Source organism: Vicia villosa, unplaced genomic scaffold, assembly GCF_029867415.1.
Source record: "Vicia villosa cultivar HV-30 ecotype Madison, WI unplaced genomic scaffold, Vvil1.0 ctg.001083F_1_1, whole genome shotgun sequence".
In the NCBI taxonomy this organism is placed as follows: Eukaryota; Viridiplantae; Streptophyta; class Magnoliopsida; order Fabales; family Fabaceae; genus Vicia; species Vicia villosa.
Genome location: NW_026705475.1, coordinates 333,611 through 405,699, shown reverse-complemented (window position 1 = coordinate 405,699; position 72,089 = coordinate 333,611). Strand labels below are relative to the sequence as shown.

General features: G+C 36.5%; 2 protein-coding genes and 1 long non-coding RNA gene across 3 annotated transcripts; all 3 read left to right on the top strand.

The window, feature by feature from the left end:
* Window positions 1–17,471: 17,471 nt before the first annotated feature.
* LOC131633177 (cell division control protein 6 homolog B-like) lies at window positions 17,472–21,361 on the top strand. Its single transcript, XM_058903894.1, has 15 exons — window positions 17,472–17,796; window positions 17,919–18,139; window positions 18,624–18,698; window positions 18,782–18,882; window positions 18,998–19,104; window positions 19,209–19,268; window positions 19,425–19,498; window positions 19,580–19,630; window positions 19,781–19,830; window positions 19,968–20,100; window positions 20,318–20,407; window positions 20,527–20,589; window positions 20,676–20,771; window positions 20,861–20,950; window positions 21,050–21,361. Exons 1-15 carry the CDS (start codon window positions 17,589–17,591, stop codon window positions 21,080–21,082), a joined length of 1,452 nt encoding a protein of 483 aa, XP_058759877.1. The 5' UTR covers window positions 17,472–17,588; the 3' UTR covers window positions 21,083–21,361.
* Window positions 21,362–22,151: 790 nt separating this feature from the next.
* Window positions 22,152–23,128, top strand: LOC131633171 (uncharacterized). Its single transcript, XM_058903888.1, has 5 exons — window positions 22,152–22,292; window positions 22,375–22,620; window positions 22,756–22,826; window positions 22,906–23,033; window positions 23,115–23,128. Exons 1-5 carry the CDS (start codon window positions 22,152–22,154, stop codon window positions 23,126–23,128), a joined length of 600 nt encoding a protein of 199 aa, XP_058759871.1.
* Window positions 23,129–43,053: 19,925 nt separating this feature from the next.
* Window positions 43,054–45,218, top strand: LOC131633176 (uncharacterized). The gene is made up of 3 exons (XR_009293246.1): window positions 43,054–43,300; window positions 43,407–44,487; window positions 44,585–45,218. It is a non-coding gene; the product is annotated as an uncharacterized LOC131633176 (long non-coding RNA).
* The last annotated feature ends 26,871 nt before the right edge of the window (window positions 45,219–72,089 follow it).

The window sequence follows — 72,089 nt, the reverse complement described above, 5'->3', positions numbered from 1 at the left end:
ACTCCTTATCTTCTTCACTAGTGGATTCTTATTGATTGCTATCATGATGTTTGACTCTCGTCTTTAAAGCAATGTCTTTTGAATCTTTTACTTGAATTTCATGTGTTTCAAGTCTTCCAAGTTCCGTTTCATATTCTTAAAGTTTTCCGAACAATGTTGCAGAAGTTATTCTAGATAGATTCTTCTTCTCGGATATCGCCGTTACTTTCGGTTGTCATTCTCTTGTTAAGGATCTAAGCACTTTGAGATTTTGTTCCTCGGTAGTCAGTTTCTTTCCAAGTGCACTTAAGTGATTTACTAAGTGCGTGAATCTCTTTTGCAAGTCGAGAATAGATTCTATGGGTTGCATTCTAAATAACTTGCATTCTTGACTTAAAGTATTTAATCAGGATCTCTTAACTTCAACGGTTCCTTCATGAGTTTCTATAAGAGTATCCCATATTTCTTTTGTCGTTGTACATGCAGAGACACCGAAAAACTCGTCCATGCTAAGTGCACCTTGAAGAAGATTGAGTGCCTTTTTATCATAGAGGACCTTTTTTCTTATCATCATCATTCCATGAAACTTTAAGCTTTGTTCATTCAACACCATCGACAACAGTTGTAGGAATAAAGGGATCATTTTGGACTGCTTCCCATACTTCTTCTCCTTGTGCTTCTAAGTGAGACTTCATCCGAGTTTTCCAGAAATCAAAGTATTATCCACAAAATAATGGAGGTTTGTTGTTGCTACCACCGTCTCTAAAAACTAGATTTTGATTTGCGGAAGCCATTGGATCTTTTACGAACAAGTTACCTATAACCTACTCTGATGCCAATTGTAAGTTTATTGAGTGCGCCTAAGAGGGGGGGGTGAATTAGGAATTTGAAGATTTATCCAGTTTTAGAAACATGTGTTCTTATTTTTCTAGTTTGGTGCAAGAGTTTAGAAATGTGTTACTTTTTTTTATGGTTATGATTTGTGAAAGCGGTAAATGCGGAAAAGTAAAGAACACAATGATGTATATTGGTTCCTCTTACAGTCCGAGAGTACTCCAGTCCCCTTTCAACATGAAAGAGGTTTTACTATTGTCTGTGACTTGTACAAGACCCACACAAACACCAAGAACAATCCTCTTGGATTTTACTAAGTACACTAAGAGAACAATCCTCCCTTAATGACTCACTTGTTTTCAACAATCCTGGACAACAAGATTTCAACCATCAAGAATAATCCTCTCGGGTTTACTAACTTGATTATGAGAACAATCCTCTCACTAATAAAAAAACCCTTTCTTCCAACAATCCTGGATAGCAAGTCAAGAATAACCAAATATATTTTAGTAGTAATGTTGATGAACATATATCAATCACTATGATTGATCTTCTCTTTCAAGCAAGACAATTTACAAGGATATAATAGTGCTCAAGTGTTTATGTATGAATGAGAAACTTTTCTAAATTGGTATGGAACAATGTGCAGAAAAAGTTTCAATGAAAGTTCAAGTATGAAACGCTTGTATGAAAATATATGACAAAAAAGTGGTAAATTTTAGTGAAAGAGGTGATATTCAAATATGAAAATATAGAGTATATATAGTGTCTTAACACCCATAGGAATGAGTATGATTCAATGAAAAGGTGCAAATATTGATACACAAAGTTTGAGATTCGTTCAAATTTGAAACAGAAAGATTTTTGGCTCTGGTTACTCAAGAAATCGATTTACCCATATAGGAAATCGATTTCCATGAAGCGTTGTGTCCAATTTTTCAAAAACAGTCTCAGGAAATCGATTTACCCATATAGGGAATCGATTTCCATGTTAAAAAACAGTTCAGGGAATCTGTTTCCAAAAACAGGGAATCTGTTTCCAATTCAGGAAATCTGTTTCCAAATAGAGGAAATTTGTTTCCTGACAACAGACAACTTTGATTTGAAATTTAGGAAAAGATTGATATTTTAACCAAAAGGACCATGCATGCAAGTGAATATTTAGGAGAATATTGAGCACTAAGTTATCAATATAAATTGCATGCTTATACCTCAATAAATAAAGATCAATGTTATTCTTCAAAATATAATTCTTGAATTATTTAATGCTAGCTTTCACACATGATGAATTTTGAGTACTTGGTTTGATTAAATGTACTTGAGACTTTTTCCATACTTTTGCCATGATCATTTGATTATTACTTTGTCTTTATTAAAACAAAATAGATGGAGAGTCTTGACTTCATAAGAGAGAGAGAGGACATGAGGAGTTTGTTTAGATAGTTCACCGATCTTCCTCACTACGACTACGTCTTCCCTCAATTCCAATTTGGAATGGAGATATCAATCTTACTATGCAAAAAATTGTTTAAAAGATATGTCAATCAATCAAAACCTACAAACCATATGTTTGATGTTGATCTTTGCACTTCTCTTCCCTTGATTTGATTTTGATCAAGTCACCCCACAAACACCAATTGATTCACTGTCTAGTTCTACTCCTTTACAAGAAACCACCGTTCTTCAAAGCCTTCACTCAGTCGAATCCAAATTGTGAGTTGTTGTTGTCAAATATTACCAATTGATTCACCTTCTAACGCTAATCCTATGCAAGAACCACACGTTCTTCAAAGCTCTTCACTTGATTGAATCCAATTGTGTAAATCTTGTCGAAAACCCCCAATTCCACACTTTGATCTTGGAGTATAAACCCTCACAGTTTTTTCAATGAACCCCTTATGATTCTCTATCCAATCCTAAGTTACAATTAACCTAAATTGAACATTATCAACCAAGTCTAGATGGCACCTAAACAATGAGTGATTATGTATACTTTGTTTGTGTGTAAGCATATATGAGAGGTTGAAGATGATGAGCAATCTTAGTATGTGTTTATAGTTTCATCAAATTGAAAACATGCATGTATGAGATATATATAGTGTCATACCCTAATTTTTGACCCCCCTGAGATGACATATCTTCAGGATTTTCATCAGGTCAAAGCAAGTACCCAGAGCAGTCACTTCTTCATCTGGCATTTAATCGAGGATGTTCAAAGACAAGAAAACTCAGGCAAAGGATCAATCAGTAGAAGGATTAGTCTCTAACATAATCATAGGACTCAAGAGCTTAATTTTCTCACCTATGATTGATTAGACACCCAGTCCTCTGAATACAGATTTACTCAGGTCACCAGACTAGGGTTTTTGAGCCTATCAAGGACTAAAATCAGGGATCACCTTTGGGAAACCCTAAAAAGCCCCAGGGGATCATTCAAAGACATCAATCATCTTCAAATAGCTCATATGACAAGATCCACTAGACATCACACCTCAATTCAAAGTCTACAATCATTATTTTCATATGGTCGACAATTAGGGTTTTTGACCTAATTCACCAGGATAGTTGACTTTTGATCAGAGGCATGGATCCAAAACTCAAGACATGATTCAAGAATCTCTACTACCTCAATATAACCCATTTACATCACTCATTTGAGGAGAAGATCTTAATTCCACACAAAAGTCCAAAGTCTCACTTTATCTGGAAAAAGTCAACTGTATGGGATCACCTTTGACTTTTAAGATTTTTGGTCAAACCATGACTTTCAAAGATCAATATCATCAATATATGGATATTAAAGTCATTTGACCAAAGAAATTCAAGAAGAATCATCAAGGAGCAAAAAGTCGGGAATTAGGGTTTTTGAGGGCATTGTGGGAACTCAAAATTTCACCTACACAACTCAAAAAACTTCCAACATGAAAGTTGTAGATCTTGCAAAATAAAACAACATCTTACATAGGAACTTTTTTCAAAAGATCAACCATTTAAGAGTTTTGGAATTTTGAAGCTTTAGGTTATAAAAACTTAGAAATTTTTCTAAGTGTTTTTAACCTAGTTTTCATCCAACTTTGGGCTCATTTTTCACAAATTTCCCTAATGATTCTGAAGGAACCATAAACTAATGATTTGAAGTAGATGTTTAGGGCTTTCCAAATTGTGTTCAACCTTCTCCAAATTCATTTTGAGCTAAGAGTTATGCTTGTTCAAAGTTGGCCTCATGAAGTGAAATTATAGGTCATGCCTCATTTTTGAACTTTGAAATTTTGTGCACATGACCTCATTTATGGATGCTACACGACCCATACCACATCTGAAAACATGCCATGCATTCATTTTCACCATAGCATAAGAATTGAGGAAGATTCCCAAAACAAGAACATGTGATTATGTAATGATTACATTTGGGAATTTATGGCAAATTGATGAATCACCCAAGGAATCTTCTCACCAACCAATTAGAGCTCATTTCTGTCTCAGAATTGTCCCCTAAGATCAAGCAAAATCGAGGGCTAGGGGATTGATCAAATGGAATCAAAATTCTCATCATTGCATAAGAGATATTTGCAAACTTCCTTCATGGCCAAGAAAACCAAATCAACCTCACTAAGCAAGCTCACTCCTCTGCAACTATACTGAACCATTTGCCTATAAATAGGAGAGCATACCTCAGTAGAAAAACACACCAAAGCAACAGAATTCTTGCTTTATCTTTTCTTTCTTCATACTTAGTTTTTTCAAAGGTCCTTTGGCAAGAAGACTCGGATTCTTCAAACCAAAGCTCTCTCTTTGAAAATAAGTATTCAAACACATTGAGGGAGGCATTTAGAGGTGATCCAAACCTCTGGAACACTTCTGGGCATGGAGAATCATCATCTTCACCTCTCATTTGGAGCACTTGCAGTTGGAGGACCACAGAACAATTCAGGAGGTTCCAAGCAAGGTTAGGCATCCAGGCACGTTCCTCAGATCATAGTGAAGCTGTTCAGATGGCTGCAGCTCATCTGTAACTCCAGATTCATCATCCTCCATGTTCACTTGAAGCTCAAATCGAAGGAGTCGAGTAGAGCGATTCAGAAGGTTTGAGGACACAATAAGCATCCAGTTAGCATCACTGAGTCCCAAGGAAGCTTTTGGGATCATTCATACAAGCCCATGTGCTCTCTATCATCCTCACGACCTCCATTTTCAGAGGTAAGTTTCTGAACTACACCTCTTTAATTTAAGCACTCTTTGTGATAAAGCTCGATTCTATCTTGTTCAGCATCATTAGAGGATTGAAAACCCTCTATCATCATTCATTTATCTTTAAGTATAGCCATTTAATTTGAATTTTAAATTTTAGGGTTCTTCACGTTTTCTGGTAAATTAGTTAGATATAGTTAATATAAATTTATGTTAGTTACATATTCATAATCGTGAGTGAATTTAGAGCAAGTTTCATGTTTACACCTTGGCCATTGGTTGAGATTTGAGAGAATTAGAATTTCAAAAATGTTGGAGCTTGAGGTTGAAGACGAAGATGGAGGGTGGCGCCATTTTCAAATCTGAGGGCCAAGTTTATTTTATTTTGAATGGTTTGTGTTTTACAAACGAATTCATCGTTTGCCCTAGTGGCCTCACATGCGCTCTTAGTCTCCTCATGCCCAAGGTCTGGGGTTCGAATCCCCCTCGCCTCAGACCTTTTGATTTTATTTTCTTTTTTTGCTTCTATACACTTGAACAATATATGAATTGCAATGAAGCCAGCTTACTATCACCACACGCGCGCTGGCTCAGTGGTGTTGGTTTTTGATGTGTGACCTAAAGGGCGTGTGTTCAAACCTTGGAGGAGACAAAATCATTTTTTTTACCACTAATTTCCTTCATTTTTTCTCACAACTTCACACAATTAATTCACCTATCAAATTAAATCATTTTCACCTCATTTTTCACACACTTGCTATTTAATATATCTATTTTGTGAATAATCAAAAAAATCATAAAAATATTATTTATTTCATATATTTTTATTAGGTTTAAAATAGTATGTTTTAAGTATTTTCTTAAATACTTTGAAAATATATTTTCATTTTGTTTTAACCTAAATTACTTTGTGAATAATTTTATGATAAAACCCTAATTATTTAGGTCTTAATTAGGTATAGATTTCATCTTTGCCTTAATTAAGTTGACTTTTGTCAAATTGCAAAACTGTTTTCAATCTCTGATTAAGCAGACGATTAAGGTTTTCAAACAACAAAACCTTATATCATTTCAATCTTTTTTCCAACTGTTTTTATAACAGTAAATCATTTTCAAATGGGCCTCTAATAGAGTATAAGTCCCAACACCTTCTTTCTTTTCATAGTTTGTTTTTCAAAACTGTATTTTCAAAATCTTCTTTCTGTTTTCAAAACATTCTTCTGGTATTTGAAGGGCATTATTCCCGGTGAAACTCTTCAGATACCTATGTGACCTATGTCCATCTTCACTTCTTCTGTTTTCAAAAACCATTAACTGTTTACCATATATATATTCAACTGTTATCCATCAATTGCTGGTAAGGCTTTGTACATACTTCTTCAAAGGCCTCCACTCCATCCAGGTTAGGCTTTACAAGCTTTCAATTTACAGTCTTTATTTAAATTACTGTCAAATATAAACTGTGCATATATTAGTTTAGAACTACGTGTGAGTGTAAACCCTAGGACAGTTAAACTATATATATATTATAGGAATATGACCAAGGATTGAGAATGTCTTCCCGGTGAAGGCTCTTTCCTAATTAGAGATCTGTAGTTCAAACCCCCAAGATGAATTATTCCCGGTGAAACATCTTGGCAAAAACCTTAGAATCCAAAAATAGGACACATCCACCCAAAGAGGAATTATTCCCGGTGAAACCTCTTACCCATTTGCTTAGAGCCAAAATAAGTTCAAAACTACATAGCTTTCTCTTGTGCTATAACAAGGACCCTCGATGACCCTCGATTAGCTTCCTCTTGGGCTTTGTACAAGGACCCACAGGCTTCTTAAAAGCATTTCCAGCTTCCTCTTGAGCTTGTATACAAGGACCCACCAGGTTTCTTATAAACATAGGAACAGGTCTTTAGTCACCTTTTAACCTACCCTGGTGAGTTTCTTCCAATTAAAACCAGACTTTAAACAAGCTAAGTTTGTCTCAATTTTACATTGAGTACACCTTTTGGAATGAGAGACATGGACAGTCTCTGTCACCCTTATCTTCATCAATCTTCCTTAGCAGAGTCTAGGATCCATGTTTGCTTATCCTCAGCAAGAGTCAGCCTTCATCTTGGGCTTTAAACAAGAAGTCTCCACTAGATAATCTTTCTGCCAATCATTTTAACAAAACCCCTGGAAAGGGTTAGCCTCCAAATCATTCTTTCATTTTAACAAAAACCCCTGGAAAGGGTTAGCCTCCAAAATCACTTCTTCAAAAAACAAAGATTCATTTCTCTTAGGAGATAATTTCCCCAAAAGAGTCAAAACCCCTGTAAAGGGTTAGCCTCCAAATTCAGTCAATAAACAGTCAAAATCCCTGGAAAGGGTTAGCTTCCAAAAAAAATCATTCTTTTCAAAAGACAAATTCTCCAGCTGAGTCAAAATCCCTGGAAAGGGTTAGCTTCCAAAAATCAGTCTTTTAATACATAAACTCCTTCAGTAGAGTCAAAACCAACAAAAACAGTTAGCCTCAACCTTGGGCTTCATACAAGGCACCAAAAAACAATAAATTCCCCTGTTAATAGTAAGCCTCAACCTTGGGCATTGTACAAGGCAGATAATAGAGTCTCCCCCAGTGAGTCCTTCATTGTTCAGTAGCCACAACCTTGGGCTTTGTACAAGGCAGATAAACCATATTTCATGTGTCAAAGATTCCTAACATCTAGGATCTTTTCCCATAGAGTCATCCATACTCAGTTTATTTAAGAGTCCGCCACAACCTTGGGCTTCATACAAGGCAGAAAATAATATTTCCCCTAGCTAGAGTCAGCCTCGATTCTGGGCTTTGTACAGAACACCAAATAAAACCCATCAAAATAGATTTTCCTAAGTAGAGTCAGCCTCAATTCTGGGCTTTGTACAGAACATAAAAATCCCTTGTAATTAATCCCCAGTGGAGTTTTCTCCCAGAGTCATAATAATAATCAATCAATCAAAAAGCCTCAAGCTTGGGCCTCATGCAAGCCAGTTAAAAAATCAAATCTTTTATACAGTAGATAGACATAGCTTATCTCTATAGAGAGATCTTTCTTCTATCTCATCACATTCAAACAAACATTACATTTCATTTCAATTTCAATCAAGTCTCCCATTTAGGATTTTGAAAGGCATGAGCTGGCAGTAAAACCCAGACATGTGGTAACTTTCCCTAATTTGGATGAGCATCTTTCTTTCATTTAAGAGGCATTTGACTGGTATACTTGCACATACACAAGTAAGGTCCCCCTCTTGAATGAAATGAATTCAGTTATTCTGTCACTCCTTTAATGTTTGTGGTGGAATAGTAGAAATACCTCTATGTAAAGATGATTTCATGCCTCTTTACTGTAAACAGAGATTTAATTCAAGCTTCAACCTTGAGCTTCAAGCAAGGCACCAAAAATAATTAATAATTAATTAGTTCCCCGAACTACATTAAGCTCTGACTTCCATTAGGGATATGTAGGCATGAGTTTCACAAGGAATCTCAGCGAGCTAATAAAATACCAAAAAATAGTCTGTCTGTCTGTCTGTCTTTCTTTTATTCAATTCAATTCCTTCTCCTAACACAAAGGAGAAACTTTCCCAATAATCATTAGCAGCACAAACACATTTAGACACAGAGAAGGTTCCTGTAGAGTACTACAGATATGTAGGGTGTTTAAACACTTCCCTATGTATAACCGACCCCCTGGACTCCAGAATTTCTAGTCTAGGTGAAATCCCCACACTTAGCAAACTCCTAGGGTTTAGTTGAGATCTTTTTTCCCCTTTCCTACTCGTAGGACAAATAAGAAAGTTCTTGTGATATCGTAGGAAGAACTGAAATAAAATTCCTCCCACCACGGGCGCATTCTCCTTCCAAATTTCGCGTGAAGGGTCTAGCGTGCCGTCCTCCCAAGTGAAACGGGGAGGTAAAAAAACGACAACCACATATAGGTGTGAGACTTAGAGGAAAAAGAAAGACTTAGAAACTCAATAGAAACATTGATTTGTATAATCTGCTTCAGTATGTGTCGACAGAAGCAAGTTGTGTGTCAACACATGATAGTAAATATTGGTGCGTGTGTCGACCTGTAGCTTGTTATGAGTAGACACCAAGAAATAGAAAGTTTGTGCTTTAAGATGATTTCACATGAGTCAACATGAAACACGTATGTGTCGATACATAGAGTGATTTATGCAGCATATCTCGACACAAAAGAAAGGATGAGCTGACACATAAAAACACAAAACTACATGATTTAAAGCAGTACATGTGCTGACACGAAACACTTATGTGTCGACACATGCAAGTGATTTTGTGTAAAAAATGTTTTTTCATGCATTTTACCAAACGACAACCAATCCAAACTTGTTCTAGATGCTTTCTAAGTTCCTAATAGCTTCTAATGCAAGGGTACACATATATACTCAAATACATAGTTAAATTTACAGAAAAGCTAAATCAATAATAGTTTTGAAATCTATCATACCCCAAAATTTGCCCATCCTATTTCTCTTGATCAAACTCATATCAAGGTTCAAGACTCAAAGACACCCCTCCTAAACAATGGTTCAAAGATTTAGGGTTTTGATTTCTCTGAATAAAATGAATGAATCAAAGGCTCCAATGCATATCATATGGCTTATGATGTTTCAAACTATCTCCATGACAAAATTCAGGTCTTAATTCCAAGGATTGATCACTCAATTGCTCAGAAAGTCAACAGTCGATTAGTTTAACCTAAAAGTCAACTGTGGTCAAGATACAGTCAAAACTCCTGATTTTTGTCAACAACATTATTTTTAAGTATCATTCACCATTTGATCAAGTGTTGATCATGGTTCATCAAGAAAAGATCAGAAATCAACAAATCCAAAAGTTTCTAAATTAGGATTTTCATAGGAGAAAGTCAACTGAACTTTGACCAGCCATAACTCCTACATGGAACATCAGAAATTTTCCATCCAAAACCCATTTTGAAGGAAATTGGATTCTCTACAAATTTGTCTCTCAAAAGCCAAGTCCAAAAATGCTTCATTTGAGAGATATGGATCAAAACATTATAGGTCCTTTTTGGAAGTCGACCAAAAGCAGTTTTTTGTCAAAGCCAATATCATCAAGATAAATTCTTCAAATGAAAAAAAGCTTCCAAAGTGGCTTGTAGAGGACATCTTGAGGTTTCCAAAAAGTCCTAGAACTCTCCCATATCTTAAAAATTGAGGGAGACATGCCTTGTCAAAGTTGGACAATTTTGAGAAAAAAAAATGTGAAATAAAGGGCTTCAAATTGAGTTTTCTTGAAAAGGGACCCAATATTTTTTGGCCCAATCTTGTTCTACAAGTATCCAAGAGTCTAAAACCCATTCTCCACGAAATTATTTAATTTATTTTGTTTATTATGATTTTTATTCAATTAAAAAAGAATTAAAAATCAAGTAAATCAAAAGAAAGTTAAATATTTGGTAAAATATATGATTTGGATCCAATCCAATCATCATTTAAGGCACATTACCAATATAATTTCGTGCTCTACAAGATTGATTGGAAGATATTGAGATGTGGCTAATTTTAGAAGCTTTTACAAACAAATTTCCAATCAAATTTTTTCCATGGCAAATCAAAGATTCACTAAGATTTTCTCTAGTTTTATAACCCTAATTCATTCCATTATAAATACTTATTCATTCCAAACCCTGAGCACGGATTTTTGCAGCCATTAGAGCCCTAACCAAGTTCATAAAAGTTCAAGAAATTTCAAATTCGATTTTGGAGTTTGAGGTGGATTCAAAGAGTTTCGAAGATTCAAACACATTCCAGGGGTTTCGCTGAAGGATTCCAAATCGTTACCAAGCCTCCACGCATCAAGAACACATCCACAAAGACCTACGGTTTGCGTTTTCTTTTTTAACCTCGATTTCAATCTTTCACGCATCATTTGCATAATTTGAGCGCATCTTTGTGTTTGTTATGATGTCTTAATTGATTCTGGAGTTTTAATTTGATTATTATGTGCATATATGTGGATCCACCATGTTAGGTTTTACAAGCTTCAGATTGGGGATTTTCAATTTAGCGCAAATTAAGGTTCGATACTGGTACAGGTGTATTCGTGAAATCAAGACGAGCATGAATATGATCTTCTTTGTTATTTTTTATACGTATATGAGTTGTTGACTGTTAGCAAGTGTAATAGCCCTGAGTTTTTATAGCGCACTGGTAATATGCGTTGTATAAACTATGGTTTAGTTCTTCCATGAAGAAGATGATTATGTGGCAACTAGTCATTGGCTCGGTTCAAAAAAATAATGGCGCGCGTTTGGTTGTTTTTCTCTTGTTTTGTTTTTTTATTATAATACATCCCCAGTAAGTTATCACTAAAGACAGCGTGGAAGGTTGGCAAGAAGCGCCTTATATGATCCTGGGTGTGCCGGTTCGATCCCCAGGCTCCACTATTTTATTTTTCAAATAAATAGAACGTTGATCCGGTGCGTGCCATGCGTATGCCATCATCATGCAGTCTCTAATCTCGACCATCAGATCGCATCAGAGCCCAATCCAACGATCCAGGATTTGGAGAGGCATCATGGACCATCACAGCCTAACCACACTGAACCAAAACTAAGTCATTTTTTTATTTTTATTATTTCTTTTATCTTTAAACATCTTTGTTTATTTCTTTGTCTTTTTTCTTTTATTATAATTCTTTTTTCTTTATTTATTTTTATCTATTTGATAAAATAGTTTTATATAACAATTTTATACTTAATTATTTTTTATCGAAAACTCGATTTTTTTTAATTAATTCTATTAATATTTACTTACATATTTAAAATTCCATTTGATTTTCAACCAATAATTAGTTAATTTGATTTTTATTTATTCTATTAACCATAGTTAACTTGTGCCCTAATCAAGGCTTACGAGGTTCATCATTCGATCAGGCATACACTGAAAAATTTCTTTTTCTTTGTGCAATGTTTCAGGGTTACCATCAGGGTTCTTCCGACTACGCGCCACGCCAATCAAGAAGCTAAGTCCTGATTTCTTTAATGATTTAAATATTTATTTTTGTCTTATAAATAAAATTAGGATTTGCCCTCGACTGTCAATGAACTCTTCCTACACTTACCTCTTTTTTTCCTTGCCTTTGTTAATTTTCAGAGTTAACCAACCGGTCAAAGCTCGAATGTTCGGTAACCCTAAAACTCATTCTGTTTTTAATTTCTTCTTTTAATTATTACTTATGTCAAAATTATTGCTCTGTTGGGATCTGTTTTATTGTTTTTCTCCCCTTCCCCATGGCTTATTATGTAACTGCTTCCTGGTTGTATCGTGTGGCCTTGAAGGCACTTAAAACTGTTATGCATTATATTATTACTGCGTGGTTAGTAATTTTAGGGCGTGGAAACTCGAATTGAACTTAGAATAACTAATTATAAGATAATTACTTGAATCGAATCACGTGATTGTGCACCCACACACCTTTTATGGTAACCTCTCTTGTTGCCTGTTGCCTGTTGCCTGTTGCCTTGTTGCCTTTTGTTTTTCAGTGCAGAATAGTCAAGTCCCTCGAATACGAGGACGCCTCGGCAATGTTGCCCTCAGTTCATTCAGATCATAAGTCCCAATGATGCTGCCTTCGATTCGCTATGATCTCGTCCCTCGAAGTTGCCTACGAAATGCTAAGGTGTCCTCTGGTTGCCTAATAATGATGGCTATTCTGATCCTTCCCTTAGACTACCTGCCCCTATATGGTAAGGATAGTCTTATGGCAAACGATAATTGCGACGACCCTTCAACCTCCAAATATAAGGACTTCCTACCCTCCTATGGTATGGATAGCCCTGAAAGGCTAAAAGAATCTTTTTACAAATATCAAGGTAATTTGCCCTTAATTGCGTGCTCTGGTTTAAATTCCTTTTTCTACACTTTTCTCAAAAACTCCAGTAGGGCTACGCTCATTTACGAGCTAAAGTCCTTATTTTCTTCTTCTACATTTCTAAACTTTTGGTTTCAAAAAGAGCAAAGCAATTAAGAGCCCATGGAAAACCATGGATGCAAAGGGTGCCTTACACCTTCCTTTTGTATAAATTACCCCCCGAACTCAGTCTTTTCTTTTAAAAGGTTTTTTCTGTTCTTTTAGCCTTTCATTAATTTGGATAAAATAAAAGTCGGTGGCGACTCTTGCTTACCGCGACATTTCGATAAAGTCATTCACCGTATTACAACATCATGCAAAACATCTAAAAGACAAATGTATTCACATACTCCCCCTTGTTGATGATGGTGAAGGTGGAGAAAAACACAAGAAAGGGGGGATTTGAATTGGATTTTGAATAACTTTTCTATTCTTAAAGTTCTTACGCGAAAGCTTAAGAAGCTTTTGTTTAACAAAAGCTTGGCATTTCTCAGAAGCATTGAGCTTTCTTAGAACTTTAAGCCTTATTATAGCTTCTGACTAAATGATGATCAGAATATAATAGACAGAAGCAAAGACACATGATATATCTTGGTTCACTTAAGAAATTCTCAATTTAGTCCAGTCCACCCTTCAAAGGTGATTTCGCCTTGAACTCAAGGTCTTAATCCACTATAACCAAACTGATTATAATTGCACGGGCAACCGCCGGTGACTAACAATGCACAAGCAACCGCAAGTGACTAACTACAGTGCACAAGCTACCCGCAAGTGGCTAACAACTCTGCACAAGCTACTCGCAAGTGACTAACCCTGCACAAGCAACCGCAAGTGAATAACTAATAAGAAATGAACCGTTTCGTGATCTCAAAGGATATAACATTCATTTACCCCATTAGAGTCCTGACCTTCACTCGGTCTTCTAAGGCGATTTCCACAATGACTCACTGCCATTGTCTTCTTGAGCTTCTGATCTTCACTCAATCTCTCAAGGTACCATTAACATACAGTTGATAGTACTTGTGTTTACATGATTGCTTCTCTTAAGCAAGTTACACAATTAATTAAGCACATATTGTTTAACATAATTCTGAGCAATAACTCTTATGTTAAAACAATTTACATGAAGAATCCTATAACTAAAACACAATCTGAGCAACAGCTCTTGTGTTCATTACATTGTTCTACAAAGATGTATGTAATTGTATGTCGAGTAGCATCTTGTAGTGGTATTCTTCTTCATCTTCTTTGTTTTGATCGGCTTCTGCATATCAATTTATGCATTAGCATCAACTAATTGGCCCAACAACATTTTAAATTGGCACGAGCTTCAGCTTCTCTTTTGACATATACTTCTTACCACCAGTTTCTAAGCATTACCTTCTTTGTTCACATGTTTGTTCTTGTTAATCTGTGTTGGTTAAGTTCCATTCAAGCCAAACAACAATTAACAACGGCAACGACAACAATCGTCATGGCAATATAAAGATCATCTGTAATGTTAGTACCACTGACATTAGTAGTGATACCAAAGGCATCAAGAGCTACATCAACTGCATTTTAATCAATAACTATGATGTGAACAACATAGGTATTCACTGATGTCGTCAACCTTTGTTGGATGATTTGGTCTTCTTTTATAGCTCTCAAAAGAGATGTTAAAAAATAAGAAGGTCCTTTTGACTTCCAACGGCTAGTTCCCAACGGATATAATCAAGCATTATTATAGACAGTACTTTCCTTTGTCTTTTAGCTTGATACGTTGTGAGTTGGTGGGAGACAACTCTTCTAATATAATACTCCCATTTGATTATAGTGGAATTTGTAATATACTGTTGTACTATTTTCTTCTTGTCTAAGTTCTTTTGATCTTATCTTCAAATAATGTACTTCTGGTTCTGAAGTAGTAAGTTTGGAAGAGACCAACCTGTCTTCATCTTTCTGATAATGATTCTGATGTGTAGTCTAGAAACTACTTTGCTATGAAGTATATAATCATTACCTTGTAAGAGTAAGAGTCTTATTCGTTAGAGTCTATAAACGATACTTGACTTCTGATCTGGAGTGGTCTTGTGATACTATAACTTGTCCAGATTTTATTTCACAATCCTTTAAGAATTGGAACATTGTTTTCCATATATATATATATAGACAACAACCAATCTGAAAACAAGTTCTTTCATTGTTGAAAGCACTTATGATTCTTTGATCTTGGTATCTGACCTTTAGCTTGATTAGCTCAATTATGATCTTCAGTACATCCTTGAGTCTGATCTTGTATTCACGGCTTGACCTTTGATGTATTCAGAATCTTTGAATTTGTCTTCAGAGTTAGAAGCAACAACTTTTCTGATTAACCAATCTTGACTTCTAAACTTGACGTGAAAGCTCGCTCACTGATTTCTGATCTTGGAGAAGAAGCTCTATCAGCTTCTAATTACTTGTGACTTTTGAAGCTACAATTTATTTGAGAAGCACACCGTAACTCCACTCATAAAGGACAATCCAATGCTGGCAAACTTGTCCGCACACATGTCGACTTCTCTAAAGATGCGTGGTATCATAAAATCCAAATACATAATGTTATGATGACAGTTCCACCAATATGCCTTAATAGTTCAAGAACAATGTTAGAATTAAAAAAAAGCTTTTACCACCATTAACGACTTTTTAATTTTGCTAGTCAATAACAATAAATTGGTTACTAAAAAAATTATTATTTTTTTGATAAAAAAACAATTTTCACTTTATCTATATATATATGTCTTTGAACTTTATTTAAAAAAAAATAAAAAGATAAATACTTATATAAAAATGGTGTAATTATTATAATGGAAACAATTACAATTTTGATTATCTTATTGTCACTTGTCCATTGAATTGAATCTCTAATTTAAAATCATTGAAATTTTATATTCCATAATTTTTTAATCAAAAAAATAATAAAGTGTCATGTTGTAAATTATATAAAATATGATATATTGATAGAAACTACTCAAATAAGTTAATTATTTGTATATTAATAATTAAATTACAAAAAAAAAAAATAATTAATAAAATTAAAATTATTTTTAATAACTTTTTCTTACAATTTTATTTAGTATTCATCAAGTTTTGTATATTATGTTATTAACTTTATTTTAAAAATATAAAAGATCATAAAATTTAATAATTTTAAAATAAATGTACCAATTAGGCGAATGAGTGTAGTTAAATTAATTAAATTTATGATAAAATTTTGTATTTTCTATTATTTAAGTTGTTTTTTTCTCATTATTTTTTTCTTTAACGGCTCATTTGTTTCAAAGATTAAAAAAGTTATTTTCTATTTATTTCAAATTAAATAAAATTGTAATTATTTATGGAAAGTTTAAATTTTAGTTAAACACTTAAATAAAAATAATATATTTAGAAATAATAATTAAGAAAATAGGATTCCAAAAAATATACATCCTATTCTATTTTCAAAACAATTACATTTTATTACTCCAAACCTCTTTCCTTCTTAATCAATTCAATACTTTAAAAAATTCACCAGCAAGATTATTATCTTAAAAATCACAACATAATGATTATTAAATTTTTTAAATTATTTATTTATTTTTACCGCCCACTAAAATTAATTTCAAATTACAGTAGAAACTCTTTATATTAATACTCGGTAAATTAATAAACTCTCTAAGATAATAAATTTGTCCGGTCCCGACTTGGGCCAATGTAACAAATTAAAAAACTCGATAAAACAATAATATAATAATTTTTCGAGAGATCCCTTTATAATTTTCGGTCCCAAGAAAATCATAAATTAATAATTCATTGAAACTGGAAAAAAATATTACACGCTATTGAAATATGATTCAATAGTTGTTTGTCTTCCTTTAAGAATACATTGAACACATTTGTTCCTTTTATTTATATTTATCGAACTTCCAAAGTCATTATTGATTTCCAATACATATGAACACAGTAGTTACTAATTTACGTCGAGTCTCAAGGTTCGCTGCAACGTAAATCTAATAGGCATAGACAAATTTGCGTTTTTGTTTGGTATGTACAATATAATTACTTAAAAACTCTTTAAATTAATAATTATTAATTTATCGATAAATTAATAACTCTCTAAATTAATAAATATCTCTAGTCCTCACTTTATTAATTTAAAGAGTTTCTACTGTATAGTAGGAGTTTTTTTTCCTAAAGATACTTATAGTAAGAGTTTAAATTATGTTTTATTTATCTCGATGCAATGTAATAATCACAATTCTTTAAATTATTTGAATAAAAAATTGAAGTTATTTCTTTATAAATTTTTTCTCAACAAGTTTCAAAAAAACACCAAATTCATCATGTATCTATAAAACGAGATAATTTTTTTTATATTTTTCCTTAAATAATAAATAAAACGACGCAACCCAAATATTTAGAAAAAAAATGATTTATTTCCATAATTTATTTGTCAGCAAACGATGCAACCCAAAACATTTTCCGAACGAAATGAAAAGCATGGGGCGGGAAAACGAAAACACCGCGCCAATGTATTCCCGCTCAACACAAACTACAAAACCCTCAACATTCTTACCAATCTCCATTTTCTATCTTCAATCTCAAAATCTGAATCTGATTCTCATTTCCATTTCCATTTCCTTCTTAGTTTCTGAATTCAACAATGCCTTCAGTTTCCTCCAAACGCAGATTCAGATCTCCTGCTTCACCTACTCCGGCCGCCGCTTCTCCGCCCTGTCGGAAATCTCCCCGTCATTCCATCGCTGCATCTCCCAATTCTGCTACATCTGTAGTTCGCAAACTCATCACCGATGAGAATCTAATCGAATCTCATGAAACAGTTGCTGTGAAATCCAAATGGAATCCCAAAGGTAAGATTATAATTAATCAATTTAGCAATTAATCAGTCAATTAATTAGTTAATTAATTAGTTAATCAATTAGTTAATTAATTAGTTCATCCTTTGTTGTATATGTGTGGTGTGGATTGATAGATGGAGAGCAATTGAGGATTGTGAAGGAGGTGTTGCACTTGTCTACTGCACCGTCCACCATAGTGTGCCGTGAGGAGGAGCAAGATGTGGTGCTAGGGTTTTGCAAAGGATCTGTTGAGCATGAAAAGGCTGGGAGTCTATACATATGTGGTTGTCCTGGAACAGGGAAATCGTTATCTATGGAGAAAGTTAAAGTGAATTTACTCAATTGGGCTACAGAGGTATATCTATTTCACTAGTTATTGATTTTGGGTGAATTGAAATTAATTGCATGTTTGGAATTTTGATGAAAATTTGTGGGCATTGATTGTTGGTACAATTAGCGAATGTTATTATTTGTGATAGAATTAAAGGATATAGATACAATTAACAAGTGGTATAATGTGATAGAATTAATTGATATTGATTCAATAACAATGCACAATTTTGATTTATTGCCCCTCTTTGGTAATTGTATAATTAGATTAATCTCTAATGTTTATGGATTCATGATGTAGATGTTGATGGTTATTTTTTAGTTTAATTATTTTTTGTTTGATTGTATTATGATGGTTTTGTATAATTACACTACCAACACCGGTAGGTGATAGTATACCACTTGGTGTAATTGGAAGAAGAAATACACTCCTACTCTCCTAGTAGATCTTTTAAATTGAAATGCTTATTGTATTTCTGTTTCTTCTGTTAATGCAATTTTGTTTTCAGGCAGGATTGCCGATGCCGGATGTTTTATCTGTAAATTGTACATCATTATCAAACACATCTGATATTTTTGCCAAGGTGAGAAATTGGAATGTTTGAGCACATTTTATTGAATGTTGCTTGCATTACTTTGTTGACTGACCAATTTAATGATATGGTAGATACTTGGATTGCACAAAACTCTGGGGAAGAAGGGTTCAGGCACAGCCTTGCAGCAACTTCAGAAAATGTATTCTCATGAATCGCGTACAAAGAACATGATGTAAGAAACATATTCTTGCTGCGGCTTTGATTTAAACAATATAATATTTCTTTAATAAACCCATGTTAGTTGTTTCTGTAATTTGGATGCTAACAATAAGCCACCGTTGTAACAGATTGATAGTGGCAGATGAATTAGATTATCTAATAACCAAAGACAGAGCTGTTCTCCATGATCTTTTCATGCTTACCACTTTCCCGTTTTCCAGATGTATACTGATAGGTAAATTTGTGAAACAAAAAGTATTTTTAATCTTGTTCATATCCTTTGATTGTGAAACAGTTTGATCTGTTAATGATCATGAATAATTGTGCTTGTTTTTACAGGTGTAGCTAATGCAATTGACCTAGCAGATCGATTTCTTCCAAGGCTTACTGCATTAAATTGTGAGTAAAGTAAATCAAGTCTGTCATATGAAGGATTTTAACTTCTTTTTCAAATAGTTTAGTATCATGTATCAAATGACCCCAAGATTTAAGCTGCCCTCTTCATTTGTAATTGTATATTGATCTCTTTTTAATTATTCTATTTTTCTGTTTCAGGCAAGCCTACTGTTGTAACTTTTCGAGCATACACAAAAGATCAGATCCTTAGAATTCTTAAAGAAAGACTAAATGTAAGTTTACAATTGTGCCATTTTCTCCTTGCAATATTACTACAAGAATATTTTATTAATAGTTTTTTGTATTGCAATCAGGAACTTCCTTACACTGTCTTCCAACCACAAGCATTAGAACTATGTGCTAGAGTAAGTACATTAACCACTGTTCAAATTACTTCAAAGTCATAATTTATTTTGATTAATAATCTAATGTTACTATAAGGAGCACAAGAAAGGGATATTCTATCTCATCATTAAATAATATTCTTAGAGTCTAATTAGCACTCGACATTGCAGAAAGTTGCCGCAGCTTCTGGAGATATGCGGAATGCTCTTTCCATATGCAGGTCTGTCTTTTGTGTCATTATTTACTGTTTATTGAATAAATCATTGCCCCTATATTTGAAATCCTCTCTATTGCATATAAGCTGAGTGCTTAAACTTTGCATCCTCAGGAAATGAATGTTTTTGATTGTTTTTTCAGGAGTGCAATTGAGATGTTAGAAGCAGAAATTAGAGATTCTGCTTCCAATTTGAATGCCTTGGAAGAGAAATCATCCTCGGAACAAAATCTTCCTACAGCTCTGGATGTTGTGAAAAAACAAGAACTTGATATGGTAAGTTCTTGTTGATTTGTTTCTAGTTTTGCTATGATTGGCCACATTCCCCTGCATTGATTTGCACTAATTCCAAATTGACAACAGTTCAAGGATAAAACTCAGTGATCAATGAGTACAAATTTGCATTTGTCATGTTTCTATGTTTCTAATTTACATGGCTATTATCTCCCTTTTTGTAGCTAATAATAGGCCTAATATTTTTAATTCATTGCAGGTAAGGATTGATCATATGGCTCTTGCCTTGTCCAAAACATATAGATCACCGGTGGTGGATACAATACAATCTCTGCCACATCATCAACAGGTAAAGTAATTGCATCCCTGCTAAACAAACATGGAACAAGTCGAATATAGATTGTTGAAAAATACATGCAGCTATCTATTTTATGTAACTTACTTTCTTTAAGATGAATTTGTTTGCAGATTATACTCTGCTCTACCATGAAACATTTCCGAGGAGCCAAGAAAGACTCAATCCTTGGCGAGGTATGCTTTATCAGCTCTGAGACTGTTCATAGATGGACTCATTTTAACTGTTATATTGGTTTACTAAAACTGTAATAATGATACAGTTATATAAATCTTATGCGGCGATATGCAAATCATCACTAATTCCCCCAGCTGGAATTATGGAATTTTCAAACATGTGCAGAGTGTTAAATGACCAGGTATTTAAATTGATTTGATTATGAATTTCTTGATATAGTTTTTGCCAGTAGATGATCAGTTAATGATATTTCATAAATTATTACTACAGGGCCTTATAAAACTAGGACAATCCCGAGATGATAAATTGAGAAGAGTGACACCCAAAGTAGATGAAGGAGATATTACCTTTGCATTGCAGGTAATCTTTCATTACTTGGTTCTTAATCCACCTAAGGTTATTGTGCTTGAGTTGATAGTTATCACTGTTTGTTTGCCACTAATAAATTTCATCAAACAGGGGATCCGCTTTTTTCGAAATTGTCTTCAATGATCATGCTTACTGGTGGTAGCAACAATTTCAGAAGCAAGAGATTTTAGAGGAATTTCCTGCTTACTTGTGGTGGCAACAGTTTCAGGAGCAAGAGATTTCAGAGGAATTTTATTTATTTATTTCTAGAGAATAATATAGCAATTGATGTAATCATTAGTTATAAACATTAAGATTTCACATTAATAAAGTGATTCTTTTCTCATTATGTACCAGCCTCAAATATTGAGTTTAAAGATTCATTACAAATCTTCAATCCAATGCAGTAATTAAACACTTCAATATGGTTGATTCTTATTAGATTATATTCTTGTTAACAGGTGTTCCTTGGACACAAAAATCTGGAATTCATTGAATAATGAAGAGGAATACAAAATAAAACTCTAACTTAAATATATACGTTAATTGTGTTTAACACCCTTGCAAACTGGAATGCATATCATGCAGTCCATGTTTGTTGGCAAGCATGGAAAAAGGGCCGTGAAGGGCTTACAAAATAAAACTCTAACTTAAATACACTTAAATATATACGTTAATTGTGTTTAACACCCTTGCAAACTGGAATGCATATCATGCAGTCCATTTTTGTTGGCAAGCATGGAAAAAGGGCCCAGGTGAAGGGCTTTTGTGATAACATCAGCAATCTACTTTAATATATAAAAATCAATTACCACCAATTTTCCTTAATTACCCTAATCACAATCAATTAAACAGGGTTTTACATACCCCTGAAAGTAATTACACATCTAATCATCATTACATTCCAACAGCCAATTTAATTCAAAACTACTTTATTGGAATATTAAAAAACCTGCACTACGTTCTATGCTGTTATTGCATTGGAACATTCATAATAAATAAACACTACCTTTTCATTATTTCTCCTAATATCTATATATTTGCGTACAAACTCTTCCAACTAGCATGTGTAAACTGTTCCATCTCCCCATTCCCGTTTTTCAAACTACAGTTGCGCGGTAGGGTTTCGTTTCTCCTTCCCCCATTTCCTTTCTTCATCTCCATTCCACCTTACTGATATTTTTCTGTCTTCCATTTTGTTTATAAACAAAATATGAGCCGAAAATTCACCCCCATTAAGGATGTAAACGATTCAAAGGAAACATGGAGATTGGTCGTCCGAGTTCTTGATTTTTGGAGTGTTATCAACAGCAAGGGTAAGGAGCATCTGGAGATGGTTATAATGGACGCATCGGTAATGCATCGTATTCTCTCAAATCGTTTCGTAGCTTATTATATTTTTCAGTTATGATATTGTTGTTGTTTGTCATCAACAGGGTGATAGGATACAAGTTTTGATTCGTTCTGACCATACACCGAAATGGAAAGAACGAATACACGAAAACATGTCTTGCATAATCAACAATGGAACTGTTTATGATAACGATTTTCAGTGGAAGCTTTGTGATCACGACAAGAAGTTTGTGTTTATTGGTGGTACGACTGTGAAGGAAGTTGATATTCAGAACCTTCCTCCAAAAAGATTTTTTTCAAGGACTTTAGTGATATTCTTGGAGGCAATTGTGAGATGAACCGACTTGAAGGTAAATATATTAGGTCATTTATTTTCTTCCTACTACAATTTATTTTATTATTACAGAAGTTGATTTTAACTTACTCTTTCACTCTGTTTTGTAGATATCATTGGTGTGGTTCAGGAAATCAACAATTTTCAATATAACAATTCTGGAAAAAAGTCATTTGTTTCATTGAGTCTTAAAGACTTAAAGTAAATAATCTGAATTCAAATATTATAAGTGTGTGCCATCGTTATTATCATATTGATCTTTTTATATTTGTTTCTGCAGAGGTGTCATCGTTAACTGTACATTATGGGAGGGCTACGGAACAAAATTTTTGGATTTCTACCATAATGAAAAAAACAGTGGTGCTATTGTGATTGTACTAACTCATGCAATGATAAAGGAATCACAAGGTTTGTATCTATAAACTCCTATTATTAAGATGTTATAGCTGTCTGTAGTTAAATTGATACTGTAATTTTTATCTATTTCAGTCTCAAATGGATGAAGTGGATCTAAATTGCTTATTAACGAAGACATTCCAGAGATAACTGAGTATTTATCAAAGTATACACAAATTGTTATATTCTTACATTATAATAAGCTCCTTTAAAAATTATCATCATTTACATTCATTTTGGTACAATGTTTCAGGTTACCTGCAAATGAGCAGACTGAAAAGCCTTCGCAGTCCTCAAAGGGAATGTCTCTTTGGTCTGGTGCCTCTCAATTCACCCCTGTTAGAACAAGATTTGTTCTTATCAATTATCTTAGTTTTGATGATAACAATAATATGAATTTTGCTTAAGATAATATGGTACTCTAATCCAATGCAATTTCCCTTTCAGGAAATATATAAAGAGTACGCATAATTCAGCGCTCAGAAGATGTGTCTCAAATGGTTCAGCGTGCAACATCAGAACATGGTCTGGCAAGACATCAGAAGATGGTCGAAGCAGAATCAGAACATGGGTCTATGGAAGCATCAGAAGAACATGAGATCAGAAGCACTGAAGATCAGAAGATGGTATCACGCTCAGAAGCACTTCAAGGTCAGAAGATCAGAAGATGCTGTGCACCAAGCTGTTTGACTCTGATGATATTCAAACGTCGTATTCACAAACATCAGATCAGAAGGAAGTACACGTGGCAGACTACGCTGACTGACAAAAGGAACGTTAAAGCTACTAAAGGCTACGTCAGTAGACACAGCGTGAACAAGGCTCGAGGTAGTTGACAAAAGCGTATAACATTAAATGCAAAGCTGTACGGAACACGCAAAGCATTAAATGCATTCAACGGTCATCTTCTCAACGCCTATAAATATGAAGTTCTGATGAGAAGCAAGGTTAACGATCCTGAACAAAGACAATTCAAATTAACTTGCTGAAACGCTGTTCAATCAAAAGCTCAGAATCTTCATCTTCATCAAAGCTCACTACATTGCTGTTGTAATATCTTAGTGAGATTAAGCTTAAATTGTAAGAGAAATATCACAGTTGTGATTATCGCTTTTAAGAAGCATTTGTAAACTCTTGAATTGATTACATTAAGTTGTAAGGAACTAGAGTGATCGGTTGATCAGTATACTCTAGGAAGTCTTAGCAGTTGGCTGAGCAGGAAGTCTTGGCAGTTGGCTGAGCAGGAAGTCTTAGCAGTTGGCTGAGCAGGAAGTCTTGGCAGTTGGCTGAGCAGAAAGTCTTAGGAGTGAACTAAGCCTAGAGTGATCGTGTTGATCAGTAGACTCTAGAAAAAGTCTTAGGAGTGAACTAAGCAGTTGTTCCTGGAGTGATCAGGTTGTGATCAGAAGACTCTGGAAGACTTAGTTGCGGCTAAGTGGAAAACCATTGTAATCCGTGCGATTAGTGGATTAAATCCTCAGTTGAGGTAAATCATCTCTGCGGGGGTGGACTGGAGTAGCTTCGTTAACAGCGAACCAGGATAAAAATAATTGTGCAATTTATTTTTATCGCCCAAGTTTTTAAAGTTACACTTATTCAATCCCCCCCTTTCTAAGTGTTTTTCTATCCTTCAATTGGCATCAGAGCGCCGGTTCTAAGGTGCAAGCACTTAACCGTGTTTAGAAAAGATTCAGGAAGAGAAAAACGCTTCATTTAAAAGATGGTTGATGAAAGTGAAAAGACTACATCTACATCTGGCTCTGCTGAGCAATACAACGGTAACAATGGTTATACTAGACCGCCGGTATTTGATGGTGAAAACTTTGAATACTGGAAAGATAAACTGGAAAGTTACTTTCTGGGTCTAGATGGTGATCTATGGGATCTTCTGATGGATGGTTACAAACATCCAGTAAATGCCAGAGGCGTGAAGCTGTCAAGGCAAGAAATGAATGATGATCAAAAGAAGCTTTTCAGGAATCATCATAAATGCAGAACTGTTTTGCTGAATGCTATCTCTCATGCTGAGTATGAGAAGATATCTAACAGGGAAACGGCCTATGATATATATGAGTCCTTGAAAATGACTCATGAAGGAAATGCTCAAGTCAAGGAGACAAAAGCTCTTGCCTTAATCCAGAAGTATGAAGCCTTCAAGATGGAGGATGATGAAGACATTGAAAAGATGTTTTCAAGATTTCAAACTCTTACTGCTGGATTGAGAGTTCTTGACAAGGGATACACCAAGGCGGATCATGTAAAGAAGATCATCAGAAGCTTACCCAGAAGATGGGGTCCTATGGTAACTGCATTCAAGATTGCAAAGAATCTGAATGAAGTTTCTCTGGAAGAGCTTATCAGTGCCTTGAGAAGTCATGAGATTGAGCTGGACGCAAATGAGCCTCAAAAGAAAGGTAAGTCTATTGCATTAAAATCTAATATCAAGAAATGCACTAACGCTTTTCAGGCTAGAGAAGAAGATCCTGAAGAATCAGAATCTGAAGAAGAAGATGAACTGTCCATGATTTCCAGAAGGCTAAATCAACTCTGGAAGAGCAAGCAAAGGAAGTTCAGAGGCTTCAGAAGTTCAAGGAAATTTGAACGTGGAGAATCTTCTGATGAAAGAAGATTTGACAAGAAGAAGGTCATGTGCTATGAATGCAATGAGCCTGGACACTACAAGAATGAATGTCCAAATCTTCAGAAGGAAAGTCCCAAGAAGAAGTTTCATAAGAAGAAAGGTCTTATGGCAACCTGGGATGAGTCAGAAGATGATTCAGAAGATGAGCAGGCCAACTGTGCGCTGATGGCGACAGAAGATGACGGATCAGAATCTACATCAGAATCAGATTCTGAAGAGGTATTTTCTGAACTTACTAGAGATGAGTTAGTTTCCGGTCTAACTGAACTTCTGGAACTCAAGTCTCAGATCAGTCTCAAATACAAAAAGCTGAAAAAGCAATTTGAATTTGAAACAAAGAGGCTTGAATTGGAAAATTCTGAATTGAAAGATAAACTTTTAAAATTATCCAATGATGTTGGATCTCCTTCTAATTCAGAAAAATCCACTCCTAGTCTGAACCATATTCTGAAAGAATATGATTTAAGTTTCAGGAAGTTCTTATCTAGAAGTATTGGCAGAAGTCAGCTAGCTTCTATGATATATGCTGTGTCTGGAAACAAAAGAGTTGGCATTGGTTTTGAGGGTGAAACCCCATACAAACTTGAACCTGTTGATGAAATGAAAATTACATACAAGCCATTGTATGATCAGTTCAAGTATGGCCACTCACATGATATTAGGCACACTTCACATGCACAAAGTTTTCACATTACAAACACTAAGAAGCATGTGACACAACCTAGGAAATATCATGAAACTCACATTAAGAATTATCATGCTGTTCCTCCTATTGCTTATAATGTTAAACCCAAGTTCAATCAGAACTTGAGAAAATCTAACAAGAAAGGACCCAAAAAGATGTGGGTACCTAAGGATAAGATTATTCCTATTGCAGATATCCTTGGCTGCAAGAAGGACAAAGCACAACATGTCATGGTACCTGGACTCTGGATGCTCGCGACACATGACAGGAAGAAGGTCTATGTTCCAAGACCTGGTGCTTAAGTCTGGAGGAGAAGTCAAGTTCGGAGGAGATCAGAAGAGCAAGATAATTGGCTCTGGAACTATAAAGTCTGGTAACTCTCCTTCCATCTCTAATGTACTTCTTGTAGAAGGATTAACACATAACCTCTTATCTATCAGTCAATTGAGTGACAATGGTTATGATATAATCTTTAATCAAGAGTCTTGCAAGGCTGTAAATCAGAAGGATGGCTCAATCCTATTTACAGGCAAGAGGAAGAACAACATTTATAAGACAGATCTGCAAGATCTTATGAGTCAGAAGGTGACTTGTCTTATGTCTGTTTCTGAAGAGCAGTGGGTCTGGCACAGGAGATTAGGTCATGCTAGTTTGAGAAAGATCTCTCAGATTAACAAACTAAATCTTGTCAGAGGACTCCCAAATCTGAAATTCAAATCAGATGCTCTTTGTGAAGCATGTCAGAAGGGCAAGTTCTCCAAACCTGCATTCAAGTCTAAGAATGTTGTTTCTACCTCAAGGCCATTGGAACTCTTGCACATTGATCTGTTTGGCCCAGTCAAAACAGCATCTGTCAGAGGAAAGAAATATGGATTAGTCATCGTAGATGATTATAGCCGCTGGACTTGGGTAAAATTCTTAAAACACAAGGATGAGACTCATTCAGTGTTCTTTGATTTCTGCATTCAGATTCAATCTGAAAAAGAGTGTAAAATCATAAAGGTTAGAAGTGATCATGGTGGTGAATTTGAGAACAGATTCTTTGAAGAATTCTTCAAAGAAAATGGTATTGCCCATGATTTCTCTTGTCCTAGAACTCCACAGCAAAATGGGGTTGTAGAACGAAAGAATAGGACTCTTCAAGAAATGGCCAGAACCATGATCAATGAAACCAATATGGCTAAGCATTTCTGGGCAGAAGCAATAAACACTGCATGCTATATTCAGAATAGAATCTCTATCAGACCTATTCTAAATAAGACTCCCTATGAATTGTGGAAGAATAAAAAGCCCAACATTTCATATTTCCATCCTTTTGGATGTGTATGCTTTATTCTGAACACTAAAGATCATCTTGGTAAGTTTGATTCCAAAGCACAAAAATGTTTCCTTCTTGGATATTCTGAACGCTCAAAAGGCTACAGAGTATACAATACTGAAACATTGGTTGTAGAAGAATCAATCAATATCAGGTTTGATGATAAGCTTGGTTCTGAAAAACCAAAGCAGTTTGATAATTTTGCAGGTTATGATATTGACATATCAGAAGTTGTTGAGCCAAGAAGCAACGCATCAGAAGCAGAGCTTCTCAGAAGCAAAGAATCTGAAGACCAAGTATCAGCTTCTCTGGAGGATCTAAGTATTTCTGAAGAACCATCTGTCAGAAGATCATCCAGACTTATCTCTGGTCATTCAGAAGATGTCATTCTTGGAAAGAAGGATGATCCAATCAGAACAAGAGCATTCCTTAAGAACAATGCAGACTGTCAATTAGGTCTTGTATCTTTGATCGAGCCAACTTCTGTTGATCATGCTCTAGAAGATCCAGACTGGATAATTGCTATGCAAGAAGAACTAAATCAGTTTACAAGGAATGATGTTTGGGATCTTGTTCCTAGACCAGATGGATTCAACATAATCGGTACAAAATGGGTCTTCAGAAACAAGCTCAGTGAGAAAGGTGAAGTGGTAAGAAACAAAGCCAGACTGGTGGCTCAGGGTTATAGTCAGCAAGAAGGGATTGACTATACAGAAACCTTTGCACCAGTGGCCAGGTTAGAATCTATTCGTCTATTAATTTCTTTTGCCACTCAACATAACATCACTCTCTATCAGATGGATGTTAAGAGTGCCTTCTTAAATGGTTATATAGATGAAGAAGTTTATGTCCATCAACCTCCTGGTTTTGAAGACTCTATGTCTCCTAATCATGTTTTTAAACTTAAGAAATCATTATATGGATTGAAACAGGCTCCCAGAGCTTGGTATGAACGCTTAAGTTCTTTCCTTCTGGATAATGATTTCACTAGAGGAAAAGTGGACACTACTCTCTTTTGTAAAACCTTTGAAAAGGATATTTTAATTTGTCAAATATATGTAGATGATATTATTTTTGGAACATCTAATGCTACACTTGGAAAGGAGTTTGCTAAGTCTATGCAGGCTGAGTTTGAAATGAGCATGATGGGAGAACTCAAGTATTTCCTTGGAATACAAATAAATCAAACATCAGAAGGAACATATGTTCACCAAACCAAGTATGTGAAGGAACTTCTGAAGAAGTTTAATCTTCTGGACTGCAAAGAAGCCAAAACTCCTATGCATCCAACATGCATCCTAGGTAAGGATGAGGTAAGTAAGAAGGTAGATCAGAAGTTATACAGAGGTATGATTGGATCTCTTCTATATCTGACTGCTTCTAGACCTGACATTCTGTTCAGTGTTTGTTTGTGTGCTAGATTCCAATCAGATCCTAGAGAATCTCATTTAACTGCTGTTAAGAGAATTCTAAGGTATCTGAAAGGTACTACTAATGTTGGTTTAGTTTACAGAAAATCTAAAGAATACAACTTAGTAGGATTCTGCGATGCTGATTATGCTGGAGACAGAATTGAAAGAAAAAGTACTTCAGGAAGTTGCCAATTTCTTGGAAGTCACTTAATCTCCTGGTACAGCAAGAAGAAAGCAACCATTGCTCTATCAACAACAGAAGCAGAATATGTTGCTGCTGCTGGTTGTAGTACACAGATGCTCTGGATGAAAAGTCAGTTAGAAGATTATCAGATATTTGAGAGTAACATTCCTATATTCTGTGATAATACTTCTGCTATATGTTTATCTAAGAATCCTATTCTTCATTCAAAAGCTAAACATATTGAGATAAAACATCATTTCATAAGGGACTATGTTCAGAAGGGTGTTATATCTTTAAACTTTGTTGATACAGACCATCAATGGGCTGATATCTTTACAAAACCCCTAGCTGAAGATAGGTTTAAGTTCATTCTGAAGAACATCAGTATGGATTTATGCCCAGAATGAGAAGATGAGAAGTTCTCATGTATGAGTATCTTCTGAAATGAATGTGGAACATTTTTTTTTAATCAGAAGTTCTGATTGAATTCTTTTAGAAATTATGATTCGGTTATTACTAACGTTTCATTGTCTAAGTTGATTCAGAATCTCTTTTAAAGCAAAACAGCTGTTACGCTTTATCTCGGGATGGTAAACCTGTCGTTACTATTCATGGATAAGCGCGCGTGCAGTTGAAGGGACGCCGACCATAGGTAACTGTGCTAGTCACCTCATTCGTCTTTATTATCTCTCCTCACGTCACGTAACATTAAATGCTTTTCATCATTCGTTTCACTTTATTTTCTTTTAAATACTCTTCAAAATGGTTTTCGGTTTCCTATCTCTTTGTTTTCCTCTTAAAGTTTTTTTTCTCTCTCTCTCTCTCTCTCTCTCTCTCTCGTTTTTCATTTCTTCTCTCAAAACCTAGCGATTCACCCTTAGTCTGTTGAAGCTCCATGACTCAAAGGCGACAGATCTCTGTGCATCTCGGGATGGCTCTTCTAATACCTCTCAAGTCAGATCCTTCTTTGATGTTGTTATCAACTTTCATTCAAAGACAGAAGACTTTCTTGAGTTGTGGGAAGATATACTCAACTTCTATGTTGAGTTTCTTGACCGAATGTTGTATTTTTTAATTTTTTGTAGTCATTTCCTCTTTGGAAATTCTACTTTGTAGTTTTCTTTTCCTTGCTGCTTCTGCTTGTTTTGTATTTGCTAGGAATGTTTCTCTGCTTGTTAAACATAGGAACCTTTTGTAATACCTTTTGATTATCAATGAAAAAGTTTCTTTGTTTTACATTCCAGTAAATGTTTTCTTTTGTCGTTTTATACATCTGAATTTTTTTTTTATATATTCTTTTTGATGTTATGACAAAAAGGGGGAGAAAGATAAATGATAAATGATTTGATTAAATCTATCAGTTGCTGGGTAAAGGCTCCCACACATTCACTAACAAGAACTGCAAGTTCTACATAGTTTAAGTGTTTTGCAGGTACAGAGAAGTGAAGTGCATCTTCAAAGCAAACACTAGAAGCAAAACCATGGAAACAGAAGCAAGCTGAGTGCTGTCAAGCTTCAGAGATCAGAAGCAAGAAAGAAGAATGAATCAGAAGCACTGATAATAGAATTTGAATATCTTTGTCTATCTAATTCTGACAAAATTCTATTTGCCCTGATACATATAATGTTATGGCTCTGATACATTATTTGCTCTGATACACGTGTTTAGCCTAAATGCTCTGATACATTTGGCTCTGATACATATCATGTATTTGAATATACATTTTATGTTCTAACTCGTTCATGCTGACTTTTGTCGTTTAGTTTTTGTTCTGTAACATTTCAGGATGTAGAGATGCTCAGATGATGCTCTGGTACATTCAACAATGTTCTGATACAAATCTAGCATGAAGTGATGTTGGTAGACATTCAAAGTTCTGAAGCTATCCGAGGGAAGCAGAAATCAGAAGATGTGAATGTTCTAGAAGATCCAGAAAATTCAAAGTTCTGAAGCTGTCCTGAATGGAAGCAGAAGTCAGAAGCTGTGAATGGTCTGAAGATCAAAGAAACTCAAGTTCTGAAGCTGTCCTGAATGGAAGCAGAAGTCAGAAGCTGTGAGTGTTCTAAGGATCTAAAGAAATTCAAGTTCTGAAGCTGTCCAATGGAAGCAGAAGTCAGAAGCTATGAATTCTCTGAAGGCAGAAGCTTATATGATCGTCTCTACCGAAATAATCAGGGAAGTCTTTTATTAAAGTTCTTCGAGTATTTATTTCAGGGGGAGATTATTTATCTCAGGGGGAGATTGTTAATCTCAGGGGGAGACATATTCATATGCTTATGCTATAGCTGTGTAATTTGTCTTTTGCCGTCTACTCTTTCTGATCGCAAATTCATATCATTTATATATGTTTTTGTCATCATCAAAAAGGGGGAGATTGTTAGAACAAGATTTGTTCTTATCAATTATCTTAGTTTTGATGATAACAATAATATGAATTTTGCTTAAGATAATATGGTACTCTAATCCAATGCAATTTCCCTTTCAGGAAATATATAAAGAGTACGCATAATTCAGCGCTCAGAAGATGTGTCTCAAATGGTTCAGCGTGCAACATCAGAACATGGTCTGGCAAGACATCAGAAGATGGTCGAAGCAGAATCAGAACATGGGTCTATGGAAGCATCAGAAGAACATGAGATCAGAAGCACTGAAGATCAGAAGATGGTATCACGCTCAGAAGCACTTCAAGGTCAGAAGATCAGAAGATGCTGTGCACCAAGCTGTTTGACTCTGATGATATTCAAACGTCGTATTCACAAACATCAGATCAGAAGGAAGTACACGTGGCAGACTACGCTGACTGACAAAAGGAACGTTAAAGCTACTAAAGGCTACGTCAGTAGACACAGCGTGAACAAGGCTCGAGGTAGTTGACAAAAGCGTATAACATTAAATGCAAAGCTGTACGGAACACGCAAAGCATTAAATGCATTCAACGGTCATCTTCTCAACGCCTATAAATATGAAGTTCTGATGAGAAGCAAGGTTAACGATCCTGAACAAAGACAATTCAAATTAACTTGCTGAAACGCTGTTCAATCAAAAGCTCAGAATCTTCATCTTCATCAAAGCTCACTACATTGCTGTTGTAATATCTTAGTGAGATTAAGCTTAAATTGTAAGAGAAATATCACAGTTGTGATTATCGCTTTTAAGAAGCATTTGTAAACTCTTGAATTGATTACATTAAGTTGTAAGGAACTAGAGTGATCGGTTGATCAGTATACTCTAGGAAGTCTTAGCAGTTGGCTGAGCAGGAAGTCTTGGCAGTTGGCTGAGCAGGAAGTCTTAGCAGTTGGCTGAGCAGGAAGTCTTGGCAGTTGGCTGAGCAGAAAGTCTTAGGAGTGAACTAAGCCTAGAGTGATCGTGTTGATCAGTAGACTCTAGAAAAAGTCTTAGGAGTGAACTAAGCAGTTGTTCCTGGAGTGATCAGGTTGTGATCAGAAGACTCTGGAAGACTTAGTTGCGGCTAAGTGGAAAACCATTGTAATCCGTGCGATTAGTGGATTAAATCCTCAGTTGAGGTAAATCATCTCTGCGGGGGTGGACTGGAGTAGCTTCGTTAACAGCGAACCAGGATAAAAATAATTGTGCAATTTATTTTTATCGCCCAAGTTTTTAAAGTTACACTTATTCAATCCCCCCCTTTCTAAGTGTTTTTCTATCCTTCAACCCCAGTTGAAAGTTTCGTTCATAAGGCAAAGTGTATATCTCTGAGTGACCTTTGCAAGGTGAAACAGGTAAATGGTTATGGAAAATTTCGAAAAGTAAGATCAATATTATTGTATACAGATGATTTTGTGTAAGAGTGTTGCATTTATTAATATTTAACTTATTGTATCTTAGGACATGTTATGCGTTATTGTTGGAACAACTCAAAGGTTTTTTGTCTCAAAACATGGTTGGTTTTATTATGGATGTACTAAATGTTCTTTAAAGGCATCTGATGTGAACAATCCATACAAATGTTCATGTGGACAGAATGTAGAACATGCCATACCAATGTTATATTTTTCAATTGTTCATCAGATTAATTCATTAGTCATGTTTCAATATTTGTTATGTTCTAATAGTTTTTTTCTATTCATTTTTCTAAAAGGTATCGAGTTGACATATATGTAGTTGATGGTGAATCAAAATTTCGCTTTGTGTTTTGGGACACTGACTGTGCCGACATTATTGGAAAGTCTGCTGATAGTATTTATAAAGCAATGCTTGAGGTTAAGTTTAATTCATTATCTATTTTAATATTTATTTGTATTAAGTGTTGTACTTACATTAAAATTAATGTGTAGGAAGGTGACAACGACCCTATGATATATCTAGATGAACTTGACATGCTTCTTGGTAAAAAAATGGCGTTTAGGGCTAAAGTTCAGCCAACATTTGGCCAAGCATCTGTTTGGAAACTTTCTTACGACGAAGAATTTGTAAAGGAAATTGAGAAAGATTATATTACTGATGAAGTATGGAATTTTTTGTGTTAACATATACATATGACTTTTATCAATATTTGTATCTTGATCTTCATCTCAATGTCTGATCTGCAGGGGGATAGCAAACCTTTAAACCAAAACCCAGTCGTTGATCGTGTCGATGAATCCATTGTATGTTAATGTTGCCTGAACATTAAGAAGTAAATTACATTATTTTCTTGGTACTTATTGTTATTTTTTTTCTTCCAGGAGTCGTTGTCTGCATACGGAGAAAATGATCCTGATAAAGTTGTGACCAATACTCCACCTAAAGGAAGTCCCGTTAATCTTGATGTTGTAGAATCTGAATTTCAAGCATATGGAACTACTCAACTATCAGGAACAAAGCCTGCAAAGAAAGTTAAGATTGAATCTGATGCCTGAAGACTCCTATGAACCAGTTTATGTGCCAACATTTCTATTATTTTGGATTCATTTGTTTCCTGTTGTTTTACTTTTTTGGAACAAGAGACACGAATTATTTGCTAAGCATTGTCTATCAATGTTTAATTGGGTTTTGTTATAATTTCTGCAAAACAAGGGTTTTTTATAATATTTTGATATTCCAATGCTAAATAGATTAACTGTCATTTGTGTTTAATACTGCATATAATATTGCCCGACTATACAAACGATCCATATCAATTGAAAAAAAAGTTTGAATTAATCACCGTACATGATATATCTTCTCACTTGCAAGTTAATTGTCTTAATACTGCATATTTTTTTCCCATAATGGAATATTTAACCTTCAAGTGAAAATAAATTTTTGATTAATATATTGTATATCAGAATCCTTCTTAGTTGCAGAGTATTTTTTTTTAATCAACCATATATTTATAATTGATGTTTACAGTCAGTTTATGCAGTATAACTTCCATACTGACATCTCAAGCATCAAAATTTAAAAAAATTACTTTAAAGACATTTTTCAACAGTTTCATCTTGGGCAAGTTTTTTTTAATTCATCAACAAAATTTGCAAACAGCATGCATGATGTAAATAAATACTAACGAGGTATATTTAACAAGTTTTTTAATGTCACTCTTGAAAACTGCACCAGCATGATGTCAACCATCATACCTACCAAACCTATTACCTGTAACTTGCACTAGATTATTATCTTAGTTGTCCATGCAGTCATTTACCAATGCATCGATTTTGTTCTTATTTCCTCTGCACGCTTCATGCAATTATGGTTGCTTGGTGCATTAATGATTAGCTTTTTTTAATGATTAAGTCACAAGATTTTGAACTGAATAAAATATTAATTAACATAAACCTTTCATATTCAGCTGCTTCCCTCCATATAAAAAGTTTGGAGGGAGTTTTTGTCCATATATTTGCTGCTTGCCTCCTTATTCAGCCATATTTTGCAAAATGATTGTAAGTTCAAAGTAAAAAAACATGGAAAAGAAACAAAGTGTCGAGCATGATCACTTCATAAATGTTGTCAGAAGAAAAAGGCAATTTGATGCTAGACAGCATAGAAAGCGTGTGCTTGGAGCTAAGAGAGCCCAGAGATTGGCGTCAATGAACAAAGAAAATGCAGATCAAACTCAACCTCCTACTGATACTATATCTTCACATATCAGATTTCCACTATCTTCTATTTCTCCAAATATTCCAAGTTCTAGCATAACTGATCGAAATACAAAGCATAAAACTCATAGTATATCAACTCTGAATACATTTGCAAGTTTATTAACAAAAAAACGCCCAAGAGTTGTTTCTGCAAGGAACATTAACAATTTAGGAGTTAACCTGGGAAGGAGATTTGATAACGAGTTTATGCGCGGTGCGACAGCATCTTCAAGCCATACACCAAATCCAGATTCCAATATCAACGAACTTTTCCAAGATGACAGTGAAGGTGATGCAGGTTCCGGTAATTCTTCAGATGGTAAGTAACTTTTTTTTTGGATTATTAACCGATATTGAATATTCATACATTTCACCAATATATAATAACACAATATTTGCGAAATCTTTTTTACTGTGTTGTTGTAGCCTGCAGTTCAGTTTCTAACTATTCAATGGACGAGCATGACGTAGGTTTCGACACTGACATTGAAGAAATAGATGTTCAAAGTTCAGGTTGTAGATTATTTTATAAATATGTTTCTTACTTTCAAATTTCATGATGTATTATGTATTTTACCTAACAAATGTACATATTCATTTAGGAGAATACTACGATTTAGGTGACCCATCATTTGAGTGTCAGCAATGTGTTGTGGAGAAGGAAAGGTTCAAATACCTTTGTTGAGAGAACCCCCACCCGTATTGCAGAGCCTGTTGTTTGACCAAAACAAAAGTGAATCAAAACTATTCCAACAACAAATTCGTCTTTACAATATGATGTTCGCATTTACTTCTCCGGGTGCTAAAATGGACAACAGATTTAACAATGGTAAAGGTCCTCCTAACTATCGTATTCAAGGTCAATCATGTCATCGTATAGGCAGCATGTTACCATTGCCAGGTGAAAAGGCCCGTTTTGCCCAGCTCTATATATTCGATACTGAACATGAAGTTCAGAATAGAATTGATGTTTTCAGGTTTATTACTTTAGCTATCTTTGTTTCATCACTGTTTATTATTTTGTTGTTGCAATTATCAAGAATCTGAACTTTATACGTTGGATGTTTGCAGAAGAAGGAGCGGAGTGGATATTAATATAGTGGACAATTTGTCTTCAATGTTATATGAACATAATGTTCATGCTCAGTCTTTTAAGATGGCAAGGGATAGACTTTCTGAAGGCAATGTGGCTGATCTAAAACTCCGTCTCATTTCTGAGCGCCAAAATGATGGAAGAATATATAATCAACCAACAGTTTCAGAAGTTGCTGCTCTCATTGTTGGTGATGTTGATACTGCAGAAAAAAGGGATATTATAATGCAAAAACAATGTGGCCAGCTTCAGAGAATAGATGAATATCATACGTCTTATTTGGGATTTCAATATCCTTTACTTTTCCCTTCCGGTGAAGATGGTTACAGACCAAACATACGGCATCGCAATAAAGGATCTAACACAGTTCGTAATGCAGAAACAACGGCTACGGTATCGGAAATTGAGGATGTTCCATGGGAGGAAGCAACCAAGAGAAACAGACTTACAATCAGAGAGTGGTTCGCCTTTAGGATCCAGTCAAGAAAAAACGAGGCACAGACAATTCTCAGGTCAAGGAGGTTGTTCCAGCAGTTTTTGGTAGATGGTTTTACAATGATAGAATCTGAAAGACTTCGATGGTTAAGAAAAAATCAGTCTAAACTACGAGTAGGCAAGTATGATCATCTTGCAGATGCCAGGACAAATGGACATACACGTGGTGCAGCTACAGGGAAAAGAGTTGTCCTACCTTCGTCATATGTTGGAAGCCGTAGATTTATGGATCAGTTATACTTTGATGGCATGGCAATTTGTAGTTATGTTGGATTTCCTGATTTGTTTATTACATTCACATGTAATCCCAATTGGCCGGAAATATAGCGCGTATTAAGTTCTGTAAATCTGAAAGCGTCTGATCGTCCTGATCTCATAACAAGAATCTTTAAATTAAAATTTGATGCGTTACTGTCCGATTTGACCAAAAAGAGTATCATGGGAAAGGTTCTTGCGTGTAAGTAATTTATAACTTTGATTAATTTAATTTCCTTATTCATTTTGAATGTCATATTATAAACCAATATCTGAATTTTATATTTGTAGATATGTACACAATTGAGTTCCAAAAAAGAGGTCTGCCCCATGCGCACATATTAATTTTCCTTCATCCGTCGAGCAAGTATCCAACACCTGTTGACATTGATCGTATCATATCAGCAGAAATACCAAACAAGGACACCGACGAAGAGTTATATAACTTGGTCAAATCTCACATGATACACGGACCTTGCGGAAATGCTTTTCGTAATTCTACGTGTATGAAGGAAGGAAAATGTTCTAAATACTTCCCTAAAGAATTCAGAAGTGATACGATCGTTGATCAAGATGGATATCCGGTTTATAGACGAAGGGACAACGGACACACAGTTTCTAAGAATGGAATTGAGATTGACAACAGATTTGTTGTTCCTTACAATTCAAAGTTATTGTTGAAGTACAAAGCTCATATTAATATGAAATGGTGCAATCAAAGCACATCCGTCAAATATTTGTTCAAATACATCAACAAAGGATATGACAGAATAACTGCTGCAATTGTCATGAATGAAGATGGATCTGCTTCGCAACATGACGCCGTTGATGAAATAAAGCAGTATATTGACTGTAGGTACGTTTCTCCGAGTGAAGCTGCTTGGAGAATTTATGGTTTTTCTATTCATGGAAGAAAACCGGCTGTAGAAAGACTTCACTTTCATGCTGAGGGACAAAATTCTGTTTTCTATACTGATGTTAGCCCTATTACCACGGTCCTTGATAAACCGAGCGTTACTGAGTCGATGTTTACATCTTGGTTTGAAGCAAACAAGAAATACGACGAAGCGCGCCAACTAACATATAGCAATTTTGTTTCAAAGTTTGTATACATTAAGAAAAAGAGAGAGTAGAAGCCCAGACAAAAGGGATACACAATTGGAAGACTAATTTGGGTTCCTCCAACTACTGGGGAATTGTACTATCTCAGGATGATGCTAACACATGTTAAAGGACCGAAAAGCTATGATGAAATAAAGACAGTAAACAATGTTAAGTACGATACTTTCCGTGATGCATGTTTTGCTATGGGATTTATCGGGGATGATCGAGAATTCATATCTGCAATAACAGAAGCATTTCATTGGGGTTCTGGACATTATTTGAGATTACTTTTTGTTCACATGTTATTGTCAAGTAGCATTAATAGGCCTAAGCATGTATGGAGTAAAACTCGACATCTGTTATCTGATGGAATTCTTTATTCTCAGCAAAGGATTGCAAACAACAGAGGTATATTTTCAATTGTGATCAGATTAATTAATTTCTATTTTGAAGATATGTTCCAATATTTACCATCTATTTGTTTATATTATTTTTTAACAGGTCTGCGGCTAACAAATGAAGAAATTCTCAATCTAACGTTGATTGAAATTGAAAAACTTCTTCGACGAAGTAGAAAGAGTTTAAGTGATTTTCCTGGAATGCCAAAACCACATGGTTACATAATTGAGGAGCTTGGAAATAATTTAATTTACGAAGAGAGAAACTACGATCCTGCTGGACAACTTCAAGAGTTTAATACGCTGTATAATAACCTAACAGGTATAAATAGCAGATAGCATCATTTAGGCAGTAGAATTTCAAATTTCTTACAAATTTATATTGCTAATATGAGGCATCTAAACTATATGTTCAATTAATTTCTTACAGTTTGTATGCTTTCGGGACGAACCCTACTTCAATTAGGACTTTTGAGGGTTGTAACGTGGCCGGGTTCACGGTTTAAGAAACAAAGGATAAAGGCTCAAGTTCTACTTAACCCACCCCTTCTTCGTGTTGTTCTCCAGTCCTACGTTCAACTAGTTTGACACGAGTGTTCACCTTTCAGGAAGGATTATGATGGATGAGGATCCTTCATGGCTTTGATGGAGGTGGCAGCCACCCTTTGGTGCTTTTGTTGATGGTCACAACAACTTGTCCCTTGGAGGATTTTTCTTTTGCTTTGTCTTTTGCTTTCCCTAACTTTTGCCTGGACAAAAAGTTTCTTTTGATTTTGGTTTTCGTTGTCCAGCGGGATATGCCCTAATTTTTTCCTAAGTCATTTGCTTCAAAGCTTTTCTTTTTTTTTTCTTTTGACTTAGCGGGCTATTGTTTCTTTCTTTTTTTTGATCATGATTCATAACTTTCTTTTCATTCCTTTTTGTCTCGTTCGGGAACAAGTTGTATGACTTTGGTGATTGACTTGATGAAAAGGTTGTGACTGCCTTCTTCTTAGTGAATGAGAGACTTCCATAGTGGATAGTGCTCTTCTTCTTTCGTTATGAGGGATGAAATATGGTTGATCCTCTGATGAATACCTGAAAGTTGAGCGCTCGGTCGCACTAGCTGAAGACTACCCTGCCCCTGGTTAAGATTGAGGGTTTGTATTTTTTGGAAAGAAACTACTACTTCTTAGCCTCAAAGGGGTTGACGAGGGTTTCACTCCCTTATAACTCCGGTGTTTAGGAATTGAAATAATGCCTGTACATCGTCAGCAGGATCTTGTTCCAAAAGCATACAGTTAGTAGTTCATGTATTTTTGATTTTTCATCATTCTCCTTTTTTTAGTTGCTTAAGACAGATGAGTTGAATATCAATGAACATAATGACAAAGATGAAATGATTTGAGAAAAACATGTATATTGCATTATTTTTATTTATTCAAACAGAATGAGTTTCTTGCAGTGAGAAGTACTTGATAACAACGAAAATAGTACAATTGAAAATACTAGAGAAATCTATACAATGGCAAGCTTGGCCTTATTCTAATGCAAATGAAATGTTCTCTGACAAACACAAAGTCTTTAGGCTCCAATGGTGGAAGGTTCCCCCCATGAGGAGGCATGGAGTTTTCTGATAGTAGCTTGATCTTGTTTGTAATTCCCCATGATTCTTTGTCTGTTGTCTCTTTGTCAGATATTGGTGTCAAGGAATCATCTTGTCTGATCTGATGGAGAGGAAGAAAGTAAGAGTCTTGGTAACCATGGATGCACATGCATGAATGCAAAATGTTAAGATGATGCAAATTCAGCATAAATCAGGATCAAGGATCAAAGCTTCTTAGATAACAGCTTCTCATGGTCATAAGATATGGTCGAACCCTCCAGATTCAGAGGTTCGACGTTGCTTTCCGGATAAATAGCTTGTGCATAAGTCAAAGATGGTCGAATCCTCCCGATTTAGAGGTTCGATGTTGATTCTGATAGATAACTGATGTAGAACTTTTGTATAAGTCACATAAGGTCGAACCTTCCAGATTCAGAGGTTCGACGTTGATTATGATAGATAGTCTGAATGGCTTGGGGTAGGATGGAGGCATGGTTTCTTGCAAAACAAAATTTCCCAACCCCCTCACAGGTATGATCTAGTACAAGGTAGGTCAAAAGGTCTCCAGCGTTAACAATTCTCCTGAGACACCATCATCGTTGCAAATACATGCCAACGATGGTATCCCATTTGAACCTCAACTGGTCGTGGGTCTCATGATCGCAATCAACAGAACCTGACATTCTGTTGGCGTCATGACTATCCACTCTATCCTAGGTAGCCTAAGTATCGCTCTGGCCTGGGTATTGGGCCTTTTACCTCAAATCAGTAACATCCCATCCCAACAGAACAGCATAATAATAATCATAGTATATGAAAATAAAATGCGATACATAAAGAAATAAAGCAATAAAGCAGTAAAGAAATAAAGCACTAAATAAGCAAACACCCAAAGAAAAGAAAACAAACAAAAGCTAGGATCGACTAAGTCAGGATCCCCAGCAGAGTCGCCAGCTGTCGCACGCTCGCGAAATGTGAACAGAGTCGCCACTAATATATTTATCCCAAAGAGGGAAAGGAATATCAGAAAACCTAGAATAAAGAAAAGATAAGAAAGGTCTTGCGACTAAAGATCGGGTAAGAAGTCGGTTACGCAAGGGGAAGGTATTAGCACCCCTCACGTCTGTGGTACTCCACAGGATCCACTTATGTTTGTTCTATTCTAAGGGTGTGTTATGAATCTAAAGCTAAGGGAATGCATGCAAATGAAAGAAAAGAAACACGGGGAAAATAAGGTTTATAAATAGTTGTGCTCGCTTAGGCCCCGCGACCTAATGCCTACGTATCCTTTTCAGGAATCAGAGCGCCGTAGTTCGGCTCTTTAGTTTTTGTTTGTTTTTGTGTTTTTTAGTTTAACAGTTGCATTCGCACTCCGCTGCTCGACCTCTGGAGTCTTAAGCTGGGAATGGAGCGGAAGTAACGTGCTCTTAAGCGCCTCGGAGGCAAAAGAAAAATGAAGAGTGTGGTTTGTGTTTTTTATGTAACTTCATGATGAACAAAACCCAATACAAGGCTTCGCACCACTTCATTACTTTGTTTAGGTATGAGCCTTTATTAGGTATTTTAGATGTTTTTGATTGGTGATTTTTAAGGGAATTAATCTGCGAGTTGAATCACATAGAAGTGTATAATAGTAGAGAAACAGATTAGGGAATGAATCCCACTCATTTCTCTACATAGTGATCGAGAAACAGATTAGGGAATGAATCCCACTCATTTCTCTACATAGCGATCGAGAAACAGATTAGGGAATGAATCCCACTCATTTCTCTATATAGTGATTGAGAAACAGATTAGGGAATGAATCCCGCTCATTTCTCTCCCACTAAGTGATTGAGAAACAGATTAGGGAATAAATCCCACTCATTTCTCTCCCACTTTTAGTGAAGTGTGATTCGCCTCTTCCTTTATTAAATGTTTTAAAGTCGAAAAGAAAAGGGAAAGAAAAACTAGCCTAAAATGAATAACTAGCTTAAGTGTTATGAAGGGAACTTCTAAGTCCTAATGTTGTCATGGTTTCTACCTAAAGTTAGGAATTAAAGAGACATGAAAATAAAGTCACAATTAGAAGTCATAAGTAAGATACATGAGCAAAATTGAGAATGATATAATGGTACCAAATTATACACAAGCATGAAGCAACAAGCCAAAAAATATAGTACAAAAGTGGCCTAAAAATACTACTATTTTTATATTGATTTTAATGAGAGGAATTGAGTTCTAATCAAGTAAAAGACTAAAGCAAATGACCTAAAACTAATATTTTTTTGTGATTATTTTTATATGTCAAAAATTTACACTAAAATTCTAAAAAAAAGATAGGAGAAAATTAGTATTTTATCACCTACAAAAATTGGTAAGTAAACCTAAATTTAATCAAATAAAACTAAATGACACAGGGGGTGCGAATTTAATACAGTGGTGTTATTAGCAAAGGGGCCCTGGGAGACAAGCCAAAACAGTGCTTTTTGTTACAACAATTCTCTTTAGCCAAAAAGGTGAAGCGTCGGGCCATTGGGGGTGCAAAGAGTGATTCAGGCCCAAGCTAGTTTCTATTCAGATTGCAGCATAACAAAGAAAGTGTGATGGGACACATGGGGGTGTAGGAAATTCGTGGCCCAATGAGTTTTCGTTGCAGGTTTTTGTTATTGAAAGAAAGCATGGGCCTCAGGATTTCATAGCGTTTTGGCCCAAGGGATTTTTGTATGATCCATTTTCAGATTTTACTATGATTTTCAATCAATTTCCACTAATTATTAGAATTAATCTTTAATCAACTCTATAATCAATTAATTAACAGAATTAAAAAAGACTAATTAAAAAAAGAGAAATTAGGGTTACTTGTATTGTGACTCTTCAACTTTCCTTCTCCTTTCTCGTGAACGCACGCAAACGGCCGAACGAGCTTAAGCATCCATGGCCGAACGAACTCCAACAACACAACCTAATCAAGGCGCAAACCGCATACAGGAGCTTCGATTTCTTCCCTTCATCCTAAATCTATGGCCGGAACTTCTTGAAGTCTCGTCACCACCACCTGATTTCACCGGTAAGCTCCGCTCTTGCTTCTCTCTTCCTTTCGTTTTCGGATTCATGACGATGGTGAAGTTGTTGATGATGAAAGTTACATGATGGACTGTTGTTCTTGTACGCAGATTGTGACGAAGTTGTAGTAGGTGCCGTTGCGGATTCGATGCCGGGGCGGAGATCGATCTCTTTGAGGATGGTGATTACGTTGCAGGTTCTTCCATGATTGAATTCGGATCAGAGTGATGAATACGATCGAAGGTGAAGAAGTGAATGGAGAAAGATGAATTTTGTTGAGTCGTTCTTCTTCTTCTTCTTCTTCTTCTTCTCTGTTTTACCGTTTCTTTCTGACTTGATGATTGAAGATTTTGTTATTGAAGCAGTTGCAGAGAGTTGATGGAGATAGAGAGTGAAGTTGAGTCTAAAGGGGATAGAAGAGATGGAAGAGTGAAGAGTGAAGAGTGGTTCTGCTATGGAGGTTGAGGAAGATTCTGAAGGAGAATGGTGGTGATGAGAAGTGGTGAATGAAGATTGATAAATTGTGGAAGATGATGATGAATGAGGAGAATGGTGGAGGAGTGATGAATGTTGAAGTGAAGATTGATGAATGGGGAAGAGAGACTGAAGTGTGGTGGTTCTGGTAGTGAAGGGAGAGTCAAGTGATGAAGTGAATTGTTGAGAGAGTCAAGAATGGCTGAGCTGAAATGTGAAGGGTGAAACCTGTTATATATCGGTTGAAGGTTAGTCTTCTATCTACTCTCTTTTTTCTGCTAGAGTTCGGTTGGAGATTCTGTTAGATGTGTAACTGAATGTTAGGTTAGTTATGTGGTTGTTAGGATAGTAACTGAAATCGGTTAGGTGGTTTGAAACTGTTAGTTTGTTAAACTGTTTAAGTTAGTTAAGGTTGAAGGTTAAAAAGAAAAACAGTTAGTTGTGAGGTTATATGTTAGATGATTCGGTTACTGTTAGCTAAAACAGTTAGGCTGAAACTGAGTTAAGAACAGGGGATGCTAGATGAGCAATATTAGTCTGAATATTTTGAATCTTCTTCTTTGCTCTATCAAGGTAAACTAACAAGCACTGGACCGTTTTGGCTTTTGGATGCAGAGCTGATCTGAATGTGTAGTCAATGCAGGTTTTCAAGTGTTTGGATGCTGCAAGTTTCTGAGCTTTGCTCTTAATGATGAGTGATGTGAACTTATTTTTTGTGTATGCTGCTGATTAAACTGTTTTCAACATAATGCCAAATGCCTTGAACTTTATATGGTTTGGAATTTGAATTGAAATGCTTCTGTTTCTTTTGTAGGATTTGGAAAAGGCTGGAATATGGCATTGGCAGTAAGATGGCAGTGTGAAGTTTGGAGCAGAAGGTCATTTGAAGGGTTTATGGCAAAGGGTTTAGAAGTAATAGGCTTTATGAAATCATGTCGTCTTGGTTAGAAGCATATTTTTGTGTAGTTTTCTTTGTACTCTCTTTGTAATGGAATTGTATTGTTGTAATGGAGACATTTGGGAACCGAACTTGTAATAGTGTTGAATAATTATTGAATGAATGAATTAACATGCTTTCCAAAATGCTTGAATATCCTTGTACATGTCATATGCCTTAAGTTTCAAGCAACTTGTTTCTCAGGAAATCACACACAAATTCTTAATAACTCTAATTCATTATGATATTCTTTGAACTCGAATCCACTTGAATTTCAGGGAACAAATTCTCGATTAATTCTCCTCTTCAATTAAACCCTTAATTCAATCTTAAATCAACTTGAGTAAGGTAGACTCCTTGAATAACCTTTGAATATAGATAAAAATTCTTGAGCAATAATGACTTCCAAGTCAACAAGATCTTTGATCCTCTACCTGATTTATTGATTGGTAAAGTCTGAATGTTGAATGACTTGATGAATGTATGCAGATGAATGCAATGCTTAAGCCAGTTAAAAATAAAATTAGATGGGCAAATTTTGGGGTGCAACAGCTGCCCCTACTTAATCGTCTTAAACCTGAAGGAGAGATTGGCACTAGCCTTTCGAGCGTTCAAGGTAGAAGAAGATTAAATATCAAGAGAACCTGAAAATTTGCCTGATGAGAGATATGAATCACTGGGGAAGAAATGGTGTCAAATCCACTGAAGAAGATTGTATCAACTCTGGGTTGAACAAATTAACTCTGGGTTAGAAATGAAATATAACTCAAATCTGGGTTGAAGAAGAAAAGTGGGTCAACTCTGGGTCGAAGAATAGAGGGAACTCAGCTCTGAGGTAAATGTCAACTCTGGATTGAGAACGGAAAGGGAAATCAGCATTAGCGGGACAAGATATAGGCATCAATTCTGGGTTGAGAAATAAAGCAAGGAAATCAACTCTGGGTTGAACAAGGATTTGGATAATGACCATGGGTTGAAAACGAAAAGATGAACAATTAGAAATAACCGTCAACTCTGGGTTGAGTGGGAAGCGATAATTAACTCGGGGTTAAAAGATGAAAGGAGAATCAACTCTGGGTTGAACACAAAAACATCAACTCTGGGTTGAAGAAAGATGAACATGACTGACTTTGGAAGATGACACCACCATGGTAACTCTAAGTGATCCAGTGGAATATCAATTGAATGCTTGTAGGGACCTCATCTGATGAATAACTTGGCTTATGTTTCATATGCAAATGTTTGATTTATTTTATGCACTTCTGAAGATGCAATGCAATGAATTCTATATGCAGTATACTGATTGATCAGGGTTTCTGCTTTGTGTGGGGAATAGATTAGGTGGAGTTCTGACACTCTATTTGAGAAACAAGGTAGGGTGGATGCCCCTGATTTATTGATGATTAGATTATTGTGGGAGAAATGCCAATGAGAATGCAATGATATGCATGATGCATGCATGACTATGAATGGAATGATTGTTTCCAAGATACCAGGGATGGATGGAGAGTGCCTTTGTAGAAAGATCATAGCTTGAAGGATAGCCCTTGTGAAGGTGAGGTGTTTAGCTTGACTCCTCGACACTCGTCTTGATATCTGACACTTGATTGAAGATGAAGAAAAGAATTGTTGCTAGCTTGCCCCAGCTTGTATGGTCTCTTGAGATAAGACTTTGATAATGCTTGAATCATAGAGATCGCAATGGTCTGCCCCAGTGTTGATCATGGAATGAATGCCTCAAATTGAAAGTAACTATTCCACTTAATGGATTCTTTGGATGTTTGCTCAGCAGATGACCAACCTTTGCCCTTGTAAGATCACTCGATGGAATTTCAATGTTGAACTTTCCTTGGTATCAAGTACTTACTTTCTGATTAGAGACAGTTCTGTTTTGAAAAGGATAATGAGAATGCAATGCACATGTTAATCTCAAAGGAAAAGTTTTATTTGTCAAAATGTTGTACTGATACTAACACAAGTGACAAGCAACATTAGGAGTCAGTTTTGACATGATTTTACAGTTTGTATGCTTTCGGGACGAACCCTACTTCAATTAGGACTTTTGAGGGTTGTAACGTGGCCGGGTTCACGGTTTAAGAAACAAAGGATAAAGGCTCAAGTTCTACTTAACCCACCCCTTCTTCGTGTTGTTCTCCAGTCCTACGTTCAACTAGTTTGACACGAGTGTTCACCTTTCAGGAAGGATTATGATGGATGAGAGACTTCCATTGTGGATAATGCTCTTCTTCTTTCGTTATGAGGGATGAAATATGGTTGATCCTCTGATGAATACCTGAAAGTTGAGCGCTCGGTCGCACTAGCTGAAGACTACCCTGCCCCTGGTTAAGATTGAGGGTTTGTATTTTTTGGAAAGAAACTACTACTTCTTAGGCTCAAAGGGGTTGACGAGGGTTTCACTCCCTTATGTGGTGTCATTTTTTTACCTCCCCGTTTCACTTGGGAGGACGGCACGCTAGACCCTTCACGCGAAATTTGGAAGGAGAATGCGCCCGTGGTGGGATGAATTTTATTTCAGTTCTTCCCACGATATCACACGAACTTTCTTATTTGTCCTACGAGTAGGAAAGGGGAAAAAAGATCTCAACTAAACCCTAGGAGTTTGCTAAGTGTGGGGATTCACCTAGACTAGAAATTCTGGAGTCCGGGAGGTCGGTTATACATAGGGAAGTATTTAAACACCCTACATATCTGTAGTACTCTATAGGAACCTTCTCTGTGTCTAAATGTGTTTGTGCTGCTAATGATTATTGGGAAAGTTTCTCCTTTGTATTAGGAGAAGGAATTGAATTGAATAAAAGAAAGACAGACAGACAGACTGACTATTTTTGGTATTTTATTAGCTCGCTGAGATTCCTTGTGAACCTCATGCCTACATATCCCTAATGGAAGTCAGAGCTTAATGTAGTTCGGGGAACTAATTGATTATTAATTATTTGGGTGCCTTGATTGAAGCTCAAGGTTGAAGCTTGAATTAAATCTCTGTTTACAGTAAAGAGACATGAAGTTATCTTTACAGAGAGGTATTTCTACTATTCCACCACAAACATTAAAAGAGTGACAGAATAACTGAATTCATTTCATTCAAGAGGGGGACCTTACTTGTGTATGTGCAAGTATACCAGTCAAATGCCTCTTAAATGAAAGAAAGATGCTCATCCAAATTAGGGAAAGTTACCACATGTCTGGGTTTTACTGCCAGCTCATGCCTTTCAAAATCCTAAATGGGAGACTTGATTAAAATGAAATGTAATGTTTGTTTGTTTGAATGTGGTGAGATAGAGGAAAGATCTCTCTATAAAGATAAGCTATGTCTATCTACTGTATAAAAGATTTTGATTTTTTAACTGGCTTGTATGCGGCCCAAGCTTGAGGCTTTTTGATTGATTGATTATTATTATGACTCTGGGAGAAAACTCCACTGGGGATTAATTTACAAGGGATTTTTATGTTCTGTACAAAGCCCAGAATTGAGGCTGACTCTACTTGGGGAGTGCTTATTATGATGGATTTTATTTGGTGTTCTATACAAAGCCCAGAATTGAGGCTGACTCTAACTAGGGGAAATATTATTTTCTGCCTTGTATGAAGCCCAAGGTTGTGGCGGACTCTTAAATAAACTGAGTATGGATGACTCTATGGGAAAAGATCCTAGATGTTAGGAATCTTTGACACATGACATATGGTTTATCTGCCTTGTACAAAGCCCAAGGTTGTGGCTACTGAACAATGAAGGACTCACTGGGGGAGACTCTATTATCTGCCTTGTACAATGCCCAAGGTTGAGGCTGACTATTAACAGGGAGTTTTATTGTTTTGGTGCCTTGTATGAAGCCCAAGGTTGAGGCTAACTATTTTTGTTGGATTTTGACTCTACTGAAGGATTTATTTATTAAAAGACTGATTTTTGGAAGCTAACCCTTTCTAGGGATTTTGACTCAGCTGGTGAAATTGTCTGTTAAAAGACTGATTTTTTGTCATGTTTTTGGAGGCTGACCCTTTCCAGGGGTTTTGACTCTTTTGGGGAAATTATCTCCTAAGAGAAATGAATCTTTGGTTTTTGAAGAAGTGATTTTGGAGGCTAACCCTTTCCAGGGGTTTTGATTAAGATGAAAGAATGAATTTTGGAAGCTAACCCTTTCCAGGGGTTTTTGTTAAGATGAAAGAATGATTTGGAGGCTAACCCTTTCCAAGGATTTTTGTTAAAATGATTGGCAGAAAGATTATCTAATGGAGACTTCTTGTTTAAAGCCCAAGATGAAGGCTGACACTGACTGAGGATAAGCAAACATGGATCCTAGACTCTGCTAAGGAAGATTGATGAAGATAAGGGTGACAGAGACTGTCCATGTCTCTCATTCCAAAAGGTGTACTCAATGTAAAATTGAGACAAACTTAGCTTGTTTAAAGTCTGGTTTAAATTGGAAGAAACTCACCAGGGTATGTTAAAAGGTGACTAAAGACCTGTTCCTATGTTTATAAGAAACCTGATGGGTCCTTGTATACAAGCTCAAGAGGAAGCTGGAAATGCTTTTAAGAAGCCTGTGGGTCCTTGTACAAAGCCCAAGAGGAGGCTAATCGAGGGTCATCGAGGGTCCTTGTTATAGCACAAGAGAAAACTATGTAGTTTTGAACTTATTTTGGCTCTAAGCAGATGGGTAAGAGGTTTCACCGGGAATAATTCCTCTTTGGGTGGATGTGTCCTATTTTTTTGGATTCTAAGGTTTTTGCCAAGATGTTTCACCGGGAATAATTCATCTTGGGGGTTTGAACTACAGATCTCTAATTAGGAAAGAGCCTTCACCGGGAAGACATTCTCAATCCTAGGTCATATTCCTATAATATATATATAGTTTAACTGTACTAGGGTTTATACTCAAACGTAGTTCTAAACTAATATATATGCACAGTTTATATTTGATAGTAATTTAAATAAAGACTGTAAATTGAAAGCTTGTAAAGCCTAACCTGGATGGAGTGGAGGCCTTTGAAGAAGTATGTACAAAGCCTTACCAGTAATTGATAGATAACAGTTGAATATATATATGATAAACAGTTAATGGTTTTTGAAAACAGAAGAAGTGAAGATGGACATAGGTCACATAGGTATCTGAAGAGTTTCACCGGGAATAATGCCCTTCAAATACCAGAAGAATGTTTTGAAAACAGAAAGGAGATTTTGTAAATACAGTTTTGAAAACAAGCTAAGAAGAGAAGAAGGTGTTGGGACTTACACTGTATTAGAGGCCCACTTAAAAATGATTTACTGTTTATGAGAAACAGTTGAAAATGATTGAAATGATATAAGGTTTTGTTGTTTGAAAACCTTAATCATCTGTTTAATCAGAGATTGAAAACAGTTTTGAATATTGACAAAAGTCAACTTAATTAAGGCAAAGATGAAATCTATACCCAATTAAGACCTAAATAATTAGGGTTTTATCATAAAATTATTCACAAAGTAATTAGGTTAAAACAAAAATGAAAATATATATTTTAAAGTATTTAAAAAAACATTTAAAACATACTATTTTAAACCTAATTAAAATACATGAAATAAATAATATTTTTATGATTTTTTTTAATTTTTCACAAAGTAGGTATATTAAATAGCAAGTGTGTGAAAAATGAAGTGAAAATGATTTAATTTGATAAGTTTATTAATTGTGTGAAGTTTGTATAAAAAAGGAATGAAAATGGGTGTTAAAAAATTGGTTTGGCCCTAGAGAGGTTCGAACCCACGCCCTTCATGATCACATTTCAAAACTTAACCAACTGAGCTGCGCGCGCAGCTTGTTAACTATATACACTCAATATATTATATTTTCAGATAAGCCAGGAAATTCAAATTTTACGCGCGCCATGTTCATCTTCTTCCTCGAGCTTCAGATTTTCAAATTCCTAACTCTCTGGTTTCTCAACTAAATGGCATGATGTAAACATCAATCTCACTCGTTTTTGGACAAGGAACATGATCATGGGCTCAAAATTCATTTATTCTAAGTGTAACTAACGCATTTCATCATGAACACGAAGAACACATAAACCCTAATTTTAAAATTAAATGATGCACAAGATGAATAAATGAATGATGATAGAGGGTTTTCAATCCTCTGATGATGCTGAACAAGATAGAATCGAGCTTTACCACAAAGAGTGCTTAAATTAAAGAGGTGGAGTTCAGAAACTTACCTCTGAAAATGGAGGTCGTGAGGATGGTAGAGAGCACCTGGGCTTGTATGAATGATCCCAAAATCTTCCTTGGGACTCAGTGATGCTAACTGAATGCTTATTGTAACTTCAATTCTCCTGAATTGCTCTATGGACCTCCCTCGATTTGAGCTTCAAGTGAACATGGAGGATGATGAATCTGCAGTTACAGATGAGCTGCGACCATCTGGATAGCTCCACTACCTCCTATGGAACGTGCCTGGATGCTTAACCTTGCTTGGAGCCTTCTGAATTGCTCTGTGGACCTCCAACTGCAACGGCTCCAAAGTGAGAGCAACAATGGCGTTCCTCCACTTACAGAAGTGATCCAGGTGCTTGGATCACCTCAAATGAACCCCCTTGAGATGTTAGAATGCTTACTTTCCAAAGATAAGCTCTGGTTTGAAGAAAACGATTCTTCTTGCCAAAGAACTTTGAAAAACCATAAGCATGAGAAGAGAAAGAGAAAGCAAGGAATATGGTTGCTTTGGTGTGTTTTTATACTGAGGTATGCTCTCCTATTTATAGGCAAATGATTCAGTACTGATTGAGAGAGTGAGCTTGCTTAGTGAAGTGAATTTGGTTTCTTAGCCATGAAGAAATTTCAAAGAATATCCAAGTGTGATCATTGCATTTTCGAGCCAGCTCCCTATCCATTGATTCTATCTGATCTTAGGGAACATTTCAGATACAAAGTGAGCTCTAATTGGTTGGTGAGAAGATTCCTTGGGTGATTCATCAATTTGCCATAAATTCTCAAATGTAATCATTACATAATCACATGTTATTGTTTTAGGAATCTTCCTCAATTATCATGGCATGGTGAAAATGAATGCATGGCATGTTTTCAGATGTGTTATGGGTCGTGTAGCATCCATAATTGAGGTCATGTGCACAAAATTGCAAAGTTCAAAAATGATGCATGACCTATAATTTCACTTCATGAGGCCAACTTTGAACAAGCATAACTCCTAGCTCAAAATGAATTTGGAGAAGGTTGAACACAATTTGGAAAGCCCTAAACATCTACTTCAAATCATTAGTTTGGAGTTTCTTCAGAATCCTTTGGCAAATTTGTGAAAAATGAGGTCAAAGTTGGAAGAAAACTAGGTTAAAACACTTAGAAAATTTTCTAAGTGTTTATGACCTAAAACTTCAAAATTTCCAAAACTCTTAAATGATTAATCTTTTGAAAAAAGTTCCATTGTAAGATGTTGTTTTATTTTGCAAGATCTACAACTTTCATGTTGGAAGTTTTTTGAGTTGTGTAGGTGAAATTTTGAGTTCCCACAATGCCCTCAAAAACCCTAATTCCCGACTTTTTGCTCCTTGAAGATTCTTCTTGAATTTCTTTGGTCAAATGACTTTAATATCCATATATTGATGATATTGATCCGTGAAAGTCATGGTTTGACCAAAAATCTTAAAAGTCAAAGGTGATCCCATTAAGTTGACTTTTTCCAAATAAGGTGAGATTTTGGACTTTTGTGTAGAATCAAGATCTTCTCCTCAAATGAGTGATGTAAATGGGTTATATTGAGGTAGTAGAGGTTCTTGAATCATGTCTTGAGTTTTGGATCCATGTCTCTGATTAAAAGTCAACTATCCTGGTGAATTAGGTCAAAAACCCTAATTGTCGACCAGATGAAAATGATGACTGTAGACTTTGAATTGAGGTGTAATGTCCAGTGGATCTTGTTATATGAGCTATTTGAAGATGATTGATGTCTTTGAATGATCCCCTGGGGCTTTTTAGGGTTTCCCAAAGGTGATCCCTGATTTTAGTCCTTGATAGGCTCAAAAACCCTAGTCTGGTGACCTGAGTAAATCTGTATTCAGAGGACTGGGTGTCTAATCAATCATAGGTGAGAAAATGAAGCTCTTGAGTCCTATGATTATGTTAGAGACTAATCCTTCTACTGATTGATCCTTTGCCTGAGTTTTCTTGTCTTTGAACATCCTCGATTAAATGCCAGATGAAGAAGTGACTGCTCTGGGTACTTGCTTTGACCTGATGAAAATCCCGAAGATATGTCATCTCAGGGGGGTCAAAAATTAGGGTATGACAGATGCCCCTATTTAAGTTTCTTTTATCTGGAGGGAGAGAGATTGATATCTCGATCTCTCCTGCGTGAAAGAGACTTAAATATCAAAGAATGCCCGAATTTTGGGCGCTCCTGAGATGTTGTAATTGATAAAATCCTTGCATGACTTGATCCCATTGTCGCACTTGGCGGGGGATGAGGAGACAAACTCCTGTAGGAATACTTGATGTGGATTCTGGTGAATGGATGGCAATGTAGGATGCTCAATCCATCTTCTTTAACTAAGTGTTGACACTTAGAACAAGGCAAGCAACCTCCCCTTGTTTCGGATGTCTGTATCTCGAAACTGGTCTAAGTTGTGATTTTGGACAATATCTCAGATAAAGAGAAATTCTCCAAAGATTTGTTTCTTCATCAAACTTCTCATCAGCACTTGGAGATGAGATACCATTTGATGGTAATAAAGAAACTTCAAAGGTTTGTTTCCTCATCAAACTTCTTACCAGCACTTGGAGGTAAGATACCATTTGACGGTAAATAAAGAAACTTCGAAGGTTTGTTTCCTCATCAAACTTCTTACCAGCATTTGGAGGTAAGATACCATTTGATGGTAAATAAAGAAACTTCAAAGGTTTGTTTCCTCATCAAACTTCTTACCAGCACTTGGAGGTAAGATACCATTTGATGGTAAATAAAGAAACTTCAAGGGTTTGTTTCCTCATCAAACTTCTTACCAGCACTTGGAGGTAAGATACCATTTGATGGTAAATAAGGAAACTTCAAGGGTTTGTTTCCTCATCAAACTTCTTACCAGCACTTGGAGGTAAGATACCATTTGACGGTAAATAAAGAAACTTCAAAGGTTTGTTTCCTCATCAAACTTCTTACCAGCACTTGGAGGTAAGATACCATTTGACGGTAAATAAAGAAACTTCAACATCCCTCCTTTCAATCTGACGTTTTTGAAGGATCGTCATATGGTCCCGCGCTCTTTTGAGGGGCTAATGACTTTGCTTGAAAGCAGACGAACTGTTTTCGGGGTGAAAACCAACATTCATCGACCTCTTGAATGTTTAACAGACAAACTGTCTTTCCTTGGGGAAAGACTGCCATTTGCCAATTGCTAGGGGAACAAACTGTCTTCTACTGGGAGAGACTGCCATTTGTTGACTCCGCTGGGAGATTCTGAAATATTTTCTTTGACGAAAAGTGGCATCTCTTGACCCTGCTGGGGAAATACCGAACTGTTTTCCAAGAGGAAAAAACTACCACTTATCAATTATGTCGGGGAATCCACACTTCTTGGAGAAGAGAACCGCTCATCGACCCTGTGGGGAATTCCAAAGGTGAACAAACTATCTCTTTGAGGGAGACTACCATTTGTTGACTTTCTTGGGGAATTTGGGTGTATGAACCTTCTTTATGAAGAAGAAAAACCCTTTCACAACTTTGCAGGGGAATCTTGAGTATATGCCTTAATGACTCGGGCATTCACATGATCAAAGCCTGACTCGACTATGCAGTTATAATGTATGCATGAATATTATGACAAATATAAAATGTAAAGTGAAAGTGAATAGAATTGTCGCGGATGTAAAATCCTATGATACGACTTGAATCTTGTTGATCAGAAGATGTCCTCTTCTTGTAGTTCGAACTTTGTCGGGAATACCTGGTTATCAGTTATCCGCTGTCCGAAGTGAGTAATATGAATTGAAGTGAAGATCCGTCATCGGGAGATGTTCGCAAAGCGACCTCATGGGGAAATCTTGGTTCCCGGAGTCTCAACCGTTCTCGGAGCAACTGTTTGCATTCTTCCTATTGTTTGTAAACCTTAGAAAGAAATTTCACCTTTATTTTTTGCAAGTAAATTCATTTTATTTTATGAAAACATTTGTTTCAAGAAAATGACTGTTTAAACTTAAAATGCATTTCAAGAAACTGAAAAAGACTCGATTGCAAAGAAAAGCACAAGGCTCAAATTATTATATATGGAATGGTAATCAGCCAAATGCTTGATTCCATGGAGTATTTACAAAGTTGGAAATTGGTAATTTTTCGGGAAAAGGGCTACGATGAAACGTGACGACCGTTATCTTTCCCTTCCACTCCGAGTTGCGCTGTATTCGTGTTCGTAGAAGATGACCTACTGCTGATGAATACTCCGCTATGGATTTTTGAATGATCAAGTTTGTCCTGGACACAGTTACTTGCCATATATCCCTAACTTTTGCGTAAACTACCCCTTTCGGGTTTTAAGTCTACCGGGATTGATTATTTTTTTTTATGTCTCTAACTTTTGCCTGAATCGCCCTTTCGGGTTTTCGATTCACCGAGACGCTCCTTTTTGCCTAAGCTGCTCTTTGCGAGTTTTCAACTTAGCGAGCTGTTCTTTTAATTATTTAGGCGAAGTATTTCTTGACTGCGTCGACGTTCACAAGACGGGTGAATTCTTCTCCATCCATAGTCGTGAGTATTAAGGCTCCTCCTGAGAAAGCTCTCTTGACCACGTAGGGGCCGTCATAATTGGGAGTCCATTTCCCTCTTGAATCTGTGAGAAAAGATTGAATCTTTTTGAGTACAAGGTCGCCTTCTTTGATTGTGCGAGGTCGAACCTTTTTGTCGAAAGCTTTCTTCATTCTTTGTTGATATAGCTGACCGTGGCATAAAGCTGTCATGCGCTTTTCTTCGATTAAGTTCAATTCATCGAATCTGCTTTGACACCACTCGGCTTCTGTTAATTTTGCTTCCATCAAGACTCTCATTGATGGAATCTCAACCTCTATAGGTAGGACTGCCTCCATGCCATATACAAGGGAGAAAGGAGTTGCTCCAGTCGAAGTACGTACTGATGTACGGTAACCATGAAGATCATATGGGAGCATTTCATGCCAATCTTTGTAAGTGATGACCATCTTCTGAACGATTTTCTTGATGTTTTTGTTAGCTGCTTCTACAGCTCCATTCATCTTTGGTCTGTAAGGAGATGAGTTGTGATGCTCAATCTTGAATTCTTCACAAAGCTCCTTCATCATTTTGTTATTCAAATTTGACCCATTGTCAGTGATTATCTTGCTAGGAATGCCGTAGCGACAGATGATGTGATTCTTCATAAACCTGACGACAACTTGTCTTGTAACGTTTACATATGAAGCTGCTTCAACCCATTTGGTGAAATAGTCTATAGCTACCAAGATGAAGCGATGTCTGTTGGACGCTTTTGGCTCGATCATTCCAATCATGTCGATTCCCCACATGGAGAAAGGCCAAGGGTGTTAGACGCTGGCCTTAGGATCTAGAGGGGGGGGTGAATAGATCGTTCACAGTTTTACGGATTTAAACGACTTTTCAGCGGAAGTGATTCTGAATCGACTCGCGTCTATTCCGAACCACTATCGAAACGATTATATATGTGTTTAAAAACCAGTCAAAGACTTGAGTTGAATGATAAGAGTATATGTTGCAGAATCAAAGCGTTTCTCTTATTGAAAATCAAATTAACTTTTTGTATGATGGACAATGTTTGCAATGCAGTAAGAGTGATAGAAACAAATATACAAACACTTGGTGATAATGATCAAATTGAAGGTAATTCAATGTGTGGTGGATTGTGATGTTTATGTAAGTACTTAATTCACAATCTTAACACTCGAATCGTTGATCAATTTGCTATTATAACCAAATATGAACAGAATGTAAATGAAAAGGTAAAAGCGACAAGAACACGATATTTGTTTAGGCAGTTCGTCGATCGTCCTCGCTACGACTACGTCTGCCCCCAATTCCAAATTGAAATTGGGTAATCTTTCATTAATGTTGAAAGTAGTATATACAAAGAAGATAACAAAGCGATAAACGATAAACCAATTATGTCGATCCTTTGAATCTTCTTCCCCCTTAATCTTGAGCAAGATCAAGGTTATCCAAGAGCTTCACTTTGATTCCCTTCTGCAGTGTCTTGATTCCTTGAACTCCCCGTTCCTCAATCGTTACACTCAGCCGAATCCTCAATGAACGCCTCTTGATAAAAACCCCCAAGAACCACCCGTCGTGGAGGACAAAACCCGCAGATTTTATTCACCAACAAACCCCACAAACCTTCACCCACTAGGAATCTTCAATTCCGTTCCATGGACGTTATCGAACTCATCACTAACCCGCAACGCAAGAATGATTATGTGTAATTGTGTTGGAGATGATGAAGAACGAAGATGAGAAGCGTTTGTGTATCTTTCAGTTGTTGGTGTTTTTGTTGAATAATGAACCTTTGATAATATATAAGATAGCTTAGCAGTTGGAGATGAGAAAAACAGAATTTTTGGCATTCTTGATCAGTTAGGTCGGCCTCTTGTAGAGCTTAGGTTGACCTAGCAGTGCTTGCAGAATTTTGCTCCCAGTTAGGTCGACCTGTTTAAGGAGTAGGTCGACCAGAATCCTCTCAAAATGCATTCTGGGGACATTTTCACAGATTAGGTCGACCTAGTCGTTGTGTAGGTCGACCTAGCAGACTGGTATGTAAATTTCATCAATTTAGGTCGACCTGGATGATGTGTGAGTCGACCTAGCAGAAGTATGTGGATTTTTCTCCATTTTAGGTCGACCTGGGTTGACAGTAGGTCGACCTAACTGCTGGTTTTCTGCATTCTTCTTGATCTGCTTGTGTTGAGTCGACCTAAAGTATAATAGATCAACCTGTACTTGTCATGGGTGATCAATGCTTGCTTTTCTTTGAGTTTTCTGCTTCCGCCTTGTTGTTTGAATGCTCATTTGAGTTTGCCATCAATCAAAAACATCTTTGAGTGTAATCTTGTATTCACATGCTCCCCCTTTTTGATGATGGCAAACCATTAGTCGAAGCTTTGGTGGTAAGTGATAAAGACTCAACAAAGCTCCCCCGTACATCCAGCATCTATCTCTCAACAAGTCAATCTCTCAACACAGCTCCCCCGTACACTCAGCATCTATCTCCCCCTTTGTCAACATCAAAAAGAGATACAACGAAAATAGAAGAGTAACGAGAGAACCATAGATAAAATGCTAGCATTCATAAAAGGTAGTCAGTTATAGCATGAGAGTCAAATGAGCAAGAGCGATATATGTATGAAGTCACTATAAGCATGTTAATTGATAGCATATTATAGTATCAATAATATTTTTGGAAGTGAACAACAATGACGTTACCGCTTTCTCAACTTTAATGGCAGCCTTTAATCAATGTGGAATGACGCCTGGCTAGATGATGAACTACCTTTACGCTAAGAAAAATGTTAGCAAGAGAGAACATATATATATATATATATATATATATATATATATATATATATATATATATATATAAAGTAAAGGAATAATATTAAGAGAGAACAAACGTAATTAGCCCAAATTAGAGATATCGAGTATCCCTAATTCCCTACGAATGTTGAAGTATTGCTCCGTTGCTAGAGGTTTGGTGAATATGTCAGCTAGTTGCTTCTTGCTTTCTACATGTTCAAATGTAACGTCTCCTTTTTCTACATGATCTCGTAGAAAGTGATGTCTTATTTCAATATGCTTGGTACGTGAGTGTAAGACAGGATTTTTACTCAAGTTTATGGCACTTGTGTTATCGCACATGATAGGTATGCGATCAAGCTTAATACCAAAGTCAAGAAGTTGTTGCTTGAGCCATAATATTTGTGCACAGCAGCTTCCAGCAGCTACATATTCTGCCTCAGCAGTAGATAATGCAACCTATACTTGTTTCTTGCTATGCCAACTTATCAATGAATTTGAGAATAGATGACACGTTCCACTTGTGCTTTTTCTATCGGATTTGCAGCCAGCAAAATCTGAATCAGAGAATCCTACCAAATGACACTCATTTCCCTTTGGATACCATAGGCCATATGTAGTAGTTCCACGTAAGTATCGCAGAATTCTTTTGACGGCTTTCAAGTGAGATTCTTTTGGACAAGATTGATATCTTGCACACATACACACACTAAACATGATGTCTGGTCTTGAGGCAGTAAGATACAATAGTGAACCTATCATACCTCGGTATAATTTTACGTCAACCTCTTTACCTTTCTCATCTTTGTCTAGATTAGTATTTGTTGCCATAGGTGTGTCAATTTCTTTTGCTTCACTCATTCCAAATCTTTTGAGCAGCTCCGTACAGTATTTAGTTTGATTCACAAACGTTCCATGACTGAGTTGCTTGATTTGTAGGCCAAGGAAGAAATTTAGCTCACCCATGAGACTCATCTCAAATTCACTCTGCATAAGCTTAGAAAAATCTTTGACAAGTTTTGCATTAGTCGACCCAAATATAATGTCATCTACATAAATTTGGACTAAGAGAATATCTTTATCTTTTCTTTTAATAAAGAGAGTAGTGTCAACTTTACCCCTAGAGTACCCTTGACTAAGGAGAAACTTGCTCAAACGTTCGTACCAAGCCCGAGGGGCTTGTTTAAGACCGTATAGAGCACGTTTCAGCTTATAGACATGAGTTGGGTACATGTAATTCTCAAAGCCGGGTGGCTGAGCAACATAGACTTCTTCATTTATATAGCCATTTAGAAAGGCACTTTTAACATCCATTTGGAATAGTTTGAAGTCTTTAGAACAAGCATAAGCAAGTAAGAGACGAATAGCTTCGAGACGTGCTACAGGAGCGTATGTCTCTTCATAATCAATACCTTCCTCTTGATTATAACCTTGGGCAACTAATCTAGCTTTGTTTCTAGTAATAACGCCGTTTTCATGAAGTTTGTTCTGAAAAACCCATCTAATGCCTATTACTTGATGATCTCCCGGATGAGGGACTAAGTCCCAAACATCATTCCGTTTAAATTGGTTTAATTCTTCTTGCATGGCCATTAGCCAATGCTCATCAAGTAATGCATCCTTAGCATTTTTCGGCTCAACTTGTGAAACAAAAGCAAAATGATGACAGAAGTTACTTATCTTTGAGCGTGTTGTAACGCCCCTTGAGATGTCTCCTATTATATTGTCAATTGGATGGTCTTTCACGTTTGTCCAGGCCTTGGGAAGTTCTTCATTGTTTGAGATGCTTTCTTTTTCATTTTCATTGTGAGACTCATCTTTCTCTCTCTCAGCATCTTTCTTTACAATACTTTCATCCTCATCTTCCTTATCCTTGACAATGTCTTCAGTGGATGGACCTGCACCATTAAATGAAAGACCTTTCTCGACATATTTTGCATAAGATTCATCAAAAGAAACGTGTACTACACTTCCTTTACCAAGTATGGCTCCCCGATTGTTATCTCCATAGGTGACATACCCCTTTTTCTTTGCTTGAAACTCAACGAAAAGAGATAGGTCTCCAGTCATGTGTCTTGAACATCCGCTATCAAGGAACCACAACCTTTCGGCAATGTCAAGACACTTTTCCTGCAAGATTAATTTAAAGAGGGAGGTCCCCAATTTTCATTGGGTCCTTGGTAGTGAGTACACAATTTGTTGCACTTAGGCAACCATTGAAATACTCCTTTAGGAACTAAAATTCTCCTAAATTTGCATTTTTCAATGGTATGTCCCTTTTTGCAACAATAATGACAGGTAATATGATGAGAATATGGAGTTTTGCTAGTTGATACTTTTGGTACAAAAGTGTATTTGCTATATAAAGGAGTATACGATCTTTTGAACTTGTTTGGATCAACCGCAAAAGTCACTTTTGGTTGTAGAGCCTTGTCTAACTTGGCTTTTAGATCTCTTACTTCTTTTTGCCAAATGTGACATGTCTCACAACCAAACCATGATGTAGGATCTATTTCAACTTTGTCCTTTTGAATGTCTAGCATAGATTGTTTTAAAGCTTCCATATCCTTTTCGGTTTTCTCAACTTTTGATTCAAGATATGAAAATATTTTCTTATTTGAGGCCAAAAGTTTGAAAGCTTTAATTGCATCTCTATGTAATTCTTCAAAAGCAAGTTTTAGTTGAGAATGAGATACCTTATCTACGAGTTCAGGTTTAAGATGACTTACAGCTTTCTTTTTCTTGTTTTGATGAGCCATGAAACATAGGTTTGCTGATTCTTCTTCATCGCTTGATGAGCTTTCACTAGATGAATCACTTTCCCATGCTATGTAAGCTCTTTTAGATTTGTTATGACCTTTGCTTTGGTTCTTCTCCTTTTCTTTCTTAAGGTATGGACAATCCGGTTTGTAGTGACCGGCTTTCCCACAATTGAAGCAAAGACCTTTGATCTTTCCTTTGTTGTCGTCATCTTGTTTGAACATGTTTGATTGCTTTCTATAGTTGATCAAGCCTTTGTCGGAATGTTTTGCTCCATTTTTCTTTAGATATTTGTTGTATCTTCGCACAAACAGTCCCATTTCCTCATCATCGGAGTCTTCGTCATCACTTGTGTCACTATCCTTTGGCTCTCGTTTTGAGGTCTTGGAGCTCGAAGCTTTTAGAGCTATTGACTTCTTCTCTACCTCTTTCTCCATGTTCTTTTCTTTCTTTGTCCTTTTCTCATGCATGTCAAGGCATTTAAGGTGTTGTTCATGTTCCTCTAGTTTACCAAATAGAGTTGTGATGTCTAAAGTGTTTAGATCATTTGCTTCCTTTATTGCTGTAACTTTGGGTTGCCATTCCCTGTTCAAGCATCTTAAGATTTTGTTAGTAGCAACTGCATTGGAAACAGGTCTATCAAGTGAATTTAACCGATTTTTCAGATGAACGAATCTCTTCTGCATGTTTTCGATGGATTCACCATCTTCCATGTGGAAGAGTTCGAACTCTTGAGTTAACGTATTGATCCTAGCTAGTTTGACATCATCCGTTCCCTCGTGGGCAACTTGCAATGTGTCCCACATAGCTTTAGCTGATCTACAATGGGAAACGCGATAGTATTCATCAACTCCTAGAGCTGAGATTAGAATGTTTCTCGCTTTCCAATCGTATGCATATCTCTTTTCATCTTCAGCATTCCAAGTATCTTCTGGTTTTGGAACAACCGCACCAGCTGCATTTGTCATGGTGATCTGAAATGGACCATTGACAATAGCTGTCCAGATGTTCCTATCAATTGCATTGATATGGACACACATACAATCCTTCCAATAGCCGTAGTTTTCACCGTTGAAAACTGGAGCTCTATTATGAGCCCCTTTAGGTCCGGAAGCCATCTTTCCAATAAGTGTTTCACGTAGCACGGAATAAACCAGAGCTCTTGATGCCACTTGTTAGACGCTGGCCTTAGGATCTAGAGGGGGGGTGAATAGATCGTTCACAGTTTTACGGATTTAAACGACTTTTCAGCGGAAGTGATTCTGAATCGACTCGCGTCTATTCCGAACCACTATCGAAACGATTATATATGTGTTTAAAAACCAGTCAAAGACTTGAGTTGAATGATAAGAGTATATGTTGCAGAATCAAAGCGTTTCTCTTATTGAAAATCAGATTAACTTTTTGTATGATGGACAATGTTTACAATGCAGTAAGAGTGATAGAAACAAATATACAAACACTTGGTGATAATGATCAAATTGAAGGTAATTCAATGTGTGGTGGATTGTGATGTTTATGTAAGTACTTAATTCACAATCTTAACACTCGAATCGTTGATCAATTTGCTATTATAACCAAATATGAACAGAATGTAAATGAAAAGGTAAAAGCGACAAGAACACGATATTTGTTTAGGCAGTTCGTCGATCGTCCTCGCTACGACTACGTCTGCCCCCAATTCCAAATTGAAATTGGGTAATCTTTCATTAATGTTGAAAGTAGTATATACAAAGAAGATAACAAAGCGATAAACGATAAACCAATTATGTCGATCCTTTGAATCTTCTTCCCCCTTAATCTTGAGCAAGATCAAGGTTATCCAAGAGCTTCACTTTGATTCCCTTCTGCAGTGTCTTGATTCCTTGAACTCCCCGTTCCTCAATCGTTACACTCAGCCGAATCCTCAATGAACGCCTCTTGATAAAAACCCCCAAGAACCACCCGTCGTGGAGGACAAAACCCGCAGATTTTATTCACCAACAAACCCCACAAACCTTCACCCACTAGGAATCTTCAATTCTGTTCCATGGACGTTATCGAACTCATCACTAACCCGCAACGCAAGAATGATTATGTGTAATTGTGTTGGAGATGATGAAGAACGAAGATGAGAAGCGTTTGTGTATCTTTCAGTTGTTGGTGTTTTTGTTGAATAATGAACCTTTGATAATATATAAGATAGCTTAGCAGTTGGAGATGAGAAAAACAGAATTTTTGGCATTCTTGATCAGTTAGGTCGACCTCTTGTAGAGCTTAGGTCGACCTAGCAGTGCTTGCAGAATTTTGCTCCCAGTTAGGTCGACCTGTTTAAGGAGTAGGTCGACCAGAATCCTCTCAAAATGCATTCTGGGGACATTTTCACAGATTAGGTCGACCTAGTCGTTGTGTAGGTCGACCTAGCAGACTGGTATGTAAATTTCATCAATTTAGGTCGACCTGGATGATGTGTGAGTCGACCTAGCAGAAGTATATGGATTTTTCTCTATTTTAGGTCGACCTGGGTTGACAGTAGGTCGACCTAACTGCTGGTTTTCTGCATTCTTCTTGATCTGCTTGTGTTGAGTCGACCTAAAGTATAATAGATCAACCTGTACTTGTCATGAGTGATCAATGCTTGCTTTTCTTTGAGTTTTCTGCTTCCGCCTTGTTGTTTGAATGCTCATTTGAGTTTGCCATAAATCAAAAACATCTTTGAGTGTAATCTTGTATTCACAAAGGGAAGAGAGTATGTTGAGAAGAGATGGTGGCACATGAATTCTATCGGCGTAGATCTGACATTTGTGACACCTCTTTGCGTACTGGTAGCAATCTGACTCCATCGTCAGCCAATAATATCCTGCTCTCAGTATTTTCCTTGTCATGGTATGTCCATTGGTGTGAGTACCAAAGGAACCTTCATGTATTTCTCTCATGAGTACTTCTGCTTCTTTTCTGTCAACGCATCTGAGCAGAACCATGTCGAAGTTTCTTTTGTACAGAACATCTTCATTCAGGAAGAATCTACAAGTTAACTTTCTCAAAGTCTTTCTATCTTTCTTTGACGCCCCAAGAGGGTACTCTTGCTTTTGAAGAAAGTTCTTGATGTCGTGATACCACGGTTTGTCGTCGATGATTGCTTCTACTGTGAAAACATGAGCGGGCCTATCCAGACGCACAACATCGATCCGAGGAATGTCATTCCAATGATTTATCCTAATCATGGAAGAGAGTGTGGCTAATGCATCAGCCAAGTTATTTTCTTCATGAGGAATGTGATGAAAATCTACCCTGTCGAAGAATGGTAACAATCTCCTCGCGTAGTCTTTGTAAGGGATTAGCCCTGGTTGGCGTGTTTCCCATTCTCCTTTGATTTGATTGATGACCAAAGCAGAATCTCCGTATACATCCAAGTGTTTGATTCTTAGATCCACGACTTCTTCGAGTGCAAGCTTCATATTCGGCCTCATTGTTTGTGCACTTGAAAGTTAATCTGGCAGTAAATGGAATATGGGTACCTCGAGGAGTAACAATGATTGCCCCAATTCCTCGTCCATAAGCGTTGACTGCTCCGTCAAAGATTAAGCCCCACTGGGATCCTATCTCAGGTCCTTCGTCCGGTAGTGGCTCGTCGTAATCTTTCATCTTGAGGTACATGACGTCCTCGTCCGGAAAGTCGAAACTGGTTGATTCATGACCATTGAGTGGGTGGTGAGCTAGGTGCTCAGCTAGAATGCTTCCTTTCATGGCTTTCTGTGCGTGATACTCAATGTCATATTCTGATAACAACATCTGCCAACGGGCAATTCTCCCGGTTAAGGCAGGCTTCTCAAAGATGTACTTGATTGGATCCATATGAGAGATCAAACAAGTAGTATGTCGAATCATGTACTGGCGGAGACGCTTGGCAGCCCAGGCCAAAGCACAACATGTCTTCTCGAGCATGGAGTAGCGGGATTCACAGTCAGTGAATTTCTTGCTTAGGTAGTAAATGGCATGCTCTTTTCTTTTCGTCTCGTCTTGCTGTCCAAGGACACAACCCATGGAATCTTCTAAGACGGTTAAGTACATTATCAAAGGTCTTCCTTCCACTGGAGGAGACAAGATGGGTGGTTCGAGCAGATATTCTTTAATGCTGTCGAACGCTTTCTGACAATCGTCTGTCCAGACGCAACTTTGATTTTTCCGTAGAAGTTTAAAAATTGGAGCACAAGTTGCTGTCATGAGATATATGAATCTCGAGATGTAATTCAGACGTCCAAGAAATCCTCTAACTTGTTTCTCAGCTCTGGGTGAAGGCATTTCTTGAATTGCCTTGACTTTGTCTGGATCTACTTCAATTCCTCGTTTGCTGACAATGAAACCAAGGAGTTTTCCTGAGTAGACACCAAAGGTACACTTGTTGGGGTTCAGGCGAAGCTGAAACTTCCGTAAGCGTTGAAATAACTTTGTCAGATTCTGTATGTGATCTTCTTCATTTTCTGATTTGGCAATCATGTCGTCCACATAGACTTCCACTTCTTTATGCATCATGTCGTGGAAAAGCGTAGTCATGGCTCTTTGATAAGTTGCCCCTGCGTTCTTTAGTCCAAAAGGCATAACACGATAGCAGAACGTGCCCCAGGGGGTGATGAAAGCTGTTTTCTCCATGTCTTCAGGTGCCATTTTGATTTGGTTGTATCCTGAAAATCTGTCCATGAATGAGAAAACTTTGGATTTTGCTGTACTGTCTACCAACATATCAATATGTGGTAAAGGAAAATCATCCTTAGGGCTAGCTTTGTTCAAATCTCTGTATTCGACGCACATGCGGACTTTTCCGTCTTTCTTAGGAACGGGAACAATGTTAGCTAACCACTGAGGGTATTCTGAAGTGACGAGGAAACCTGCGTTGATCTGCTTTTGAACTTCCTCTTTGATTTTCATGGCCATCTCCGGATGAGTTCTTCTCAATTTTTGCTTGACCGGAGGGCATTATGCTTTTAATGGCAAGTGATGCTCCACTATACTGGTATCCAACCCTGGCATATCTTGATAAGACCAAGCGAAGACATCTGAGAATTCTTTGAGTAGTTGTATCAAACTCTCTCTGATCTATGAACTGAGCGAAGCTCCAATCTTAACCTCTTTTCTGTATCCATCGGAACCAAGGTTAATGATCTCTAGAGGCTCATTGTATGGCTGAATGGCCTCTTCCTTTTGTTGAAGTAATCGTGAAATTTCCTTTGATGTTTCTTCGTCTTCTTCTTCCTCTGCCTCGAATACAGGAAACTCAAAGCTTGGAGAAGTCATACGATCGCACGTTTCAACGGGGTATTTTATGATTAATCTCTTCATATGTGTGATAAGTTTTATTTAGACAATGAGGGAAGACTCGGTGTATGCAGTTAATGAAATTTTTGATGTTTTTTAAGGGTGTTTTTTAGGATTACCAATTTCCGAAAAAAGAAAAGGGAAAACTACACGAAGGAACAGAATGACATTTTTATTTATGGACAGTCATTTCTTGAAACAAAGACCCTATAAAACAAAACTCTATTGCTTTGGGCGAAGCAAAGAGGGACATTTTCCTAAGAAATAGTAAAATGCAAAGCCCTATGAAACATCTCTTCACCCTGGGCTATGGTGAGAGGATAAAATAACGGTGAAAGTTCCTACTTAGGAGTGCGAACAACAGTTGTAACTTCAACAGCTGTCCAATAGTGGCGAACCCCATTGTGCACTAAGTAATCTGGAACCTTAGGCTTAAGCTGGCCTGTGGTAGGTCTTGATTTACCAACCACTGTCTTTGCAACACTCAGACGATCTTCTTCTACTTCAGCAGACTGAGCGGTGTGAGCATACCCATTCCCAAGTGGAGTATGTCGAACTTTCTTTTGAGGAAACTTCCAATCTTCTGAATGGAGAGACTCGTTGTCGGAGACACTTTCGAGATCATCCTCTTCTGTATTTTGGTCTTGCTCTTCTCCCAAGACGGCATTGACTAGATATGTGAATTCTAGATCCGTAGCCTCGGAAGGTGACTTGGGGATATAATCCTCAATGATGATTTCACCAGTCGATGATGATGAATAGCAAGGGTTATACATCTCTTTTGGCTGAGATAGGTACTCATAATCAATGTTCCATCCAGCTGGAACAATATCTTCAAGAGAGATTCTTGAACTTTTAGGAGCGGAGTATTTCACCATGTAGTCGAATTTTCCGCTTGATTCTCCTAATGTATCCCAGGTTTCTTCGGGGATAGGAGGAACTTCTTATGATGAACCATGACTTCTGGTGGTGAAGCTGTTAATAACTTCATCACTGTTTGGTTGAGTCTTACTTTCAGATCCCTTAGTCGGATAACAGCAAGGTGAATCAGACTCTGATAGGGATATGTATCCTGCTTTGTTAAGATAGGATAGCCATTCCTCTTCATCGGTGTTTTCCGTACCGATGGTATTGACTGTTTGTTGAACAGGTTGAAGAAAACCTCCACTGCGGAAAGTCTCTTGAATTGGAAGAACTACCTCAATTCCTGGAATAGTCTTTGATGATGTTGGAAAGAATCCAACTCCTGTTCTGTTCTTGTTGTTGGTAGGAATATTAATGTGCCCCCAACCACTGGTAGAGCCATCCTTTACAACTTGGATTGCATCTCTGTAGGAAGAAATAGACGCTGCTTTCTCCTTTCCTTTTTCCTTATCCAAGGAAAGTGCTTGGAATTTAGTTCCAACGACTTCTTTTGGTTCTATGTCGGAGAATGATGATAGGTTGCTGACGATCAGAGCTCGTTCTCCACATACGGTTACCAATTTGTCATTTCTTATGAACTTCAGTTTCTGATGAAGTGTTGAAGTAATTGCCCCAGCCTCATGAATCCATGGGCGACCTAGCAAACAACTGTATTGTGCTGGAATATCCATGACTTGGAAAGTGATTTTGAACGTCTGAGGTCCAATAGTTATGGGAAGGTCCACTTCTCCAAAAACTGACTTCCTTGATCCATCAAATGCTTTGACGATGACATGACTTTTTCTTAGAGGGTAATCTTCGAAAGATAATCTTGACAATGTTGATTTCGGCATGATGTTGAGAGAGGACCCGTTGTCTATTAGGACTCCTGTGAGAACATCACCCATGCATATGGGAAAAGATCCTAGATGTTAGGAATCTTTGACACATGACATATGGTTTATCTGCCTTGTACAAAGCCCAAGGTTGTGGCTACTGAACAATGAAGGACTCACTGGGGGAGACTCTATTATCTGCCTTGTACAATGCCCAAGGTTGAGGCTGACTATTAACAGGGAGTTTTATTGTTTTGGTGCCTTGTATGAAGCCCAAGGTTGAGGCTAACTATTTTTGTTGGATTTTGACTCTACTGAAGGATTTATTTATTAAAAGACTGATTTTTGGAAGCTAACCCTTTCTAGGGATTTTGACTCAGCTGGTGAAATTGTCTGTTAAAAGACTGATTTTTTGTCATGTTTTTGGAGGCTGACCCTTTCCAGGGGTTTTGACTCTTTTGGGGAAATTATCTCCTAAGAGAAATGAATCTTTGGTTTTTGAAGAAGTGATTTTGGAGGCTAACCCTTTCCAGGGGTTTTGATTAAGATGAAAGAATGAATTTTAGAAGCTAACCCTTTCCAGGGGTTTTTGTTAAGATGAAAGAATGATTTGGAGGCTAACCCTTTCCAGGGATTTTTGTTAAAATGATTGGCAGAAAGATTATCTAATGGAGACTTCTTGTTTAAAGCCCAAGATGAAGGCTGACACTGACTGAGGATAAGCAAACATGGATCCTAGACTCTGCTAAGGAAGATTGATGAAGATAAGGGTGACAGAGACTGTCCATGTCTCTCATTCCAAAAGGTGTACTCAATGTAAAATTGAGACAAACTTAGCTTGTTTAAAGTCTGGTTTAAATTGGAAGAAACTCACCAGGGTATGTTAAAAGGTGACTAAAGACCTGTTCCTATGTTTATAAGAAACCTGATGGGTCCTTGTATACAAGCTCAAGAGGAAGCTGGAAATGCTTTTAAGAAGCCTGTGGGTCCTTGTACAAAGCCCAAGAGGAGGCTAATCGAGGGTCATCGAGGGTCCTTGTTATAGCACAAGAGAAAGCTATGTAGTTTTGAACTTATTTTGGCTCTAAGCAGATGGGTAAGAGGTTTCACCGGGAATAATTCCTCTTTGGGTGGATGTGTCCTATTTTTTTGGATTCTAAGGTTTTTGCCAAGATGTTTCACCGGGAATAATTCATCTTGGGGGTTTGAACTACAGATCTCTAATTAGGAAAGAGCCTTCACCGGGAAGACATTCTCAATCCTAGGTCATATTCCTATAATATATATAGTTTAACTGTCCTAGGGTTTATACTCAAACGTAGTTCTAAACTAATATATATGCACAGTTTATATTTGACAGTAATTTAAATAAAGACTGTAAATTGAAAGCTTGTAAAGCCTAACCTGGATGGAGTGGAGGCCTTTGAAGAAGTATGTACAAAGCCTTACCAGTAATTGATGGATAACAGTTGAATATATATATGATAAACAGTTAATGGTTTTTGAAAACAGAAGAAGTGAAGATGGACATAGGTCACATAGGTATCTGAAGAGTTTCACCGGGAATAATGTCCTTCAAATACCAGAAGAATGTTTTGAAAACAGAAAGGAGATTTTGTAAATACAGTTTTGAAAACAAGCTAAGAAGAGAAGAAGGTGTTGGGACTTACACTCTATTAGAGGCCCACTTAAAAATGATTTACTGTTTATGAGAAACAGTTGAAAATGATTGAAATGATATAAGGTTTTGTTGTTTGAAAACCTTAATCATCTGTTTAATCAGAGATTGAAAACAGTTTTGAATATTGACAAAAGTCAACTTAATTAAGGCAAAGATGAAATCTATACCCAATTAAGACCTAAATAATTAGGGTTTTATCATAAAATTATTCACAAAGTAATTAGGTTAAAACAAAAATGAAAATATATATTTTAAAGTATTTAAAAAAACATTTAAAACATACTATTTTAAACCTAATTAAAATACATGAAATAAATAATATTTTTATGATTTTTTTTGATTATTCACAAAGTAGGTATATTAAATAGCAAGTGTTTGAAAAATGAAGTGAAAATGATTTAATTTGATAAGTTTATTAATTGTGTGAAGTTTGTATAAAAAAGGAATGAAAATGGGTGTTAAAAAATTGGTTTGGCCCTAGAGAGGTTCGAACCCACGCCCTTCATGATCACATTTCAAAACTTAACCAACTGAGCTGCGCGCAGCTTGTTAACTATATACACTCAATATATTATATTTTCAGATAAGCCAGGAAATTCAAATTTTACGCGCGCCATGTTCATCTTCTTCCTCGAGCTTCAGATTTTCAAATTCCTAACTCTCTGGTTTCTCAACTAAATGGCATGATGTAAACATCAATCTCACTCGTTTTTGGACAAGGAACATGATCATGGGCTCAAAATTCATTTATTCTAAGTGTAACTAACGAATTTCTTCATGAACACAAAGAACACATAAACCCTAATTTTAAAATTAAATGATGCACAAGATGAATACATGAATGATGATAGAGGGTTTTCAATCCTCTGATGATGCTGAACAAGATAGAATCGAGCTTTACCACAAAGAGTGCTTAAATTAAAGAGGTGGAGTTCAGAAACTTACCTCTGAAAATGGAGGTCGTGAGGATGGTAGAGAGCACCTGGGCTTGTATGAATGATCCCAAAAGCTTCCTTGGGACTCAGTGATGCTAACTGAATGCTTATTGTAACTTCAATTCTCCTGAATTGCTCTATGGACCTCCCTCGATTTGAGCTTCAAGTGAACATGGAGGATGATGAATCTGCAGTTACAGATGAGCTGCGACCATCTGGATAGCTCCACTACCTCCTATGGAACGTGCCTGGATGCTTAACCTTGCTTGGAGCCTTCTGAATTGCTCTGTGGACCTCCAACTGCAACGGCTCCAAAGTGAGAGCAACAATTGCGTTCCTCCACTTACAGAAGTGATCCAGGTGCTTGGATCACCTCAAATGAACCCCTTTGAGATGTTAGAATGCTTACTTTCCAAAGATAAGCTCTGGTTTGAAGAAAACGATTCTTCTTGCCAAAGAACTTTGAAAAACCATAAGCATGAGAAGAGAAAGAGAAAGCAAGGAATATGGTTGCTTTGGTGTGTTTTTCTACTGAGGTATGCTCTCCTATTTATAGGCAAATGATTCAGTACTGATTGAGAGAGTGAGCTTGCTTAGTGAAGTGAATTTGGTTTCTTAGCCATGAAGAAATTTCAAAGAATATCCAAGTGTGATCATTGCATTTTCGAGCCAGCTCCCTATCCATTGATTCTATCTGATCTTAGGGAACATTTCAGATACAAAGTGAGCTCTAATTGGTTGGTGAGAAGATTCCTTGGGTGATTCATCAATTTGCCATAAATTCTCAAATGTGATCATTACATAATCACATGTTCTTGTTTTAGGAATCTTCCTCAATTATCATGGCATGGTGAAAATGAATGCATGGCATGTTTTCAGATGTGTTATGGGTCGTGTAGCATCCATAATTGAGGTCATGTGCACAAAATTGCAAAGTTCAAAAATGATGCATGACCTATAATTTCACTTCATGAGGCCAACTTTGAACAAGCATAACTCCTAGCTCAAAATGAATTTGGAGAAGGTTGAACATTATTTGGAAATCCCTAAACATCTACTTCAAATCATTAGTTTGGAGTTTCTTCAGAATCCTTTGGCAAATTTGTGAAAAATGAGGTCAAAGTTGGAAGAAAACTAGGTTAAAACACTTAGAAAATTTTCTAAGTGTTTATGACCTAAAACTTCAAAATTTCCAAAACTCTTAAATGATTGATCTTTTGAAAAAAGTTCCATTGTAAGATGTTGTTTTATTTTGCAAGATCTACAACTTTCATGTTGGAAGTTTTTTGAGTTGTGTAGGTGAAATTTTGAGTTCCCACAATGCCCTCAAAAACCCTAATTCCCGACTTTTTGCTCCTTGAAGATTCTTCTTGAATTTCTTTGGTCAAATGACTTTAATATCCATATATTGATGATATTGATCCTTGAAAG

Coding starts and splice junctions, on each gene's coding strand:
- LOC131633177 (XM_058903894.1), top strand. CDS start 17,589: ATGCCTTCAGTTTCCTCCAAACGCAGATTCAGATCTCCTGCTTCACCT. Junction 18,883..18,997: donor TCGCGTACAAAGAACATGAT/GTAAGAAACATA, acceptor CCGTTGTAACAG/ATTGATAGTGGCAGATGAAT. Junction 20,772..20,860: donor GCAGAGTGTTAAATGACCAG/GTATTTAAATTG, acceptor TTATTACTACAG/GGCCTTATAAAACTAGGACA.
- LOC131633171 (XM_058903888.1), top strand. CDS start 22,152: ATGAGCCGAAAATTCACCCCCATTAAGGATGTAAACGATTCAAAGGAA. Junction 22,293..22,374: donor TGGTTATAATGGACGCATCG/GTAATGCATCGT, acceptor TGTCATCAACAG/GGTGATAGGATACAAGTTTT. Junction 22,827..22,905: donor TTGAGTCTTAAAGACTTAAA/GTAAATAATCTG, acceptor TTGTTTCTGCAG/AGGTGTCATCGTTAACTGTA.